The sequence below is a fragment of the Durio zibethinus genome, chromosome 12 (assembly GCF_047325235.1).
Source record: "Durio zibethinus cultivar Kanyao isolate XHJ-2024 chromosome 12, ASM4732523v1, whole genome shotgun sequence".
Taxonomy (NCBI): domain Eukaryota; kingdom Viridiplantae; phylum Streptophyta; class Magnoliopsida; order Malvales; family Malvaceae; genus Durio; species Durio zibethinus.
Genome location: NC_143173.1, coordinates 19,778,678 through 19,848,391, shown reverse-complemented (window position 1 = coordinate 19,848,391; position 69,714 = coordinate 19,778,678). Strand labels below are relative to the sequence as shown.

The window sequence follows — 69,714 nt, the reverse complement described above, 5'->3', positions numbered from 1 at the left end:
ATAAATTAATGAAGATATATTAATTTTGAGAAGTAATCAATTTATATCGATATAAAGTTCAAAAGTTTTACACTTATTTTTAACAATTAATTTTCATAAATTCAAGAGATGAAAATGATTAATTAAGAAAAAGTTTAATTTCATCATTTATTTTTATTGTAATTAATTATTAAAAAATATAAAATTTTTTCATTGTACTAAATTGATCCCTCCTAGTTAATTTTTGCTTTTCTTAAAAATATAATATAAACCTTTTCTTAAGAAACTTTTATTAAACTGATAATTGGTTTTATTTTTTCTTTATATTTTGAAATTGCATATTCAATTATCTTTAGTTATTTTTTATGTTTATATATATATATATATATATATATTGATTCGATTATTATCAAATCGAATTCAAATAATTCCACTCGTTTGATAAATCGAATATAAATATTTTAATCTTAATTCAAATAATACATCAACGCTAATTAATTTTTTATATTTTAATTTATATTTTTATTATTTTAATTAAAAATTATTATTTTATTTATATATATATATCAATTCAAATTCAAATATAAATAATCAAATTTAAAATTGAGTATGAAAAACGAGTTAATTTTTTATTATATAAATAAATTTATTCCAATAAATTTGAATAATTTAATTTTTATTTCGAATTGAACTTAAACTTAAAAATTAAAATTTGATTAAGTTTCACTTGAATTTCGAATAATAAATTTTGATTCAAATTCAAGTTTTTTAATATATTGATTCGGTTAGACTAAATTACATTAAGTGTGCCAAAGTATAAATACTAACAAAAATACCTATACACTCGACGCATTAATAACAATATTTTTCTGCCATACCACTAACTCGTCATTTCCATTACCCCTAATTGAAATTTCTCCCTAGCTCAATAATTTACGCAACCAAATCGAAAAGTCTAAACTCAAGGAAGACTCATCGCTGCAGAAATAAGTTTCTTGGGCGCTGATCCACCTCTGAAATCTCATTAGATCAAACAAAACCAATCCCTTTCTTGCCGTTGCCTCACCTTCTGCTTGCTTTTAACATGACTGGTTTGTCTTGTTCCATTGCGGCGCTGTTAGGAAAGCTTCGCTCTGTTCTAGACTCACCCAGCTTCACAAAAGAAAAGTCTGTTTCATTCTTGAAGAGGTTGGAATCAGCACTGAAGATGGTTAGCGATGTGATTATTGACGCAGAGAAGCAGCAACTTCAACTGAGGATCGTGAAGATTTGGCTTCAGGAGCTGGAAGATGCTGTTTACGATGCAGAGGATGTGGTGGATGAGATCTTATATGAAGCCACAAGACGCAACCTAGAAGCTGAATCTCAGAACTTCAAATCCTGGGCACGAGGGTCCCTCCTTACTTCTACCAAACGAAATGCGAGGCGAATGAAATCGATTAGGAAAACTGTGGAAGTTGTTTATGCCCTTGCTGTGAAAAAAATATCAATTTGGTTTCCGTCGACTAGAAACGCATAATGAAATGCGTTTGTCAGAGTTAGACAGCTTGCCTGTTAGTACATCTTTGCTAGATGAAACCGCAATCTATGGAAGAGAAGAAGACAGGAGTGACGTTGTCCGCTTGCTACTATCAGGGCATGAAAATCTTGCTGCGATTGCCTTAGTTGGCGAGGGAGGGTTGGGCAAGACCACCCTTGCGCGGCTCGTATACAACGATGAAAAAGTGCGTATGCATTTCGAACCAAAAGTATGGATAGGTGTTGGAATCGATTTTGACGTTCACATAATCACCGGGAAAATTCTTGCGGCTGTCACTTTTTGCAGTTTTAAGGGATACGGATTAGATGAGCTTCAAGAAAAATTGAGTGCTAGCTTAGCTGGGAAGAAATTTATACTTGTCTTGGATGATGTTTGGAACGAGGATTTTAGTAAATGGGACGCCCTACTAAGTTCGCTTAAATCTGGGGCAAGGGGAAGCAAGATTATTGTTACCGCACGCAGTGTTAATGTTGCATCTGTTATGGGCTGTTCCACTCCTTATTATGTACATGCATTGACAGTGGAGGATTGCTGGTCCATATTGGAAAGCTCTGCATTTGCGGGGAGGGATAGAAGTGACGTGGAAAATCTGAAGTATATTGGAAGGAATATTGTGGAGAAATGCCATGGTTTACCTTTGTCCGTGAGAGCAATTGGGGGGCTCTTGCGTTTCAAAAAGACCTCTAGAGAATGGCTCTTTGTCCTAGAGAACCTGGAAAAGCTGAAGTTCGAGTCATTTAGAACCAAAACTGGTGATTCAATTTCACCAATTCTATGGCTGAGCTATTATCACCTCCCTGCACAATTAAAGCGATGTTTTGCTTATTGCTCGTTGTTTCCCAAAGATTATGAGTTTGACATGGAAGAACTGGTTCTCTTGTGGATGGCGGAAGGCTTTCTACAACCGTCTACCGTGCAATCAGAGGAAAAGGAGGTTGGTGCTGAATGCTTTAACGGTTTACTGCAGAGGTCATTCTTTACACGGGGTGACAGCTCACGCTTTAAAATGCATGATCTGATGCATGATTTAGCTGAGTTTGTATCCGAAGGAGTCTGTTTCAGATTGGATTCCAGATTATCCAATAAAATAACAGGACCTGCAATACCTGGAAGGACTCGGCATCTATCACTGCTAACAAGCCAACATGAGAAGGATAAAAAATTATCTTTCATCCTTGAAAAGAGGTTAAGAACCATCTATCTGATTAATTGTCCTTCAGGTCATGAATCTTGTGAATTAAGTCCTGAAGCATTGCAGCTTATTTTTGCAAGAACAGTAAGATTACGAGTCCTATCAATACCTCATTTTCAATATGCTGAATTGCCAGCTTCAATAGGAAACTTGAAATGTCTACGTTACCTAGATGTCTCTGACAGTACGTTAAAAAGTTTGCCTGAATCATTATGTACTCTGTACTGTCTACAAACATTGATATTGACGAACTGCTCTTCTCTTCGTATGTTACCACAAGGCATAGTAAAGCTGGTTCACTTGCGAACGCTTCACATTAAGGGAGCTGGGTTGAAGCAGATGCCAAAAGAAATGGACAGATTAATGTACCTTAGAAGTTTGTCTAATTTTGTTGTGGGCTATGATGGGTCAAGCATTAAGGAACTGGGGGCACTTCGTTATCTTCATGGGTCTCTGTCTGTTTCAATGTTGCAAAATGTATCTTCTGCTTCCGATGCATACGCTGCCAATTTGAAAAATATGCGATATCTTGACGAACTAGAGTTGGATTGGAGCCATAAGAATGAAGTTTCAGCAACAAATCAGGAAGAAGTGCTTGAGAATCTAGAACCTTCTTTGGAGTTGAAAAAGCTTTCAATTCGATTTTATGGTGGTAGACGGTTTCCAATGTGGTTGGGGGATTCTTCAATCTTGAAGATAACTTCTTTACATCTTGGTGATTGTTATAATTGTAATTCATTGCCTCCACTTGGGCAGTTGTCGTCGCTTGAACATCTCATTATTGAAGGCTTTAGTGGAATAAGGTGTATTGGCCTTGAATTCTTTGGGGTAGATGTATCTGATTCTAAACCTTTTCAGTCTCTTAAGACTTTAAAATTCGGGGAAATGTTACAATGGCAAGAGTGGATACTACCTGAAGCGGAAGGCAAAGAATTTCCCTGCTTGGAAGAGTTTTATATTGTAAACTGTCGAATATTGAAAGGGGGTTTACCAAAGAGCCTCCCAACTTTAAGAAAACTGGCGATCGCTAATTGTGAAAATCTTGTGGCTTCACTTCCACGGAGTTCTGAACATTGTGTACTGGATTTAGACACCTGTTACAAGGAGGAAACTCAAGATAAGATACTATCAAAAAGTGACGGTGAAGTTGCATCACAGTCCTCTTCAAGTATGACTCAGATTCCAGGCAATGAAATACAGTTGGAACGGATTGGAACTATGGAAACTCCAGCAGAGGAGAAAGCAGAGCCGGAGGATCAAGAGCTGTCTGGAAAGTTTGAAAAACCACAGTCCTCTTCAAGTATGACTCAGATTTCAGGCAATGAACTACAGTTGGAACGGATTGGAACCAAGGAAAATCCAGCAGGAGAGAGAGCAGTGCAGGAGGATCTAGAGCTGTCTGGAACTTTTGAAAAACCGCAGTCCTTTTCAACTATGACTCAGATTTCAGGCAATGAACAACAGTTGGAACGGATTGGAACTAAGGAAAATTCAGCAGAGGAGAGAACAGTGCAGGAGGATCTAGAGCTGTCTGAAGAGTTGGAAAAACCTTCGATTGGATCTTATGGTGGTCAAGAGTTCCCGAAGTGGTTGGAAATTTCTTCCCTCTCCAAAATAACTTTTCTATATGTCAGTGACAACAACAATTGCTCGTCATTGCCACCACTTGGGCAGCTGCCTTTTCTTGAACATCTTACATTTCAAAGGATTAGAGGAGTAAGAAGCATTGGCCCTGAATTTTATGGGCTGGGTTTACCTTTTCGGAAACCTTTTCAATCTCTTCAGACTTTGAAATTTGAGGCTATGTCACAATGGGAACGGTGGACACCACTTGAAGTGGATGGTGAGGAATTTCCCTGTCTGCAAGTGTTTTATATAATAAACTGTCCAAAATTGGAAGGGGATTTACCAAAGGCCCTTCCCTCTTTGATACAACTGGAGATCTCTGAATGTCAACAGCTTGCAGCTTTACTTCCATGGACTCCCGAACATTGTGTATTGAAGTTAGAGAACTGCGACAAGGTGCAGAAGAGAAGTAAAGAGTTCTCTCCAAAGATAATGCAGCAAGTGCAAGATGATGATCAGACAAAACCTTCATCAAGTGAAGGAAATCAGCAGTTTTCTTCCTCCTTGAGCTTAAATGTTTCAAGCGTTGGCATGGAACAATCAATAGAACTGCCGACAGACTCGCACAGCCTCAGAATTGAGAGATATGCTTCGGATATGCTACCTAAAGAAATATTAGAGAGGTCTTCTCTTCAACATTTATATATCATTGATTGTATTCCCCTCAAGATCTTTCCTCTGTCCCCTTCATTGAAAACACTCTACATTCACAACTGCAAGAGCTTAGAATTTCCCCAGCCTAACAAAGTGATGAACCAAGATGTGCTCCTAGAAGATTTATGTTTAGGGAGTAGTTGTGATTCTCTCGAAATTTTCCCGTTAAATTACTTCCCAAAACTTAAAGCTCTTAGTCTGTGGGACTGCAGAAATCTTGAATGTCTCTCAATTAAGAAGGAATTGCAGACTGAACTTACTTCACTTGATGCCTTGGAAATCAAAGATTGTCCTAAGCTTAGGTCCTTTCTTGAAGAGGAATTTCAAGCTCCAAACCTGACATCACTGGTTTTCTTCAACTGCGGGAGTCTCAAGTCGCTGCAACGGATGCAAAGCTTCAAATCTCTTCAATCACTGTATATAAGCAAATGTCCAGCACTGGTGTCGCTTCCTGTGGAGGGCTTGCCATCCGGCCTAGTTATACTTTGCATCTCTTTTTGTGACAAAATCACTCCCCAAAATGGGTGGAAGTTAGATAAACTTCATTCTCTTAGTCATTTTGAGATTGAAGGTGGATGCCAAAGATTGGAGTCATTTCCGGAGGAGGGGTTGCTGCCGATAAATCTTAACTCTCTGCGCATCAGCAGGCTTTCGAATCTTACCTCCCTGGACAGGGAGGGACTTCATAAACTCACCTCTCTTCAAGCGCTTGAAATAAATTGCTGTAACAAGCTTGATTCATTGCCAGAACATAGGCTTCCTTCCTGCTTGTCTTCTCTAAGTATTACAGACTGTTCTCTGCTGAATCCGAAGCTTCAAAATAGGAAAGGGGAGGAGTGGTTCAAGATAGCTCATATTCCTTCCATCCACCTTGATGAGGTAAAATCTCATAAACAACTCTAGAAGCGTCTTTTAATTTGTATGTGAAATACAGTGAATGTTTTAATTAAAGACACTTTTCTTGCATTTTCAGATCAGTGATTAATACAATTGCTTGTCGATTTCAAACCAGGCACACCGCTACAGGTTTGTCGTCTTAGATTCTTACTCAGCTTAATGTCTTTCATTTTTCATTGCCAAGGTGGAGAATTTTAGATGGAGCTGGAACTCAAAAATCTTGGATCCCATAAATAATTTTTATTATAATTGGATAAATGCAGAATTATAATTTAGATGCTCCCTTCTCTCAAGTGAATCTCAAGTTTATATTCACAAGAATATAAACTAATTTCCTTTCAGGTATGCTGCGCAATGAAAAAGATGGGTTAGTACAGATCATTTAATATTAAATATTTGGTTCTGGTAAATATGTTTAGTTCCTTTAATAACATGTTCATATGTAACCACGATGACATACACAAAATATTATCATTCATTACAGGTTTTGGTGCTTTGGTTATTATTATTCTCATTTTTTGTATTTTGCAGTTGACAGAGGTTAACAACAGACTTTCTCATGTGCTGAGGGAGTGGATCACTGCTTTGCTCTCTGTCACTAGTTCCTATAAGTCATGGTGCCATGAGGCTTTTAAAGATTGTCAAAAATGTATTCAAATGTCCAGACCTTGGAGTGGAATGGAATGCAGATGTTTATGGTTTGGTGCTAGACCTGTGCTTACCATACTGTTTATGGACTTTCTATGCTGCTGTGTTAATACGAGGATGTTCTTTTGTAATATCAGTTCTGTTTTAGGGGTGTTTTTTCGATTTTACTTGTCTTTTGCAGCTGCGTTACTTTGTACTGTGAGTGTGATCACTAGCTATTGCTGGTATGATGTTTGAACTTTTGTGTCTTTTTGAGACTTCTGAATAAATTACTCTTGGCTTAGCAAAAAATCAATGCTATCTATATGTAGAACATACTTCTGATGTGTGTTTGTATCAGTTTTATATCACTTAAAATTTGTATGTTTTGAATTGTGGGGTGGCCTTTGAAAACAATCAATCAAACATATAATTGTTCTCAATATTTAGGCCTCCAAATGGGCCACTGAGCAGTTTCTTTGAGTTTGACCTGATGAGGGGTTTTTTCTCCTGACAAAACGGAACTTGAAACTTAAACCAAATGTATTCATTTAGTTGTTAATTTTCCATATGTATTTTACCTCTAAAAGCTAAAAAGAAAGTGAATTTAAATGCAAAACCAAAGGATATTTTTGGAGAATAAAAATTGAAAATGTTTGTTTAGCTCATTCATTTGGTCCTTAAGTTGCAATTTCTTTTTTTACATAAATAAGAAAATGGGTTGTTTGGAATTTGAACTCCAAACTTGTTATATGTTATTTTTTAAGGGTAAATACATAAACCAATTCGGATTCTCTGAAACAGCATGCAAGACATGAAATGGCATTGTTAATAATGACATTGGCTTCCAAGATGGGATCCATGTCACTTACAATACTATAATTAGTCAATTAAAGTAAAAAATTATGCAAGAGTCCACCACTTAAAAATGTGAGCTTTACATAATTTTTTTATGAGTCCCACATACATAATGCTGAATTCTGATTGGTTAATCCCACATAGATGATATACTCCCAAGATGGAACCAGGAGATAGAAGTGTTATATTTACAGCAGCTGGCCAGGCTGGCCTAGAATACTTATACTTTGGAAGTTCTGAATGTCAAGAAAGTGGTTAAAGGGGGAGGTGCTGCTAGCCTATCCTTGCACATCCTTGCTGTTGTGAAGTTGGAAAGTCTTTTTCTTCTTAACTTTCTGGTTTCTTTTTCTAATCAAAACCCCCCTTTGTTTAAGCCCTTTTGAAGGGCTTCTTTCAAACTCACTCAAAACACATTTCCAACCAACCTACCCATCTTTCGTTGATTGATGACAACACACTTTTACCTCCTTTTTCAATATTCATTCATTGACTCTTCTACCCCAATACCTTTAATGCTCTAATTATCCTTTTTATTCCATCAAATACTTAATTATGTTCCTCTAGACTAGTTAGGATATCTATTTAATTGATTTATTTTCATCTTATTTTTCTCGCTTTAATTTTGTTAGGTGAGACTCGAACAAAGTATAATAATTATTAAATTTAATAATTTTAAATATGATACGATAATATGATAAAAAAATAATACAAAAAAATATAAAAATAACATAGATTAAAATATTGACAAAAAGTATGAATTCAAAAAAAACTGAAAAAATATGATACGTTCGTATTTTACATGAATTATCATATAATAATTATATATTATAAATGCATCAAATATGAATTCTTACTTAATTTTAACTCATTCCACTGTTGGTTACTTGGTATGTACAAGTTCTTATGATCATGTCCAGGAAGAATTGCAAATTACCCAATATTTTTTGTCTCTTTATTATCCATTTAAATAAAACTAATATTTCAAAATGATCAATTACCTTTATAATAGTTCAAACATAAGAGATATGGGATAAATTAGATGAAGTTGTAGAGTGATAAGGGTAACAACTATGTTAATTTCAGATCAGATAGCAAAGCTGATTCAAATAAAACAAATCAATTGTTGAGCTAAAAGCCATATCCCAAACGTAGATTTCCATTTGTGAATATGATTTAATCATCCTGTTCCTGTGACCTTTGGAAGGGTGGGTTGGTCATTTGATTTGAATTAAAGCATGGAGGCCATCATTTGGTAGTTGCTTGACGAGAATGATTAACATGAATAAAATAAGGTTTAACAAACTTCCATCATTATCAGTCCAGGGAAATGAAATTTTATTTAATTTGAGTTCAAAATAAGAAATTGCTTCTCCTTCTCCCTCTTTCCTATCTGTCCCCTTCTTCTCCAACTCTTTTGCTCTGCAAAAAAATTTTGTGATAGACAGAAAGGCAAATGGATTGCTCTATCTGTAGTTCAATGCCATTTATTCTAAGGCCTCCAAGGAATACAATATGTGTAGCATGCTATGAAGGAGTGAGAAATGTAATCACATTGATGAACAAGCTTGCAAATGATCATAGTAAAGGAACTGATAAAGCCAGTAATATTCCTGTTGCATCTTCGCCAAATTCCTGTAAGGCAAGCTCTGCTTTCATGTTTTCTTGTTAATTTCTTTGGTGGCCTGGTTCATGCAGTCAATCAATTTCGAAACAGCGATCCCTACATGTTTTCTTGTTACATTTTCTGTTTGTATGAATCCATTTATGTATGTTTAGAAATTTATGATTCTGTGATTGTTGTTAGAATTCTGACATTTGAATTGTTTCATTATGGAATACGATGCCTAGCGATATATATTCCTGACTAGCATTAGAGTTTTGTTTGTCCTCTAAAAGCTAATATATGTGAACCTGGAGCTCGGTTCATGCAGCCATTCACATCTGATAGATCTGAAATTCAAATTACAGCTACCCTTTCCACTATTCCTAGGCTGTGGTTTTATTTAGAAGAAAAAAAAACGCTAATATATGCTCAATTTTGACAACCCGGAATTAATATAGTCTAAAGTATGTGTTTTTTCCTTGTGTTAGCCACAGCCACTTGCAAATCTTACCAAATGGATAACAAGCATGAAGGATATAGAAGATGACTTGAATAAGAAAATAAGCTTCTTAAGTGGACTTGTTGTGGCATTCAGAGATCAAATTCACACTGACATTCAGCTCAAGCCTGGCGACAATGGCCCTTGCATACCAGCACACAGAGCTTTACTAGTAATTCCTTCCCAGGCCTCCCTCTCTACGATCTTTATTTCCATGGTTTTTTTTTTCTGTAAATTAACTAAACAATTATATATTTACCGAATTTATAGGCAGCAAGATCAGAGATATTCAGGAACATGCTAGACTCAGATGGCTGCAAGGCTCCACCAAGTGATACTATTACACTGCCAGAGTTGAATACTGAAGAACTTGAGTCCCTCCTTGAGTTTCTTTACAGTGGAAACTTGCCCTTAGACATGTTGGGAAAAACAACAATACCCACGCGCAGCAATCACACACAAAATAACAAGCTCAAATCAATAATAAGAAAACACAAATATATTTGGTTCAGCCCAACTCAAAATGGCCTACTCCAAATCTAATCCACTATCAAATAAATCTTTACAATTGTGAGACTTTTAGAATGAGAAAAGTCTCCTAAAACTCCTTACTCAAAACTTAACCCAAAACCCAATTACACCCTTTAATAGCCTACTCACTTAGCTATTCTCTTGGTGTCTAACTCTTTGGGGTTACTAAACTAAAACCAAAACATCTTATTTATAGGGGTGAAACCCTTTATACCTTTACTAAACTCCCGATGTGGGATACAAGACAAATTCAAACTTACTTAACTTTCGATGTGGGATTCTGAGATTCAAGGCAAATCCCAACAAATCCTCCCTTGACTTGAATCTCCAAACACTTCAACAGTATCTGCAAAGCTAACATGCTTACCTTTCTTCTTTTCTTTCATCACAGGCATTCCAGCAACTGAGCCTCCATCAAACATGTACAAGTGATTGACCCTATTCCCTTGTAGAATCACACTACCATTCTTGTACACTTTCAACCAATCATTACTACCATAATATGTGTACCCTCGAGAAGCTAACTCACCCAAAGCAATCAAATTGTAGTGACAATTTGGTACATACCTTACATGATGAAGTGTCCTAATAACACCATTGTGAGATCTAAGGCGAACACTCCCAATGCCTTGAATCTGCACCTTTTCTTTGTTAGCAATCACAATATCCCCATACTTTTCATTCTCATTCAACTCCACAAAGCAGCTCCTATCATTGCAAACATGAACTGTAGCAGCTGAATCTAAAACCCAACCTTTATCACTTTTCAAAGTCTGAGTCTCATCCACACAAGTTGTCAAAACAACATCATCATCATCAGACACGACAGCAACAGTATCACTCTTTTCTTCATCTGATTTCTTCTCATCATTCGCCCTTTTAAAAGCAGCCATATCCCTTCTCAGCTTCCTACAGCGTACTTGGATATGTCCCTTCTCACCACAATAATAACATTCTACATCACTGTAATCTCTGTCTCTTGACTTAGATCTCCATCTTGATCCATCAATCCTCTTTTGAGTCCTCCCTCGATCAAAACCCTCTACAGCTAGTGTACTCCCCCCAGGTGATGAGTTCTGAGCTCCCATAAACCTTTCATTCTCACGCAACAGGGCAGTCACATCATCCAACTTCAAAGTAGACCTGCCTACCAACACAGTCTGAACTAAAGGCCTATAAGACTTGGGCAAAGATGACAGCAAAATTAAAGCCTTCTCTTCATCTTTTAACTCATCAACAGAAATCGCTAACAATTGAGAAACCAATCTATTAAACTCATTCAGGTGATTATGAAGACTCATACCTTCTTCCATCTTCAGAGAATACAGATCCATCTTTAAACATAATCTATTAGTCAATGACTTCGAAGCATAAATACCTTCAAGCTTATCCCACAAACTCTTCGGAGTACTCTCAGTCAACACACTGTATTTTACCTCTGGAGCTAGCGCCAATCTAATAGTACTAACAGCCTTCTTCTGAATCTTATTCCAATTAGCATCAGACATTCCCTCAGGCTTACTACTCTCTAATGCCTGATCCAACCCTTGTTGTACTAATAGATCTTGAATCGTACTTTGCCATAACATAAAATTACTCTTTCCATCAAATAACGGAATCTCAAACTTAGGCATAGACATACCAGACATACCTTCTTCAGACATCTTCAAACACTGCTTCACGATCTCTTGGACCCACGAACCTTAAACCTCGAACCTCGAACCTCGAACCTCGCTCTGATACCACTTGTTGGGAAAAACAACAATACCCACGCGCAGCAATCACACACAAAATAACAAGCTCAAATCAATAATAAGAAAACACAAATATATTTGGTTCAGCCCAACTCAAAATGGCCTACTCCAAATCTAATCCACTATCAAATAAATCTTTACAATTGTGAGACTTTTAGAATGAGAAAAGTCTCCTAAAACTCCTTACTCAAAACTTAACCCAAAACCCAATTACACCCTTTAATAGCCTACTCACTTAGCTATTCTCTTGGTGTCTAACTCTTTGGGGTTACTAAACTAAAACCAAAACATCTTATTTATAGGGGTGAAACCCTTTATACCTTTACTAAACTCCCGATGTGGGATACAAGACAAATTCAAACTTACTTAACTTTCGATGTGGGATTCTGAGATTCAAGGCAAATCCCAACAAGACAAGCTGGAAAATCATGTTTACTCATTGTTTGCTGCAGCTGATAAGTATGAGATTCCATACTTGCAAGATTTCTGCGAGCAATTTATGTTGAGTTCATTGAACTGCAATGTTCTTGAAATTTTAGAGATATCAGATGTTTGTTCAAACAAGACATTAAAGGAAACTGCATTGAACTTCATTGTTAGAAACATAGAGGATATAGTTTTCTCAGCTAAGTATGAAGCTTTTGCACCGAAGAACCCTCATCTTGGAATGCAGATTACAAGGGCATTTTTAACGGATGCCAAAACCAAAAGAATTAATGGATTTTGATCAGACCATGCTTATATCTGGTGAAAGTAATCACCAAGAATGTATAGACTATAGAATATATTTTACATATACAAAACTGGAAAGCAATAAAATTTTGATTTGTTACCATAAATGACAATTTCATTAAGGTGGCTTGTTTGAGCTCATTAATTAATGCAAAAGGCTGATTTTTCTCCTTCAACTTTTATTTCATATCTATTTTATCTTTAATTTTTTTAAAATTTTAATCTATTCTATCCAATGCTTTATCTGGCTGGCTGAAGATATTATGCACCTAACTTTTTTCGAACTAGATACTTCTAAGTATTAACTCCAATGCTAGTTGATCCAAAGAGTTGAGATACTCATTAATAATGTATAGTACTAATTTTTCAAGTCTTTTCCAAATGCTTTTACTAGGTGATTATATAATCCAAAAATGGTTTCATTTGTCTTATTTTTTTCGATTTCAAATATTTATTTAATTAATGTGTATTTTATATTTTTTTTATTTGAAGTTGTCCCAACGAAAACTTTTCTTCAAATATTTATTAATTGATTTGTATTTTTTTTATATTTTCTTTTTTTTATCTCTTCAAATATTTATTTAATTGATTTTTATCTCTTAATTTCAATGTGGATATTTTGAGGCTTTATCACTTAGGATAGATTTAATTTTAAGATTATATTCCATTGAGTTTATATCTTTTAGGCTTGATGATAAATAGTATTACACTAGTATTTATCTTTCTTTTTCTTGTAAGTAGAGTTCAAAAGATTCTAAGCTAATTGGAGTTGAATTTCAATAAAATTCAAAGATTGAATTTTCCTTAGAAAATTTTTTTAGAGAAAGACGAGAACAAAAATAAAACCTCCATTTAAAAACCAAATACATCATCAGCGTCATCATTTACATTACAAAAACAACAGAGTGCAGGACGATCAACCTTCCTCATAATGCCATCAAAAGAAACTTCATCGTTATCATCACTATTTAGTTCATTTACCAATGGCAGCTTCACATATTTGTATGATATATTCTCTTCTTGCTTTCCCAGAACAAGCACAAGTGTGACTGCTGCAGTGAACAAGGTAACTTCTTATTTCTTCTTTTTTTTTTTTTTCATTTTTTTGGCTTAATATCCTTCGTACATTTCTTGATCTATGAGCAATTATGCTAGTCATGTTGTACATATATATTAATTGATTGTTATTATTTCATTAAAAGATTATTATGTAACAAGTTAGATTTATTAAATGTAAAAATATCTGCTACATGCTACATTGCAAGAATCAAATGCAAGCGGTAGATCTGACAGAAGATCAATGATGGAAAAACTTTATTTTAAGGTTTTTTTTTTTTTTTTATAGCCTCAGCCACATGCAAATCAAGCGAAATGGATGGCTGATTTGAAAGATAAGAGAATAAGTTTCTTAAGTGGACTATTTGGTGCATTCAAAGAAGAAATTCATACAGATGCACAGCTCAAGCCCGGTGATAATGGCCCTTGCATACAAGCACACAGGGTCTTATTAGTAACTCCTCCCCTCCATCTCTGATTTCTTTTTCAGTTTTTATTTTGGATTATGTATTGTAAACATTAGCATACACTTTAATATTGTTTGTTGTAGGCAACAAGATCTGAGATCTTTAAGAACATGCTATACTCAGATGGCTTCAAGGTTCCACCATGCGATACCATCACTCTTCCTGAACTAAATTCTGAAGAGCTTGAATCTCTGCTGGAGTTCCTTTACAGTGGTAGCTTGCCCTTGGAAAAGTTGGAGAAGCATGTCTACCAATTGTTCATTGCTGCTGAAAAATATGAGATTCCATACTTGCAGGAGTTCTGCCAATGTTATATGCTGAATTCATTGAATGCATCAAGTGTTCTTGATGTTTTAGAGACCTCAGAAGTTTGTTCAAACAAGGGATTGAAGGAAATTGCCCTCAACTTCATCTGCAGGAACACGGAGGCTGTAGTTTTTTCAGATAAGTATGAAGCTTTGGCAGCCAAGAACCCTCAGCTTTGCATGAAGATTACAAGGGAATTCTTTATGAATGCCAGAAATGAGAAAATCAGTAGAGTTAGAATATTGGGGTTTCAGAAGAAAATAGGGCTTCAGGAGAAATCCTGCAAGGAGTTTCAGGTAAAGGCTGGTGAAGGAAAAATGGGGAATTGCCAAGAACTTGAACAATGTAAGCACTAAAAAATTTAGAGGTCCTGTTTGGTATCTTTTCTTAAAAAAGGTATTTGAATTTTAGATTTAGTAAAAAATTTGTGACAAGGTATATGTAAATATTACCTGCATGATTATTTTTGAATTCATGGTTTTGTTATGATTGTTTAGTACTGAATTTGAAATACTTAGCAATTATGACTTTGATGAAATTCATTTTTAGACATAAAATCTTAACTGATTTGTATATTTTTGGATTTTCTTTTGTTTATTTTTTCTTTATAATAACTTCAATAAAAGCTGAAAACAAATAGTAGAAACTACACAAACAGGGCAAGGATTGCTTATTGCTGTTTAGCTTGATAAGCCAGGGGCAATCAACAGAGCAGCCTATGCCTGTCAATTTCTGCAAATTTGTATGATGCTGAAAAATCATTAAAAAAAAAGTAATAATCTCCAGTGCAAATCATACTTTCCCTCACAATGTGATATCATTATCTACAAAATTTACAGAAAAATGCATGAACCTGGCAACCTTTTTTATTTTTTTAATGTATATTATTTGAGATGCAAATTTTAACCACAATATCATAGATTTCTGGACTTATCTCATTGTTCTTTCCAAATGCGGCCAGCCACTTTCAGCTTCAGCTCCTGTCTATCACCACCTGAGAAGAAGAGTGCCAGGTTTCTTTGAATGATAAGTCCATCTTGACTATCTCGAACTTTCCGATGACTATCACGAATACTTCTAGGAACTCCTTGCCAAATCAACTTTCTGCCATTGCCACCAACTTCCAGACTATAACTAAATTGTCTTGCCTCATCTTCATCACCCATGAACCGCAGGAAGGCCATATAAACTGGTGCCATTCCTATGTGAAAAGCCTCAAAGTGCAAGCAAAATTGTCGACCAAAGCAGTTGAAAACCTGCAGCAGATATAGGACTATCATCAATTAGTTTAGCATTTTAAGCATTTTCAGTTTGGTTAGTATTTAAGTAACATTTCTGACGTCCGTATGACATTGAAGAATTAATTCAGTTACCATGCAGAAAGTACAAAATGATTAACCAGAGGAACATCTGTTACTATTTAATCATTTTAGTATAGAATTCGGATCAGACAAAGATCTGTTTGAGATGATGTATGAAAGTTTGTGAACTTGTCGCAAGTATGTGTAAGTCACAGAGAGGAGAGCGGATGTGAAGGAGGGAGCGAGAGGGGTGAGAGATCTCACAGTTAGCATCCACGTGGCATTTTCTACTTCATGGGGATTGGATTTGACATATCTGTGGTTGAAAATACAACCATCATGCATGTCAACCTTGTGATCATTCTTGAGATGCATGACAAGAAATGGAATATCACCAGTGACAGAGCATTCAGCTCCAGCATATGGGCAATTATATGGGCGATATCTACACTTTTTTTCATGCTTGAGCTTGCTGTAGTATGGGAAAATATCATGACAACCCAGAATCTGATATCTGCAAGGAAGTTCTAGTGACTCCGCTACTTTCTCCAAAGCCAAACACCTTATATTTCCAAGCTCATTGCGGCATGTTGGGCAAGAGTTGCGAACTCTAGCCTTGCAAATTGAACATACAGTGTGGCCATTGGGACACTAACATAGAATATATGAAAAACTGTCACTAGAATATTGTTGAAATAAAAAGTTTATATTATGATTGTGATGCATTAGTGCAATCGAGAAGATGCAAATGTAAAACTTCTAAACACACTTTTACTCATGCATGCTAAGTATAATGGCACTATCCATATACCTCTATCGGCTGCCAGGCATCCAAAATTAATTTAAGAGTAGCATAATCACAATATGCACACCCAAATTCAGTTTAAAATATTGGCATCTTTTCAGTTAATTCCAGAATGTGAGATGATAATCCCAATTTCTTCTGCTTAAAAGCTTTGGGAAAAGTGTCCAGCTTTGTGGTTTATAAATTATACATGATGTCAATTTCTTCAATCATGATTGATTTACAAAAATATATGTTGTTTCACTTTGAATGACATACAATGTCAAATCCCAATGCCTACCTGGTAAAACAAGTATAAAACAAGTATGAAACAAGTATAAAATATCAAGGAGAATGCATTTCCATGTACTTTCGGAATTTTTATTTTTGGCATGTAATGTGAAACTACCTGGTAAATTGGAGGATACATCAAATTTATGCAAACAGGACACTCAAGTAGTTCTTGCACATCATTTGTTGATGTTGCTCCCATATTTCCACCTAAACCAGTTGCAGCTTTTCTTAAAGGGGAACCTCTTAAGTCCAGACTTGAAGTAGCCATATCATAATCCGCAAATGCAATGTGAGACTCTATCACATCTTTACAGATACCACTGCCAGGTGCCATAATTCTAGCTTTGAATGTTAATGCCAGAACACAGTATTTGTTAGATATACTATAGTGGCAACCATGCAGCGGAAGATGGGGGATGCATTGGACCTTCTCTCTTAACTCCTCATCCGCAGAAGTTTCATAACCTCTTCTGCAATTCCCTCACTTTCTAATATTATAAAATTCATTTCCCTGCCGATAAGCAATAGTAGTATTAGAAATTAGAAGTACAATCTATCTGAATCAAGGATAACCACGAGCTTCTCCAGCAGAAAAGTTAAAAGGCAGCCATGTACTTCAGAATTCATCCTGATGGAGTCACAAGCTAATTCAAGAAGTTCAAGATAGAGAGAGGTGAAGAGCGATGAACCAATAAACAATACCAAGAAGATGCACTAAACACTGTTCTAAATACATAATAGATCATGCACTTATCAAACACGTCGAAGATTACAATCTACAGTGGTTAGAAATGAAGCATCATCAACATGATCGCTTTGTCATTGTAGTACGTGCTACCAAATTTCTAGTGCTAGAATTAAGTATTTTGTTATAAATGCACCTAAAATTTCTGTATGCTTCTGATCAAAACAGAAGTTTCTGTATGCTTAACATATGATGAAGAAGGGAATTAGTATACCGTATTTTTTGAAACCTGTGGACAATTTGACCCATCAGCCAATCTTCAAGAGAACAAATTGCAAACCAATGATTGAAATTCATCTCATTTATACAAAACATGACACGAGAGAGACTGAAAAATTTTTATTCCTTCTTTCGGTTTTCTTTATACCAAAACAAACATTATCACCTCTGACACTGCTAGATTTGAACCAAAATCTCAAAAGAAACATTGGCCTATAACTACTATTTTACTTGAATCCTATGCTTGCTAAATATGTGCTATGCAACCACCATTGGAAGGCCAACAAGATGCATTGTAAAAGATAGGTTTTTTAACAAACAAACTAAAGATCTCCACTTCCAACTAATCATGGCAACATATTGGTTTAGCATCAGAATAAAATTACACTGGATGCATACTTTCATAAATCAAGAAAAGCATAAACCATTGACGGATCCTAGTACTTGTCAAAGATCATATTTTTAAAAGATAACTCACAGCTAGCAACCAATAAAGGAAAGAAAAGGAAAACAAAATAAAACAGAATTATTTTATATATAAGAAAACAATAAATGGTGCTTAGTGGATACTCATGAGGCTTAACTGAAAGAGCCCAAAAATGGTAAATTTACCAGCAAATCAAACATTTAAATATATATTGAAGGATTCCCCCCATTGTTACCCACTTTGTTTCCGGTCCATTTCCTATTCATAAGTTACCCACAAAAAAAAAAAAAAAAAAAACTTGAATTAAAAACCAAAAAAACAGCCAAATGAACCAAAACCCAGTTCAAATATGCAACCAAAAATCAAAGTCATAAAATAAAAAACTGACAAATAATTCATAGATGGAAAAAAAAAATCAAGAAGAGCAATACCCAGATGAAAATCCAAGCTCAACGGCTCAAATCAATCAACAAAACTTACCAAGATGGAAAATTTTATCAGGCCATCCAGAAGTCTTAGCTGACGAAATAACGGTAACAACCAGACCAAACCCAAGTTGCAATTGCATTGGAAGATTCAATTCAATCACACTTTTTAAGCCCCACTATAATAATTGAATCATTTCAGACAAGAAAGAAAGAAAGGGGTAATCCTGGAGGAAAGGCCGCTAAAGTTGGCCCCGCAAATTACGTGTCCTAAAAACCTGAACAAGCGCCAAAGATTGGAGATTTGGATCTCTTCTCTACTCACATGCTGACATCAAAGCATACACCTTGCACTTAGACCAATCATACTAAGTTGTCTCAATGCTGAGTTGGATTATGAAATGACCATTTTTAAAAATTAAAAAAAACAAGAAAAATAATTTTTTCTAATAAAATATTGTATCAGATAAATAGATTGTCCGTTTACTTAAAACAAAACAAGCTATACGTTGAATTTGATTTGATTTTTTTAAATAAAATATAAAATTAGGAATTTTTAAAGTTTAATTTAAATTTAAATCTAATTTTTAGATAATTTGATAAAATTAAATTTTATCAATTTGATTAAATTAATCGATTTTTAAAATTTATCATTTATATATTATTTAAATATAATTTTTAATATATTTAAATAGATTTAGATATAAAATAATTAATTTTATTTTATAAAAATTTAAAATATATATAAAAGTTAATAAAAATATATAATTTGATTCAATTCAATTCAATTCATTTTTTTATTTTTAATTTTTTAATCTAAAATCTGATTTAAATCTAATATATACATTTAATATTTAAATTTAATTTGATTCAAATAAAAATATATTACAAAATAAACCAAAAACTATAATTTCAAATTATATTTTTATTTTTTTATTTTTTTTCTCACCTCTATACTATAGTAATGCAATCAAGATGGTCGGGTACCATTGTTCACAATTTGATGTTAACAAATTGTTTGATTTAGCTAACCTTGGAGATTTTCTATTTGAAAGTGACATATGCTAGCACTTCAACCAATTTGATTTTATATAAATCATATTTTAAAAATAAAAAATAAAGATATGGAGGCTTTAGAGTAACACGATGAAATACAAAGTCAAATACAAGATTTTGATTGTTGTATTGCTTGACGTTAATGTCATATTTGATACTGTAATGTGATGTTAATATTAAAGTTTATTAATATTGTAATTTAATTTTATTATTATTTTTAAAAATTGAAATTAAAAATATAATAACAAAGCTTGACATTTGCATTAACTGAATATTTAATGAAATATTCAAATTTTGTTATTTTTGTTCAAAAATTAACAAAAATAAAATTTAAGAATTAGTCTTCTCACTCTTAGTTAAAGTATATTATAATTTGCTAACAACTTTTGTAGATTTTCCTTTCATAAAAGAATTTTAAAATAGACAATGTATATAATTAAATGGAAGAATTCTGCATATAAAATTTTGTTATTGAACTAGTTCTGTCAATGAGCCTTTAAAATAAGATTTTTCAAACTCAAATCTAGTTCACCCATCCAAAAAATTATTTTTTATCAATTTTTTGTTTAATTTGAATTTAAAATAATATTTAAAATTTTTAAATTTTTAATATCAAAATATTTTTTAATAATCATAAATTAAATGTGTTTTAATAAATAGGTCCGACCAAATCTTAATAAAACTTTAAAAATATCATCTAAATATAATCTGATTTAATTTTTTAGTTAAACGATGAAAAATTCTAAACTTCGTTTAATATAATATATATATATATATATATATTAAAATCGATCCAAACAAATTTATTTATGTCAGTCTAATGAATTTATCTACTCATAATTTCTCAACAAATTTAAACTCAAGATAACCAAGAAAAAATAAATTCTCTTAGGGCTTGAACCAAAGAAAGAATACCTCCATATTAAACCAGCGAATGTATGAATGAATGAACGTATCAAAGTGTATTGGGATTTGACCGTCTTGGATTTATAATAGGTAACTAGCAATATATATTAGTTCTATTTAGGCTTGTTTCTCAATCAATTATGGTAACCATTGTTTCTTCATATTTTCCTGAAATTCCATCTTCCAACTCTACAAAATCTTGTTATCTTCTTTAATTGTTGAAGGAATAGAGATGTCCCCGGCAGATTCTTTGTTGAAGATGCTCATTTTCTTGATTCTTCAAGCACTGGTTTATTTCATCCTTTCTAAGTCATCTCATATTTTCTCCAACAACAACATGAGATCCTTCAGCTTCAAACCTGATTGTTCTTTAAACATTCGTCGAATCCTGGCTTCCATCTTTGATTCACCACAAGGTGTTGAGCCATCAACATCATCAAGGATACCCTAAGAATACTGATTCTCATGTTATAGATAGTACTTGGAATTTGTTAGCCATTTGTAGTTTATGTAAAACGAATTTTTTTGATTCGTTGGATGTTGTAGACTTGTAGTATGAAAGAAATCTGTAATTTATTGTTTTGAATTATTTTTTGGTTCCACTGCAAATGATTTCTGCAATCAAACACATTAAATACCATTTCCATGTAATTGGCTAATAACATGTAACTATCTATAAGAAGTATCAAATCATTTTTCTTGGGGCCTTTAGGGTGCAAGATCTCCGATACCAAGCTTGCAGCTGCAGGAGCACTTTGGAAGGGCTATGGCACCCTCTTTGACCACCCACGGATGCTCGGCAACAATGTCCAAGCTTATTCGTAGAGTAGGGTCTGCGGATCAGAAACAAAGGGAGAAGCTTTTCAAGTCAAAAAATTCGATCAGTGAAATTTTAAATTGTCCTATTTTTGGGACATTTCAAAGAAGAACATATAGAAATAAAGATGACCTTTGCATAGAAGGCCTTGGAGCAAATCCTTGAGCCCGGTATCTAGTTCCTCTGGGAGCAATAAAGTACAGTTTACAATCTGCAGCAATGGCCAAAAGGAAGGAATTACTGCAAGATAAATTTGCAGGAACATAGTGGAGAAAGATATTTACCTTGTTATAAGTCTCAGGTAGGCAATCAGCAAGAAAAGGATAGCAGCCTACCACCATGTAATAGAGGGTGACACCTATAGCCCATACATCTGCTGCTTTTCCATGATAAACTGTATCTGTCATCCATTGCCAGGTATGGTTTTTATACTAAAGATAGCAACAATGTCATAAAAATGATGCTTTTGAGTTTTTTGCCAGGCACACGTCTTTCACTAAAATGTATATTGATAACAACATGAACTGAATGAATGTACGTACTCGAGCAACACTCGGGTGGAGTAAAAGCAGGAGTTCCAGGGCATCTCCAGAGCTCATCATTGTCATCCTACAAAAATGATAGCTTGTTTAGATGAATAAATCTCTTTGTAGATACAAACAAAATCATTTCACAGTGTATGCTGATTGAACAATGTTCTTGGTGTGTAAAAATGGCTTTTCTGTTCATAATATGAACTTATAAGATTATCTGAGGATTATATTATAGCTTTCAATTCTGAATTAATCACTTTCAGTCGTGAAGGGCTGTATTAGTTGTACTTTAAGGGGGTGTGATCAATATCTTCCAATCTCAAAATGAGCATCTAACTTACCTCAAAAGCCTGGCTCACACTAAAATCACCAATTTTCACCCTTCCACTTTTTGTGAGCAAAAGATTTTCAGGCTTTATATCACCATGGACAATATTCTGTCACGAGCAATGAAAGTAGATTTTAGTTGAAGACAGCTGAAGTCATATAGTTGTAATAGAAGACATTTAAAGTTAAATATTATATAATCAATATATAATCAATACATTGGCATTGTTTATAACTTACCTTTTGACAGAACTTGAACATATAAAAGTACCTGAAAGTTCTAATGACAAGAACCTAAGACAGATAACCAGGTTGTCATATATGGTGAGAGTGCATCTCTGAGACCATGTTTTTAAAAATATAAGTCACCACTGGCATTAAATTTTAGTACTTTTTTCCTTTTTCATTTATGGAAATGTTTTAAAATTATATTGCCTGGTTGATCAAGAAAAAAGATTAAAAAAAAAAAAAAAAACTTACATGACTATGCAAGAACGTGAGACCAGCAATTATATCTTTGAAGTATCTCCTTGCAGTTGTCTCATCAATGTGTCCTTGTATTTCAGAAAGGTTTCTTATACCATTGCCTTCCACATACTCAAGAACTGCAAATTTACAAATGTGCATTTATATATATATATATATATATATATATATATATATATATATATATCAAGAATGAAAAACATCCAACTAAGAATCCCAACTATGCTGCACTATGCACTTTTTTTCAGTTCTTTTCAGTAAAATCTGGAATGAAACCGATGTCGATACCCATATAGAGATAATCACAACTTTGGTCATCTATTACTTCAACAAGGTTGACTATATTTGGATGATCCAACATCTTCATTATTGAAACCTGTAAAAGGATTACTTCCATAAGGAGCAAGTTCAAAATGAAGCCACCAATGAATATTGCAGAAGAAAACAGTTCATTCCAGAACAGCTTGACAGATTCAGGAGGTTAGTTATATCATGATTCAAATTCAGAAGGGTTCAGTTAGCCAATATTTACTTCAATGGGATACAGAATCTTCAACTTAACCAATATCGAATCATATCAGTAGTAAATTGCACTTTGCTGAGCAGGTAATTGTGTTCCTACCTTGTTTTTGCATGTAAAAAGGCATCTTACCTCTCTGAGAACATTGGTCATTGCTGTTTCTGACTGTGTCATGCGCACCTTGCGCAATCTAGACTTGCATGTTTTCTGCAATAACAATTAACAATAAATTACTGATATCAACATTTTATGGAACTAATTATAAGAGAATTACCTAACAAAAGGCAATCTATTTTTGACATCAGCATGTTCAAGTTATCGAAAACGAAATTCAATTTACCACATCAAGCCTTGAAAGGCTGGCAAATAAAACACAAACTCTTTTGTGTCACCTAAAGCAACTGATCCCCACACCATATTGCAAAGCCATGGTGCTGGAACCTGGCCACATCAGATCAATATCTTATGAGTAGATTGAAGAAAGAAAAAGCCAGCTACCTTGATAGCATATGGGGTTCCATCATTTTTGTTTCGATACAATACCTGCATGTACCGAGTTGGCAAAGTGATTATCACTGCTGATTCAAAAAGCGTCAAAACCCATGTCAAAAACCATTAATGCATACCACTTTTCCATAACTTCCCTGACTAATCTTTTGCTCTTTTACAAAGTCATTGATCATCTTCTGCCCATTCGCATGCTACATTTCAAAACATAGAATATGAGAATCCAAACCTAACTTTGCTACAATTGGCTAAAATACAAAGACCTTAAAGAAAAGGAATGTCCAAAAATGAACCAACCAAAAAGTTATGCATAAGTACCAAAAATGTTGCTGTTATCTACGGATGTCCTTTTAAGCATCTCTAAAATAGTGAACCTAGAGCTTGAATCAATCGATTCATAAAATCACTTTTAAGAGGAAGTATCCAACATATCAAAGTTTCGAATCCTAATACTTGCAATCTTTTCCTCATCCCTAGAGTACGGCACCATTTGTACCAAAAGAAATAATAGTATGACAACGCTAAATACCATGGTGTTGTAGGCAAATTTGAAGATTTCTATATAACTATGAATAAAAGAAAATTAATCTTACATCCACAGCTAAATTATCAGAACTATTGACAGGGAAAAATAAAAGAGGGAAGATCTTCCAAATAATTACCTTGGAAATTTTGATGCAAGTAGTTTCTTTTACTGGAATCATCTTACAAGTTTGATTCTTCCCTGGCATGTATGGAATTGGATCCTTTTTGTCTGCACCAGCAAATAAACTTCTAGACCATACATGTTCATTGGAAATATCATCTGCTGCATTGCGTTGAACACCATTGTCCAACGGTTCTAGAAAGATGCAATTGGATGTGGGAGTGATCTGTAACATAGGCTTCTCCGGATTCCGGCAGACCGTATCGATGTTCATATTAATCATTATACTTGACAGAATAACCAGTTAGATACAGGTTAGCAGAAAACTCGTCTATTAAGCTTAAAAAATGGTCACTTTCAAACTTTTGTATCAGAGTCCAGAGAAACAATGATGTTAGATGAACCAACTCTTTAATGAGATTGGCATCAGCAACCTAAAAAAAATGACAGAAACCAACCACAGGTTTACAAGAAAAAAAAAATGGAGGGATGGGGGAAAGTGAGGACCTTACAATCTAACTATGAAGATAATTTTTATATACTCCTTTTCATTTTTTTTTTTCTGAGAAAACAAAGTTGAGACTAATCAGAAGTTGGTAGCAATATATACTAATAAAACCAGATATATATTGTCAGGATCCCCTTACGAGGAACCATATAAAAAGCTCATAAATCAAAGCTCAAGTTTACAAACAGTCAAAGGCTTTAGAAACCATACATTCAACCTTGTTAATCGAGTGTTGACTGGTAGCTCAACAGCTTATAAACTTATTTTCAGTCTTGACTTTAACAGTTTCTTGGGAGAAAAGATATTGGGACCATACTTAAAAATTAGATATAATAATTTCTGTATTCATGCCCTGTCTATTTATATTAAATATGTATAAAATATAAAAAATTATTATAATATAATTTATATTAAATATGTTAAATATGAAATATATTTTTTATTTTTATCAAAATAATTTTTATTAATTTTAAACCATATCTTTTTTGTTTTTATTTTTTTTTATAACAAGTCGTACCATGTATAAAATTAGTAGGTCTAAACTTCCCCAGCAAATTAATTAGTTTACTTTTTGTAGAGCCGTTTCTTTCAAGAAATAATTTTCGTGCTTCTCTCTTAATAATTATCAGAATCTATCTTCATAAGGAAGCAAAAGTCTACGGCCCATTAAAAAAAAAAAACCGAATTTAGAAGCAATTAATGTATGTGGACGAGAAGATTTTATAGAAAAAGAAAATATCCATCTATCTGTTTCTTCTACCTACATTAAAGCAGATTTTTCTAGTAACTCGAAAAAGAAAGAAGAAAATCTCAGAATCATAGATAAGTTGCAAGGGTCCAAATTTTCTTTTTTCTTTTTTTTTTTTCATATAGGAATAAAATAATTAAACCTAAACAAATATTTTTTCATACAATACATTTAGGTGATATTTGAAACATAAGATGATAGATAAGATAAGATCATAATTATTTTATATTAATTTAGTTTGTATCTAAAAAAAATATTAGATTACAAGAAAAATTAATCATCTTTTTAGTATAAAATGATTCAATTCTTTTAAAATAAAGAGGATTATTTTTAATCTATTAGATTGAATTTATATGTCTTATTATACCATTAAAAATTACATTAATAATTGAAATTATATAAATTTTGAAGAAAAATAATTTTGACCAACAAATAAATTCTCATATTCTAATACTTGTACACATCAAACATAAGATATGATGATATTATTTAATCGATCATATTCATAATATCATCTTATTTTATCCTATCATAATTTTATTTACAAAATATATCATAATTATCTTATATTATATTATGTTTGTATCTAAATAAAATAGCAAAATTACAAAAAAAATTAATTATCCTCTTTCTATAGGATGATTAATTTAATCCTCTTAAAGTAAAGAGAATTATTTTTAATTCATAGAATTAAACTTACATATCTTATTATACTCTTAAAAATTACATTAATAATTTAAATTATATAAATTTTGAAAAAAAATAATTTTGATTAATAAATAAATTATCTTATTCTAATTATTGCACACATGAAATACAAGATATAATGATATTACTTAATCTAATTTTATTTATAATATTATTTTATCATATCCTATCATAATTTTATACACGAAACACCTCTTTTAAAATTTTATTAGTAAATTTTAAATTTGATTAGATTTAGCAATATGAAATGTGGATTTCATTTTAATTTGATTTAAGATTGTATAATATTTTTCTTGTAGAAATTAACTTAAAAAAGTTAACGATAGCAGTTAGTGCATGATTTGGATCAAGTCGTACTTGATTAACATTATTTTTTATTACGGTAGAGAAAAAAAAAAAAAGAGAGAGTAAAGAAGTAAATAAAAATGAGTAAAAAATTTAAGATAAGACACATGTGTCTTAATCTTATTTTTTATAATTAATTCGTGATCTTTGTGATACACAGATTTTTTTATGTATATAATTATACATATAAATATATAGTATTTTTAATAAAAAATATAAATTTTATATTTATGCTAATTTATTACTCATACGAAGCATTATATATATAATTATATACACAAATGATATTCTTAATAAAATACAAATTTTGCATATACATACATCCAAGTAATATCTAATAAAATAAAATACAAATTTTGAATATACAATCTAATAAAATAAATTTGTTGGACAAGTTCATAGCAAATATCTAGCATAATTAAATGGAAAAAAGGATAAATTGAATCTAAATATAAAACTGAACGAAAGCTTACTAAACAAATAAAAGGAGTAATTAAAAAAAAAAAAAAAGGAAAGATGAAATCAGGAAGAAATAGTGAAGTGTATATCTTCAAACCCACATTCTAATTTTTACATCATTTAGTAGATTTTTATTTATGGTGGTCAAAATAAAAGCAAAAGGTAAGAATATTGAATTTATAAAAGGGAATAAATATAATTAATTTAAGCTAAATAATTTTTTAAATATAAAATTATATAAAATCATATTAAAAAGTGAAACTCTTTCAAAAAATAGATTTCTTAAAAAGAATAATTGTTCCACCAATAAAAAACTTTATATCCAAAAAGATTACAAAAATACAAAACCTAAAAGCAGTTAAGTCACTTTGCAAATTTTTTACAACTAGACAAAATAATAAATCTGTATATATCAAACACAAAAGAAAATAAAAAACTTTCTAAGTAGACACACTCCTAAGAAAAAATTATGGAGAGTATACAAAAATAAAACTTTGCCCTAATTGTCCTCAAGTCTTTAGCCTAATTGTTAAAGGCGCTTAAGAGGATATCAAGAGCCTGATTATGAACTCAGTCTCTCCCTTTTCCGTTTACTAGGGTTTTGCTTTTCTAATGTAACAGAAAAAAAAAAAAAAAGCTTTGCTCTAATGCATTATATAATTCCAAAATACCATGCTTATATATATAAGAGGTTGAAAATAATTACGGATAATAATTTAAAATTTTTTAATGGTTAATTGACTAAAGATTATATATGTCATTAATAAGAATCAAATTAAGGTAATAACAATATCAAATTTAGAGTAATTTATGCTTAGAAATGATCAATTGAGTGACAGTAAAACTTTTTCCTAATATTATTTTTTAAATAAATGAGAGTTACTCACATTTGTATTGTTCCTTTTTTCAAATATATTACTAATAAGATTTGAGCATGATTTTATGGTAGAGAATTAATAATAAAATACATTTTGATTTGAAATTAAATTAAATGGAATTGAAATTTTAATTGAAACCAAATCAAATCAAATTTATTAATTAGAGAATACGTGACACTTGTCCAAAACATTTCACATATCAAAAAAATTAGATTGCCTACATAGGACAATTACCTTTTTTTAAAAATAAGTTTTGATTTTTATATATTTATGTAAGATAAGATTTATGCTTAACAATTAGAATAATCAAGTATAATGTGTATTCAATGTGCTTGTTAGAAATAAAAAGATAGATTTTAAAATTAGTTTAATAATGATAATAAAATTAATTTGATTTGATATACAAAAATTAATTTTAACTGATTTTATCATCTCTTAATCATTTTAAAATCAATATATTAAACATATATACATATATAGCTTAAAAGGTGGAGCCAATAGGTTATATTTTAAAATTTTGGAAAATGTATAATTTTTAATAAATATAATTGAAGAGTTGAATATTTATAAGAAAGAAAGAAATAAAATTATTTATTTATTAATAATGGCAATCAAAATTTTAATACTTTTCATATAAATTTATGAGACTGATTTAAGGTAAATAATAAAAAATAAATATAGTTAATTTAATTTTTTAAATTATTTTTTAAAATTAAAAATGTATCAAATAATACAAAATATATTTATTAGAGGACACATAACATTTTTTAAGACCTTTCACTTGTCAATAATATAAACCATTCATATTGGACATTTACCTTTTTAGCCAAAGGCTTTGGCTTTTATACATTTATATAAAAAAGATATATAGAAGCCAAAGTTTACAAATATAAAAATATCTTAAATAAATATTTTTACTAAATTAATTACAATTATTTACTTCTAAATAACCAATTAACATATCAAATTACCTTTAATAAGTTACTATTAAGATTTCCTTAAATCACTCTTAATTAAATTTAATTTTTAATTAGATTAATTAGACAATTCATTCTCTTTTCTTTAATTTTTTTCTACAAAGAAAGAGTTTTTTTTTTTTTTCCAATTTCAATTATAAATAAAGGCATTTTCTAATTTACACCACTATTTTTAGCACCTAAACATTATATATATCTAGCCATTACATCATAGATGTTAGCATTTTATTTAGTTGAAAAGTTAGAAAAAATTGTAAGGTCGAATATCTTTCTTTAAAATCCAATATAATTATAATTAAAATAATGAAAATTTGAAATTTAAAAATTCAATTTTCACCTAAAATCATTGACATATGTCGGCCATTTACATAAATAGGTTTTTTTAAGGATTTAACTTAAATAGCTTACACTGCATATTAATACCATTATACGAAGGTGATAACCATGACTTTTAACCTTGCGGCTTCCCCTTTATTTTCTATTTTGTTTGCACCTTTTTTTTTAAACATGATTCAAAATTTTGTTTCCTTAATATGTATAAAATAATTGAATTTTATTTGATGTTGGAATAATTAAAATTTAAAAATTGTTAATCACATGCAAGCTAATTAGTAGAAGCCATTCATATTTGTTTGGACATTCCTTGTGTACCATATCTTACTTTCTTCATAGCAATGATCCTTCGTCATGGAATTTGAGACCGGATATATTTTTAGCAACAATTTGTTACTAATATTAGAAAAGTTAGTAAAACTTTGTGTTCAATATTAATCACATATCATATACACAGATATACATTTGCACGTAAAATTTATAAATTACTTCATTAAAATGTAAACCTCATAGTATTTGAGACCGATATATTTTTAGCAACAATTTGTTCTAATATTAGAAAAGTTAGTAAAACTTTGTATTCAATATTAATCACATATCATATATACACATATATACATTTGCGCGTAAAAATTATAAATTACTTCATTAAAATGTAAACTAAAAATTAAATATAAAGATAAAATAAAGCAAGTCATTTTATATTGTGTATGAAATAAAAATTAAATATAAAAATAAAATAAAGCAAGTCATTCTATATTATGTATGAAATGTTTAAATTAAATTTTAAGGCATATCAACATATTTGTATATTATACTAATATTGTTTCAAAAACTAAAAGCGAATTAGGTTTTTTTTTTTGTGCTAAAAATTGAATTTTAATATTGAAAAATAACAAAAGAAATCACACTTTGAAACAAAGAAATAAAACAAAAAGAAACAAATCAATGGAACAAATAAAAAAAAAAAAAAAGAGAAAATGAACATAACATAATTATAAAACAAACATACAATATTATTATCTCCTATAGACAAAAACGTATTCTTATTTATTTATAATGTTAAAGTTGGTATGAAAAATTAAAAATAAAAATTAATTGAAAGTGATTTAAGATAAATAACAATTAACTTTGATTACAAATTGAATTAAATTTATTTATATAAGGTAAAAGTAATAAATATTTAAAAATGAATAAATGCAATAATTTAAATGAAATAAATTTATTTTTTTTACATTAAAAATGAATCAAATCAAATTAAGTATATTGATTTCTTAAAATTAAAAACGTATCCAATTAAATACAATAAAATATATTTATTAGATGATATATGACGTTTATTTATAATTATACACGTATCAAGAAATAAAACAGGAGTTTTTCTTTTTTTAACAAAAGCTTTGACTTTCATGTATATTTATATTTATATAAGATGAATTAGTACTGATGTGATCAATTAATAATTAATTTATATATTATCATGATCAATTAACTTACCTAATAATAATTAAGTGTTGGACTAATTAAATTGATCATCAACTTGATAATCAGTGAGCACTAACAAACGATAAACAAATTGACTAAGCGATCAGAATATAACATCAAAAGAGGTTCTGACAAGTAGGATTTTTTAGCCTCGGCCTGTAAGACTATATAAATGTAACATACATCCAAACGAGGCCTTAGTATGTCAATTTTTAGAGTCTATGTATATTTATGCAATTCCAACATAGGATTTAGTTCTGGAATTTGTATCATTTACTTTACTATATTTTTTTTTTAGATAAAAATTATTAGGATTGAAACCCTATTTTTAGAAAGCCATAATAAAACAAATGTAAAAAAAAAAAAAATTTTTTTTGAACAAAACACAAGATATATAATGATTCATGTCTTTACTTTTTTAGTAAAAATAATCAAAATCAAAGTAGTAATTAGATTAAACACAACTTAACGAAAATTCCATTTACAAATAGAGATTAATATAAATATATGCATTTCTTTCTTTTTCTTTTTTTTTTTTATTTTTTAAAATTATATATTTTTTAATATTTAAAGTTTTTAACTTTTATATTTTAAAATTATTTTTCATATTTTTTAATTTTTGATATTGTAAAACTAAAATCAAACTCAAACTAATAATTTGGACGAAGAGAGTATATAATTACACTTACATGACACAAATTACATAATTTATAAAAAAATATTTTAATATATTTATTTTTTAATTTTGGTTTTATTTTGTGAAAATTTATTAAATTTATCATTATTCTACAAAATGTGAATATATTTTTATTTAAAATTAAGATATGAAAAAAGTGGATATGTTAAAATATAAAATTCATTTAAATAAAAAATTGAACTCCAAGATAACAAAAAGGTGAGGAGTAACATGGAAAAATTGATTTAAAGATCGAACTATCCGTTTAAATTTAAAAATTTGATTAAGTTTTAAAAAAATTTGATCAAAAAATTAAAATCTATTAATGAGTTTAAATATAATTTTTAGGTTTATTTAAATTTTAGATCAAATTTGAATAAAAAAAATTAAAATCCAAATCTAATCTGATATGGTCTCAATAAATTTTAGATAATTAAAATATTATAATTATATAAGTATATATCTATATATATGAATTTTTTATATTTTATTTTATTTAAAATTTTTTTTTAATTTTTTATTATATAAATTAAATTTAATGAGTGAATTTAAAATTTATTTTTTAATTTAAATCAATTTAAAAATAATTTTGAAATCCGCAATATATCAAATAAACATTTAAATTATTCATATCAACTATAAATTCGGCCGCCCGATCAGACCCGACCCTTCAACACTGGAGACGAGTCTAGTGACAAAGTCGCATAACCCATTTTGTCTGTCCTTTTAGTTTGCTCCGTAGGTTTTGGCTGCGACCTTTTTTTTTTTCGCCGCCAACTCTTTCGCCGGCGGTGAGCAGGTGGCTGCTTCTCTTCCGCCGGTTAGGTTGATAAATTATTGTTTTTTTCACTTGCGTTTTTGGTCCAAGGTTTATTTGAAGTTTATTGAGTAATAATGAAGAAAATAAAATTACATGAAAACAAATAAAAAAGTAAAAAAAATTTCAATTTAAGGCATCCAAGTTTACTTTTTTCTTTTGTTTTGCAGGTGAATTTAGCACAGCTGATATTACCCGTTTCCACAATGAAGTTTGTAAGTCTCTCGCTTTCCTTCTCTGTTGCTTAGTAGAATCATTCATTTTGTTCTCAAACAATTTTTTTTTTTTTAATTCTTCAACATTATTATTTGGTGTTGTATTCAAAGGCATTTTTTATTTGTTTAGAGTAACAAGGAAATGGTGCTTAAAGTTCAGCATTTTTAGTTAAATGAATGTGTTTAAACTTCATTATTGGTGTGTTTGTGTTTGTTGAATTCTGGTTTAGGGGAATTCATTGAGTTTTTGCTTTTGCAGACATGCCTTAGTAAAGGTGGTGGTTTCCATTTCTCACCATGTCATATGCTCAATGTATCTGGGTTTAGGATCTTACTTGATTGCCCCTTGGACCTTTCATCTCTTGCTATTTTCTCTCCTGTTCCAGTTGCTCATCAGGCCCATGAATCTTTGGATACAGACTCAGTTATTAGGAAAAAGCAGAAGATTGAAAAAACTCTTGATGCAAATGATTTAGTGCATGCAGAACCTTGGTATAAAACTGTAAAAAATTTGCACCTATGGGATGCTTCCTTTATAGATGTTGTTTTGATCTCAAGTCCTATGGGCATGCTTGGCTTGCCATTTCTTACTCGAACCAGGGACTTTTCTGCAAAGGTAACTACAGTTTGGGAATTGTTTCATTTTAAAAAACAAGACTATTAAGTGTTGGTGTTTGTTAGCCTTAGCTGAAATTTGTTTCTGTGGTCTTCCTTTTAACCTTGTTAGATATACGTGACTGAAGCATCAGCGAGAATAGGACAGCTTTTAATGGAGGATCTTGTTTCAATGCATATGGAATTAAGGCAATTTTATGGACCTGAAGATTCATGTTTCCCTCAATGGATGAGGTGGGAAGAGCTTGAAGTTCTTCCATCCGAATTGAGGAAAATAGCATTAGGCAAAGATTGTGAGGAGTTAGGAGCTTGGATGCCTTTGTACAGGTAATTATCATTCCTTAGGTCATATGTTTGTGTTTATCTCTAGATTAATTTGGCACACCTTTTGATTGCCAGGCTTGTACAAGTATTATGTTAGTCTTCAGCCATCAATTCTGATTGGTCATGGTAGAATTGAGATCCTTTTCATAACAAATACGGTTGGTGAATTTGTAACTAAAACTGCTTTTAGAATGCTAACTAAGCCTTTAATTTTTTGTGACAACCAACTGATATTGCATCTATTAAACGTGTTTCTTTCCAGATTTTCCCCTTTATAGCTTATTGAATGTAGAAGTCGATAAATAAGAAATTAATGGAGGGTGCTTTTCAGTGCAGTTGATGTTAAGGATTGCATGAGGAAGGTACAGACACTAAAATATGCAGAAGAAGCTTGCTACAATGGAACTTTGATCGTAAAAGCTTTCAGCTCTGGCTTGGAAATAGGGACCTGTAATTGGACAATAAATGGTCCGAAAAAAAATATAGCTTATATTTCAAGCTCTATCTTTGTTTCTATGCATGCAATGGATTTTGAGTTTCTCGGTCTTCGCGGGAATGATTTGATAATATATTCAGATTTCTCATCCCTAGATAAAAATATGGAGAATGATGATACTTACTTTGATCCTGTTACTTCATCAAATGGGAGGTAATTCTGCTTCTAGTTAATGATAAATTAAGTTAACCTTTGCTGGGATGCCTTTTTCTTTTAGCAAATACTATATATGTTTTTTAGATTGCCAGTATGGTAGAGAACTGAAATTCTATGCATCGTTGTAGGGATGATGTCAGCAATTTGGAAGAGATGGCTGCATCCTTGCTTAAGGATGATGAAAGCGCGGAGGAAATAGAGAAGCTAGCTTTTATATGTGCCTGTGCCCTTGATTCTGTTAGAGTAGGTGGATCTGTTCTTGTTCCGATTGATCGACTTGGAATTGTTCTGTGCCTTTTGGAGCAAATGTCACTTTTGTTGGAGTCTTCATCTCTAAAGGTATTGCATTTCTTTTTCTTTCTTTTGGGTTCGTGAGTGTAGCTACTGATTTCCACACAGGCATCAGAAGACATATAAATGCAGAGACTTAAGTAGAAAGGCATTTTAGAGACTAAATCTATTGTAAGGCCACAACCTTATTGCTTAAGTTTTCTGGTTGAGCAGTTCTCTAATTGGAGAAAAATTTAAAGATTTTTTTAACTTGTATACTTGCATCAAGTCATACGTCTTTGCTAACAGTCATATGCTATATACCTGTGGTGCAGGTTCCCATATACATTATATCTTCTGTAGCAGAAGAATTATTGGCATTTACCAACATAATACCAGAGTGGGTTTGCAAGCAGCGGCAAGAGAAGGTACATCTTCATTGGCTTATTGTCTCAATATAAATATAAGACCTTTTTGATTTCTGTTTTTGTTGGTTTGACAGCTTTTTTCTGGTGAGCCATTATTTGCACATGTCAAGCTCATAAAAGAGAGGAAAATTCATGTTTTTCCTGCAGTTCATTCACCAGAATTATTGTAAGATATGCCCTTTTGTTTCTTTTGCTCCTTTGCTCTTTCCTTTACCCCTATAAATGGAGAATGTTAACTGTGGCAAGCTCTTTTCTGTTCATTTTTCATGTGTCTTTGAAAAAAAAATTTTAGTTGGTGTAATATGTATTTCTACCTTCTGCTCCCTTATTTTTGATTGAGCACTTTCCTCTTTGTTCTATTAACCTATTTTAATTTTTCCTGTTACAACTCCTTAAGTAATGATTTAAACAGAATTCAAACTTTTTGTGAGAGAAAGAAAGGAATCAAAATTTGGAAGCAGATAAATATTAATTTGTTAAATTATTTAAAATTTACTGACTTTAAGTAGAGAAATCTAGGCTGTGGTGGATGGTAACTCAGTGCTTTGCCTATTTAGCATTCTAAAATGCTTTCTAAAATGCTTTTGAAGTTCATATAGTAGAAGAAAATTTGCAAATTGCTCCATGTTTTAACTCAACACTGGTGTAGTATATTACTTAGCTTATTATAATGTTTCATAATTGATATGGTGAACAATTTTGCCCAAAGTGCTACAACACTGGCTTAAATATCACGTTTCTTGTCATTCATCAAAAAGTTAAAATAAACGGTTCATGTTTATTTGTCTTTACATTCATGAGTTGTGAGACAATATTGTTGTCATATCTTTTACCAAAAGGCAATGCATCTTTTGTTGCCCACTCCAGATTCTAGTAGTATCAATTAGATACCATTCTGAAGGAAAGGTTTATGAGGGAAGAAAAATGAAACTTATTGATAAAGCATTAAAATGGCTTTAGAACTTAGAAATCAGTTTGGTATGGTTGAGGACTTCTACGGTGATCATGTATCATATATTTACTATGAAATGCTAACAATATGTACATAGAACCAATTGGCAGGAACCTTGTGTTGTATTCTGTCCTAACTGGAGTTTGCGGCTCGGTCCAGTTGTTCATTTGCTTCGGCATTGGTGCTCAGATCCGAACTCTTTACTTGTCCTTGAGGTGCTTCTTTGCATCTATGCTTTATCCAAGCATCTTATTATTGGTTTATGGCCATATACTAAACTGAATATGATCTAATTATGAATGCTTTTTAACAATGGAATAACTTTATGTGAATTTTACAGAGTGGTGTGGATGCTGACATAGCTCTCTTGCCTTTCAAGCCAATGGCAATGAAGGTTCTTCAATGCTCCTTTCTGTCTGGATTAAGGTATGTTTTGAGACTCTCTCTCACCCTCTCAAAAAGACACCCACGTGCAAATAGATTGCATGAAGAACTTTAGAGGAAAGCAGTTTAAAGCATCTGTATTGCATACTGCTTTTGGGTAGAGAAGTCAAATTTTATGTTCAATTGCGGGTTTGACTTGGCAAAAAGGCATTGTAGTGGGCACTATTCTCTTATTTTAGGTGAATTAAAATTCTTTGAATCTATGCAATATTGTCTAAAACTATCTTGGAGTTTACAATATTTCGAGTTGTAAATGACCGAAGTATGAAGCTTGCCCTGATGTCTGATGACATGGATTTTGTCTTATTTTACTGCTACTTCAAATTGTTTATCTACTGTTGCATTTATGTTTCTCTCTTTTTCCTGCAGTTTGCAGAAAGTTCAACCGTTGCTAAAGACATTGCAGCCAAAATTAGTTCTGGTGATCTATTCTACTTCTGCTGATGTTTGTTTTCCTCTGGATGTATAAGATTTTATTTGTTTAATATCACTTTGTGCTCCTGCTTAAGACAGTTTCCCAAGGATTTGAGTTGCAAGATCCAAATTTCTGAAGCAAACATGATCTTTCTCTTCTCTGAAAATGAAACATTACGTATTCCAAGCTCAAAGGAGAGCACAGATATAGATATTGCAACAGATTTGGCTTCCAAGTTCCGCTGGAAAACATTCAAACAGGAAACAATCACAAGGCTGGAGGGAGAGCTTTTCATGGATCATGGCAAACATCGGTTACTTTCTGGGTTCCAGCCAGCCAACTCCAAGCAACAAAGACCATTAGTGCACTGGGGTTCACCAGATGTAAAAGTGCTTCTGACTGAGTTGTCCAAGATGGGCATTAGTGGAACCATAAAACAAGTCACAGATGATGCTAAATCTGAAAATGCTGCCGCCATTATAGACATCCATGATCCCGAGAAAGCATTGATTGATGTTCGAGAAACTGGTACTGTTATAATTGCTGCTAATGAGAATTTAGCATCCCATATTGTCAAAGCTGTAGATATTGTTTTGGATGGAATTTAAATGAAATACAAAGTTTTTCTTTTTTTTCTGAAAAATTCCCATTACAGATCACATCAAAATATCAATACAAATAATCCATGGTCGCGAATTCATCCTGTATACATGACAGAATGAATCAGAAGTAGGGTCACCGAGAAGTTTCTGTAATCTCCAGATGTATCACCTGTAATTGCGTCATCAAGGTTGGACTTGTTAATTTTGCCACCCCCTAAACTTTTATTGCTGAATAACCAAGAAAATTCTTTTATTGCAGTCATTTTCTTTCCTTGATGAATCAGAAAACAAGGAGAGCCTTAATGTGAAACATACTCTAAGACAGGACTTGTCCTGTATTCAAGTCCGATATGCATACATTTGCTTTAAGGAAATACAAGCTAGAAGAAAAACATAAACTTTAATCATATGAATATAATTTAGGGGAATTCATTCCTTCTGATGTGCATACATTTGCTTTAAGGGTTTGTTGCAAAAATTTCAATAGACAATCATTGAAACTTGATGGGAATTTCACATTGATCTTAATTCAATCAACTAAACAACTATGATGGAAAGCACAGTAAGGGACTTGTCAAGAAAATAAAAATAGGAAAAGAGAAGAGAAAATACTTTGAAATCACCAGAAAGTTCAGAATTTGGAGCATCAATGAGACTTTCATTATAAAGCTGCTAATAAGTTTCTCTGATTTTCTTTCTTTGACTTGCATCTCTGTGTCCTAATATCTCAAGTATCCCCTCCCCATCTGTTCCCAATCCTATAAACAATTTCCCAGTAACATTAAAAACAACAATTTAAGTTATAACAAGACCATAAAATCATCTCAGATTCTCAATGGACAAAAGGAAAATAAAATGAAAAGAATGGAGATATAGATGAAACCTTGAAAAGCTTTCTTGATTTTCTTACGAGTCTTCTTCAGGGGAAGGAATGACATCTAGTACTTTAAGTGAACCCATTCCTCCAATCCTAAAACTGGATTCAGTGCTATGTGTTTTTTATTTACTTGCAAAAAGTTTCTTAAAACTCTTCATCTTGTTCACTGCGCTCATAGGATTATTAATAAGATAGGATAATAATTATTTAATATTATATTTGATTTATATACAAAGAAAAGGATAAAATTACATAGAGGATTATCATTTTCTTGATATAAGATGATTCAATCCTTTCAAAGTAAAAAATATTTTTGTGAACTTGCATAAAGTTTTGCAATTTATGTTTAGTACCATGGAGTATTGATATTTGCTTCAATCGATAACAACTTTTGTTTTTTTTTTTTTTTCTTTTGAAAGGCAACAACTTTTGTTAGTTGTAACTCATAGTTGAATGGAACATTTAATAGTTCTGGAACAATCAGTTTTTTTTTTTTTTTTTAATTTGAGATTAGTAGGATTTAAATCATAATAATTAAAATTAAGAGCCTAAAACTCTACAAACAAACGACACAATTGTTAACATCCATGAGTTAATTATCATAGAAAGTTTACTATCGATCGAATTTAATTTTGATTATCTATATTTTTTTCTTTTAGGAATTTACTGTTGCAAATTGAACTTAGTTCCCCATATATCTCATAAAAAAATAATATTTTTTTAAACTATGCTTAATAAATCTGAACATATGACTCAATGATTAGTGGTTCAAATTTCTCTTTCGTCGAATTAAACAAAGAAAGAAACAAACAAAACCATGCTTAACAACCAAAAATTTTGCATGCTTTGTTTTCTTCGCAATTTTTATTGCTTTAATTTGGGTTGTGATTATCAAATGAAGCTAATAATTCTGGAAAAAATGATCAAAATGTTCAATTTCTGGTGTTACTGTCCAAAACTCCTTTTGTCTTATAATTTACTGAACATCTTTCTCTGGTGTTGGTATGTCGATGTCTCTCTCTAATTTTATATTTTTTAAGATAATTTACGTAAATATGATAATTTAAAATATAATATAAAAATTATATAAAAAAACACAAATCGACACGGTTTTGGGTTGTTGTATTGTAGTAGATTTTTGTTAGCTTTGGATAAATAAAATTATATATAAATTTAATAAAATAAAAAAAATACCTTTTATGTTTTTGTGTTTACGTAATTTTTATATAAAATATGATTAAAATATATTAATTTTAAATATTTTATATAATATAAATATATAAATTATCAAATCAAGATATATGATATGTATGAAACGCTTGATAATGTCCACATTGTTGAATTAAACAAGATAAGATTTATTTTTAGCAAAGGAAAGACAAAGATGGATAAGATATCATTTTCATGATGCAAATTTAAATTTGTCGTGATATTTCTTTTTGACAGATAGACATTGGTTGAATCAAACTGGATAAACTTTCATTTTTCATATGTATGAAAGCAAATTTGTTCTGGCATGCAACAGAACAGTCCTTGGGGACCCCAAGCCAAAATGAATTAACCAATGTGATATATCAGAAAAATAAGTGAAATTTTGTTAAAAAAATTATATGCCCACACACAAACATATATATTTGTGACGAAATTTAAACAATATTTTACATGCCTTATGAATGAAATTAATTAAATTAATCCACATTCCTCCCCACCTTCTTCCATGATTACAAAAGAAATTAGTTTGATAGCAGAAAGAGACTTGGAAAAATATATATATAAAGAAGATCTTCAAAGCTGTTCTAACAAGAGAAGGACAGACAACTAAGGGCCAAGCCAGCGTTGTAGATAAAATATGTTCCTCTCTTCTTTATTGTTGCTAAGTTGCTATCACATTATGAAGGTCCACTCCACCTAAGTTTTGATAAATAATTAATAATTTATTCTATGAATAGAGTTGCATGTTTCATGTGACTAAATCATAAGGTTTCTTCGAGTATCAATGAAAATTATCTAAAAGCATGAAAAAAATTTTATAGAATAAAAGACCTTTTAAATATAACATGCAAATATACTTTTCTTCTCAGTCTTATCAATAACTTTATTGTGGTGAAGTGACTCAAGCAGCTACAAACCACAACATGCCAGGGATGCTCTGACTCGTTCCTTTTGTAATAATGTGCAAAGCACCATGATAATAAACGAGGCAGCTGATTTCCACCAATCATTCTTTTTCATATTAAATTCATAATTAATGGTTAATCCAACTGCTTTTTCCAGAATGGATAAGACTTTCCCTGTTTCTACCAGGTATGCCATACAAGTGGTATGGTATGATCCAAGTCTAGAAATTGTTTGGTATATCCTTTCTACAGTACCTCAGTTGTGTAGCATATATAAATATATATATTATAGAATAATTTATTTCCTGTCTGAAATACACAAATCTTTTTACATATAAATATAGAAAATATGCAATTTTTCCTTTAAAAAAAAAAAAAAAAACTTAGTATTTGAGAGGACAATACGTGAAAGTCTTAGCTGTCAATGCTTCTTCCTGGGACCTAGCTAGCTGGACTGTGATTAAACAGGGCTCCATTCTCAACCAGTAAAGGAGAAGCAAAAATGGACCCACTCTCATCATTGAGAATGACTCAAGAAAAAAAGAGAGATTAATTGAGTGCTGGTTTCACAACACGCTTATTCTACAAGCTCGGGGAAGTTGATGCTCAAATTTGTTTTATTTCTTAGTATCATATTTGTAAGAATATTAATAAAATAAAATGATAATTATCACATATTAAATTTAATTTATATTTAAAAAGAGAAATAAAAATTATAAAAAAAATAATATTTTTTTACATAAAATTATATAATTTTCTCTAGATAAATAAGATTATTTTTAATGTAATAATTAAATTTACATGTTTAATTATATTTTTTAAAATTATATTAATAATTTAAATTTAAAAAAATTTTAATAAATAAATAAATTATCTCATTTTAATTATTATATGTATCAAATATAAAATAAAATAATATTATTTAATTTAATCATATTTATAATATTATTTTATCATAATTTAATATATCAAACATGATCTAAATTTATTAATTAAACATATGCATTAATGCCACAATATATGATACTTGATAGATCACTTACTCAAAAAATTAAGCTCAAATTCCTTCTTTTCCGAACTAAAGAAAGAAAAAAACCATTTATCATAGATGATAGATCTCAACTTGGTAACCTTTTAACTAGCACTTATAAAATAATAGTTATATAAATTCAAATTTTAATTTAATTAATTTATGTAATTATTTTTATGATATTTAATAAATTTAAAATTCAAATCATGATATATACAAAATAAACAAAGAAGATCTTTTAATGATCTAAAGTAGTAAAACAATTTATTTTTGTTAGATAAATGGGGACAAACCCTCAATTGGCATGATATGAGGGTTGGACCCTCAATTTTGTTTAATTCATAAGCTCCCTATAATTTCCAAAATCAGATATTAAGTGTTTAAAAAAATAAAATTGAAATGAAAAGTGGGGTCAAATGGTATATGCCAAGAATGTATGGACTATATCACAAAAAATTTCTCATTAATTATTGAAGCGTTACTTAAAACCATAATTTTGTTTCCTAATTTCATCATTAATTAAATTGTTCATTATGGTCATTATTATTGCAGTTTTTTACTTTTCTCTTTTTTTTTTTCCAAAATAACCTTAATATATATCAGAATGACAAAAAAAAAAACCCTCCAAGTTGATATAAATATATTTCTCCTTCGTTGCAATATTAGTCGTAACACTAATATTTGCCAGATTGCAAAACTTCCAGGGCCCAAACAATGGCTTATCCAGATCATCTTGAAGCTCTTAATAAAGCCTTCTCAGGTTCCTCCATTTTCTTTTCTTAAGTTTCTTCAATTTATCTAACTTCAAATTAAAAACTTTTTTGAAAAGAGCAAGAACCATGGTTAAATCTGTGTTTAGAAAATTTGTAAATGATCAATATTTATTATTTTATGATCCTTTTCAGGGATTGGAGTGGATGAGAATTCATTAATCTCTATAGTGGCAAATTCAAACCATGAACACAAGAAATCCTTCAGGAAAGGATGTTCCAAGTTGTTCATTGAGGATCAAAACGGATTCGAGCGAATGGATCAATCTATCATAAAAAATCTCAAACTCGAATTCAAGCGATTTCGGGTGTGTTACTTTATACCTATATTATATGCATAGGTACATCAACATTTTTAGTATTATATTTAGCTTAAAAAAGAATCAAATCAGTTCATTATTAGTAATTAAATCCTCTTGTTTTCTCTTCTTTCTTCTTCAAATAAGATGTAAAAAAGAAATAAATAAAAAAGTTATAGCTTTTTAGACAGTAAAATCTACCTGAATGACCTAGTAATAGGGAAAAGAGAGATTTATGGGATTGAAATGTAAAAGCAATTTTATTGATATAACAAAGAGTAAAGAACTAAAAAAAAAGTTTTATACTTGGGATTGAAGTATAAAAAGCAGATTTTTCTGGTTTTTTTTTTTTTATATATATATTTTATGGTTGTTATTAGGATGCTGTGGTGCTTTCACTCTTGCATCCTTGGGAAAGAGATGCTCGTTTGATTGAAAAGGCAATGAAAAAGGGCCAAAAACACTATGATGTTATTGTAGAGATAGCATGTACAAGATCATCAAATGAATTATTGGGTGCAAGAAAGGCTTATCATTCCCTGTTTCATCACTCCGTCGAGGAACATCTTGCTACCCATGTTAAGGGTTGTGAGCGTAAGGTGAATCCCTTGATCTTTAGGCTCCTATGACAAATTTTATGGGCCATCCAACCCCATAATAAAGTCTAACTTTGGACCTCACTAATGAAAATCCATTTTTTTTTCCTTGAGCAGCTCTTGGTGGCACTTGTAAGTGCTTACAGGTATGAAGGGCCGAAGGTAAATGAAGATGTTGTAAAATCTGAAGCTGAAATCCTTTCCAATGCAATCAAGAATGCTGATAAAAGGAAACCTATTGAGGACGAAGACACAATCATGATCCTTGCTACAAGGAGCAAACCACATCTTAAGGCAGTCTATGAACACTACAACAAAATCTGTGACAAGAGCCTCACTGAGGTACAGCCAACATGCAAGAAAGTAGTTAATTCCACTTGTTTATATCGCATAATATATAGATGTTGCAATGGAAACAAAATGAAAAATTAATTAATACTAGTTCTGATTATACTATATTATATGTTGCTAGTCTTCATTTTTCATTAAACAACAGTATCCAATACTTATCCCGAGTTTGATTAAAGTATTGCCAGAATATTTCATTGTCGACGGAAGATTATTAACGATGGAAATTTTGTTGGTAATCAAGATTTCTGACGGAATAAAGGGTATTACCGACGGAAAATATGTGCATATATATGACTCTTTCATGCTTAAATATTTTTTTTGTTTAGGATCTTGAAGCTGAGGGAATTTTAAAAGACACTGTAGAATGCCTGTGTACCCCTGAAACATATTTCACAAGAGTAAGATTATTGTGGGATTTTTTTTTTTAATTTCCTTGTTAGTTTTCCAATTAGCTTTTGTTCTACTCTTCCAATTTTCAGATTTTGGATGCCGGTCTCAGTGTTGATGGGGATGAGGAATCCAAAAGAGCAGTGACTCGAGTGATTGTAACCCAAAGGGAGGCATTGGTGAAAGAGGGTTACGCTCCTAACAAAATTCAAGGGATTCTTACAGGGCATTACAAGGATTTCATACTTGGCTCCCTAGCAAGAGAAGAAATGAATAAGCCACTCTAGCTATACATGCCATTAAATGACTATTTTTATTCATATTTAATGAATGATATTATCTTCTTATGATTTTTTGTTTCATTGCTTGTGTAAGAGTTGAATTTATAAGTAGTGTTCATCTCATTTCCTTCATTCACAAGAAAATTTAAGTGGATTGCAATCCAAGAGAACTTTTTTTCTCTGTTTTGCTGAGACAAATTTCATTGATAATAGTAGTTTTTAAATTTTGTTATTTTTGTATTTTTCATATCGATTTCGTAGCATTTATCGAGCTTGCTTTTCTGTTTTAACGTTTATAAAAAGACTTGCTAAGAGTAGATGATTTTCAACTCTTGTAAGTTCTTAATCAAACTCATTCCTATTGATGTCGAATGAAGTGAGAAAAGGAATATGCCATCAGACAACTGCTTAGGATAACAACCTCCCCATTAAAACCAGACAAAATGAACATAAACAATTATTGTTACGCCATAGAAACTTAAGCCTGGATCAAGACAATAGTGACTCAAATCAACAACACTTGTTAGAAGTCTGGAAATGGCCAAATAAAGATTTCAATCTTCCTTTCCCAACAGAGTAAGAAGTAAGGCCTTGTAAGCCCCTGAGGTTTCCTTAGCAACAGCTTGATCAAGAGGCACACTGTTTCTTTTGTGATAAAGGTCTTTGATCTCTTTCAGGTCCTTTTCAGCCCTTGTAACAATCACCCTGGTAAGAGCATCCTCATCAGCTCCGATCCTTTTGATCGAATTGCGCAAAACCTATAGCAGACAATGCCAAATATAAGTCCATATATGTACCAATTCTGTTGATGAAGAAAGCTTATCAAATTGGTATTAGGATCATTAGACTTAACCTTTTCAAAGTACTTTTTCGGGTCATTAAGGCATCGAACTGCGGTTCGCAGTGCTACCAGGAATGCAGCATCTGAATCACCTAGCAAATTCTGGAGATACAGGAAAGAAAAAGGTTAATTGAGAATATATTTGACTTGAACGTAGCTTGTTTTACTATACCTTAGTGATAGAAGTGCCTTGATCATCTCTGTAGCGATTGAAAGTTGCCAGAAGTTGCATCTTGCTCCTCGTACTCAGGATCCTGATAACTTCTTCATGGTTGAATGTCCTGTCTTTGATAGCATCATGAAGAATGTTGGCCTCAGAATTTGCTACTCTGGCATTTATCTCCTCTCCATCATATCTGAATGCACACACCAAGGCAACTAAGAGCTGTAACAGCAACAAAAACCTTCATCAATTACTTGTTCCCCAAGTTTTCATGAACCATAAAATGAAGAAAAAAGGAAAAATAATATAGATCAGGATATGCCTTTCGGATGTCTCCCTTTGTATGAGCAGCAACATCTTCCTCCAGGGAATGCTTGTAGCGAGCCTGATAGGCTCTCCTTACAGCCAAGAGCTCTTCAGGGGATCTGGTGCATGAAATTTCAATGATCACATGGTGATCAAGGCTAGTTTTCCGTATGGCCACATTAGCTAAGACAGCATCTCGATCTGCTGGATCCAATATCCAACGATACACAGCTCTCTATAATATTCACAATAATCAGTCTTATTTATTCTCAAAAAACTGATGACATAACATTTAAGGATGAAACTGAAATGCTAATGATGCTTTCATTAACCTCAAAGTCACCAGAAAGCTCTGATTCCAGACGCTTGATGAGATCCTCCTGGTAGAGCTTTTCATAAGCTAGCCTGATTTGCTTAATTTGAGCTGCATTTCTATGACCCAGAACTGAAATTATTGTCTTCTCATCTGTCCCCCATCCTAGAAAAGTTACAAGGAGAAAAACTTATTTAATTTATTTTTTAAATCTAAGGATGGATTATAAGAACAAAAAATGATCAGTACATAACAATTAAAAGACTAAGATTATTTGAAATTTTTCATTGTAATAAACCTTGACAAGCCTTTCGGAGAGCTTCTGCATCTTCAACAAAAGAAACCTGGTTAGGAACATCAATGGTGGCCATTTTTTTTTGAACCAGTTACCTCTAATCTGGAGATTGTCAAAGAATTTTTTGAAGGAAACTTACCTGAGTTGAGACTCTTATTGGTAGGGCTACGTTCTTCACAGTACCCTTGAAATTAACGCCTAGAAAAAATAACTGTTTCGGCCTTTTTGATATCTTGATAAGTGGTCCAAATAAATATAATTTAAAGATTTAAATATACGTTGTGATTTGGTTTAAAAAATATATATGTTGTGATTTATAAAAAAATATATATTAAGGAATTTTAGTGAATATTTTTAGTATTTTAAAATTAAAATTTTATTAAAAATATTTTAATCAGTTACTCTTAACTTTTGAAATTAACACTTTTATACATATAAAATATAGATAATAAATGATATAATATAATATTTTTTGAATTAAATCAAACAAATGTTTGCATATATATATATATATATATATATATTGCTATCTTTTGATCTTTCATTAATTTAAAAGTGTTAAGTGAACTAAATCTTTATCAGATTCCCCTTTTTCAGCAAAATTAAATAATATTGTTAATCACAGTGAGTTTGGTACATATGCATGTGAGCAAGAAGATATGAAATTAGCTTTACAAGGCTTCTGAAGGGCTAGATCATCTTCAACGGCGGAAGGGTGGTGAGGAGCAAACAAGGTTGCCATTATCCATCACCGTTATTAAAAAAAAAAAAAAAAAAATTGAATATAATTTATAACGGATAAATCGCGGTCGTGAATTATCATGTAACAGTGAATAACAATAATAATGATATGTTATTATCGTTATTGCTGCTATTCCTATTTTCATTCAAAAATTTTTAAAAAAATTCATTTGATTCTGTTTAAAAACTTAAAATAAAAACAAAAAAAAATAAACATCAATTTATAAATAAAAAAAAAACTCACGAAACTTCAACTTTCAAAAATATTAATTCTCTCAAATTTAACTTCAATCAAAATCAAGTAATTGGACTATAATACATTGGTAGAATGAGGTAAAAGTTATTGAGACTTAAAATGAGAAACAAGAAATGAAAGTGAGACTTGAGGTTGACGGATGCAAGTAGATAGCACACACAAAATAAAAAGAGAATTGAGAGATGAGGATGAGAATGAGAATGAAAGTTTAGAGAAAAAAATTATTGAATGTAAGGTGAAGGGATGAAAAATCATGTAGGTCTATGCAATTTAATCAAGAGAAATGAAGTAAACTTTAGGTTATTATTATTGAAAATTACCCACAACATGGAGGCTGTCAAGTTTGACTTACTGTAAGTTCATAAAAAATAATTCTCTTGACTCATAAATAATAATGCTCTTATTTAATTTATGGATGTCTAATCACTTATTATTTAATTTATACATAATATAATTCAATAATAATTTGATGAGTACGGTAATTAAATAATTAAATATATTATTCGTTATGATTATTTATTTTTTATATATTTATTTATCTCTTGTTAATTTTTTAATTATCATATAAATAATTTTTTAAATATAAATATTTTACTATAAATATTTTTTAAAATAAATAAAACGCATGATATAATATAAATTATATTAAAAATCATAAAATAAAAAATTTTATAATTAATAATTAAAATTATTATATTTTATAATAAATTAAATAAAATTTTAAAAAATTTATAATCATCATAATTATAATAATTACGAAAATTTTTATTATATCCATAATTATAACAAACACAAGATGATAAAAAATATAATCGTTATTGTAATTTAAATCTATGATATCTATAGCAACCAAAATGGGTATGATACCCAATGTTGAAATTAACGCCAAGTCGGTCATGTCTATCATGCTTTTCAAGCTACGTTAGAAAAACTGAAAGGACAGAAAAGCAAAAGCAAAATCTCATTTCCTTTGTTTCTTCATTCAATTTCAGGAGTATACGGCGTGTCTTGGAAATTGGAATGATTTTGGGAAGGTCGATGCCATGGAAGGATGCAAAGTGTGAACAAATAAAATAATAAATATAGGATTCCCCCAGGTAATGCTTCAGCTTTTTCATCAGTTTTCAAGACTTTACACTTCTTTCTTCGTTACTTGTACCCATCATCCCTTTGTTTCCCATCACGAAATGTTAAAATACATGAGACACAAAATGACCTACCGTGCTTGAATGAAAATTTTTTTTTTTATCTCTTTTCTTTGTTTATTTTATATTGTATAAGATAATGTATTTTAGATTTACTAATTCCTATATTTATGTTATATAAAATATTTATATTTATATATTTATGAAATATTTTTTATATTTAGATTTACGTGACGATTTATAATTTTATTTTTTTGTCATTCAAGGACAAAATCTTACTTTAAGAGAGAGACGAGAAAATTAGGATTCTAACCCTAATTTTGATATTTTTTTTAATGTTGTTTTAATTACTAAATCAAATAGTTGAAGATACTTATAATTTAATCATTCATTCAACACACACAAAAATGTTAAAATAAAATAATAACATAGTAATTAGATCCTTTCTTAGGAGGTCAAGCTTTGAGATAATCAGTCATTCAATTTTACACAAACATATTTTTTACAAAATATATTATCAAAATTTTTAATATTTTAGTTATTAAAATAGAAAAAGATACAATTTATGAGTTATTAACTCTTGCTTATTGTTTCAATTTATAACCCTTATCTTGTTAATTAGCAGCTACATACTAACGAAGTTTTGGATATTTCAACCTTAATTAAGTTGAATCGGTCAAAGTTAATTGGTCTTTGAATCAGATATTTTGATTAAAAATTGTTATCAATTCTATTGAGATTTGATTGATTGTTATATCATGATTTTGTAGTTGGTATAACCAAAATTTATAGCCCTCAATTATCTGATTTTATGATTATTAAAAAATATTTTTTTATTTTCAAAGATTTTTCTCTCAATTATCTCTTACGATCCATCCATCGTTAGCCTGTAAATATATAGAGGCACCTAAGTATTAAAATTCAAATTTTAAATTTATTAAATTTTACATTTTAAGAATTATTTTATAAACTAATTAAGTTAAGTTCTAAGTTTTATTTTTATATCTTTAATAGTTAGTGCAAGTTATTAAAAAAAGTCTAATGTATATTAAAGGGTAATCATTTAATCTGACTTTATTCTTAAGGCTTTGCTTGATAGGGTGGAAAAAAAATAGAAGATGGAAAATTAAAAGATAAAAAAAAGGTAGCAAGATGGAAATCTTTTTTTTTTTTTAACTATGTGTTTGGTTGGAAAGATAGAAAAGTTGGGAAAAAATAAAATTTTATTTTCATCCATTGTTTGGTAGAATTAAAAAATGAAAGAAAAAAGTAAAAGTTATATGATTTTATCATTATAACCATTTATAAATTAAGATGAAAAAAAAATCTAAATTTGATAAACAATTATATAAATATGTAATACATACTCACACTTCTCTCATTTTCTCTCCTTTTTTTTTTATAAGAAAAATTTGGAGTGATTTGTTTTTGTTAATAAGTGTGAAAAATAATAATCTTTCATATTTTCTTTCCTTTGATTTTTTTTCTTACCAAGCACAAGTAAACTCCATTTTCCTTTTACTTTTCCACTCACCTCTTTCCATCCTTCCACTTTTCAATTGTACTAAGCTTGTTCTAATGGCAATGTTACACATATAAATATTCTTGAATCTAACTTTCAATTCCAATTATTTTCCCAACATGAAGCGGCTAACATGTCAGCCAATTCTTAGGTAGAAATTTAATTAGCTGATGGTGACTTGGATAAAATGTCAAAAAGAAAAAGAAAAAGGAAAGCAATTTAATTATGCAAATCCTAACATTTCCTTCTTCCATATCTAATGCTTCTAAACCCTTTTAATATATTCTTTTGAATCATGCAAACTACAAAATTTTCAAACCTAGAGCTATATTAACTTCAACATGAATGCTACTTAATTAAACCACACTATTAAAACTAGGATATTGACATTTCGTTATGAATGTGTTATGAAGGATGTTTGAAAATTGTTCAAAATTTTAGATGATAACCTATGAAATTATTTGATGAATTAAAAAAAAAATTAAAGAAAGAGATTTGCAACATGACAGATGTAGAGACTCACATTCAATCTGTAAGATATAATTTGTTTTAATATGAAATCTCATTGTTTTGTTTCACAAAATGTATCTTATATGTTTGGATTTAAACTTTTACACATGTATTTTAAAAGAATTTCATATTATCCTGATATGTAATTGGGATGTTACAATAAATTTATTGACATTTTATTTCATGAGATTGACGGATATAAAAAAGTTGGTATATATATATATATAGCTATAATATTTAAATTCAATCAATTTTCACCACAAATATATATTTATACTTCTCAATTCTCACCTTTCTTATCTAATTTTCAAAAGATATATCTCTACATGGTTATAAACAATTAATTAATTATATATATATGATGATAAAATTGTCCAGAATTGAACAAGATTTATATAAAATTTAATAACGTGTGAAAAGCAAGAAAAATAATATTTTTATTACTTTGTAATTGTAAAAAAATTATATATAAATAGTGAATTATTTAGGGCAATGATGATTATTATATTATAAAATAATAGGGATTTAATTTCTACCATTCCACATAAATAGATTTATATAAATTGAGTCTCTTGTTCGGCAGCAAGGACTCCATGGCCCAATGGATAAGGCGCTGGTCTACGGAACCAGAGATTCTGGGTTCGATCCCCAGTGGAGTCGAGTGGGTTTTTATATTTTAGGCTTTTTTCACTTTCAGGACAATCGCAATTTTCCAGTGGGCCCTTCTTTTTGCTAATTTCTAAGAAAAGAAATCAAAGCAAGTTTTTACATTTTTTTTATGAATTAATAATATTGGAACATAAGATGTAATAATTTTAATAATTCTATATGTTTCTTTTTGAAGTGATATATAAACTAATTTCATTTGACAAAATTATAATTTTCATTTCATATAAATGCAATAACTTTTTCTAATTTACTTTTAAATTAATCAATTATTTTTTTTATAATTGATTTAGTACTATGTTTAAATTAATCCACATGTGTTATTGCAATCTAAATAAGAAAAAAAAATCCAAATCACTAAAAGTAATATATTTTTTTGGTATAATTAAATAATTAAATAATACTATAAGCTATTTATTTATGGTATATAAAGAAAGGGAGTATTCTAAATTTTCTATATAATTTTTACAACATGGATGATAGGATATGGGTGACATAAAAAAATCAACACAGAGAAAATATCCATATAGTTATAAAACCCTATACCAATAATAAAATTCTTGAGTTTGATGTTGAGTTAAATGATATTAAATCAATAAAAAATATTTATAAAAAATAAAATTATCATAAATATATAATTAAATATGCATGCCTTTTCACTTAAAAATCAACTTTTTATGTATTATTTTCTTCAAAAAGTAAATTTTTGTTTTCAAAATATTTTTTGTTTCACTTTAATTGTGGGTATGCTTAATTTTAGGTTTAATATAATATAACGAAAATTCAATGTCTCATTAGACAACGATATAACTTATATAAAATTAAATTATATGCTTATGTTTTTTTAACATTAAGAAATTATAATTATCCATTAAAAAACTATTCACGTATTATTTTGTCAAAATGAAACTTTTAGATTTACAATAATTAAAAAAAAATCTTATATATCACTATAATTATAACGAAAATTTAGCTATATTTAAATATTTAGATTATTGAGGTGGTTCATGAGAATCTCGTATCATTAAAAAATAAAACAAAAATGTGGAATATATAAAAAGTACTCAAGAACTTAATAATTTAAAATTTTAAACTTAAGTGATGTGGAATATATATGTATAAACTCCTTTTAGTATGTTTCCATGAGTTTCAAAGTGTAACTTATTTTTTTTCAATTGATATTAGAGCTAAAGGTTGGGTTTGAAAGATAGTACGGTGATATGTATAGAGACAATCTGTGATTGTCTACAACCTTAGAGAGCAGTAAGATAATATGAATATGTGATTGTGTTCAAGGTTAAAAGATATTGAGACAATTTGGACACATGAGTTACATAGATTGCTTGACTTGATAAGATGCATTGATGAGATTTATTTGCATAAGAGGTTGATTAGAAATCACAAGCAAATTTAAAAAGGTATTGAGACAATTCGAATGCACAAAAAATGAGAGGTTACTTGACCTAATAAGGGGCGTTGATGAAATTTATTCATACAAAAAGTTAATTAGAAATCATAAATGAATAGAAAAAATTATTAAAATAATTCATGTGTGAAAAAAAAAACTCTTATCACTGAAAAATAAGATAAAAATTTGACATATATATATATATATATATATGTAAAACACCTAAAAAATTTGATAATTTAAACTTTTTAAACTTAAATGATATCTAAATATTTGTATAAACTTTTTTTAATATGCTCTATAATCTTCAAACGTGGCTTATCTCCTCTCAAACGTAGATGATATAAGACTTTGAATTCAAGCTTTAGTCCTTATCCAACCGATCATGAAAAGCACCATACAAATTGCCCATTACCACAAACCACAAACCTATACTTTTCTTTTTTGTCTTTTATGAACCGTACACCTTTCTAGTAAGGTAAAAGTTCAAACAAAAATATAAAGTATGAAAAAGCAACAGACAAGAAAAAAAAAGGAATAATTTTGCTTATACCCCTGTTACTTTTACTGTTATTATAAAAACTTAAAAACATCCTATGATTTATTTGCATTCACCATCTTATTTCAATAAGTGAGCTGCTGGTTCAGGTTTCTTTCACTTTAAAGATTCGAGTTCCAGTTTCCTTCCTCTTAAATTCTTTTAAAATTTTATTTGGTTTCAATATTGTTTAAGATTTCGATGTTAATAATTATTAAAAGCGTTTTTAAATAAATTTAAATAGTTATATGATATTAAACTATATAATAAAATATCATTCTACCATTTAATAAATCTCATCCGTTTATTTTAAGATTCAAACTTAAAATCTCTAACATAAGATGTTGCATTCACTGTTAAGGTATCTCTTTTGAAAACATTAGTTGAAGTTAGCAAAAATATAATTTTATTTTTTTTATAAAAATGGATACTCTCACCAAATTAATTCAAAATAGTAAGTTATTTATAATTTTTCATAAATATAATTTTATCTATTGTTAAGTGAAATACCTTATTAGAATATGACACACCCTGAATATATATTTTTTCTTTTTCAAAATAGAAGTTTTGAAAAAAAGTTAAGTAGGCTTTCCATATAAAAGTAGATAGTTTTGTAATTTTTAAAATAGAAAATAAGTTCATTAAAAACTTTAAAAAGATAGAAATATTCTTAGTTTTATTATAATAATTGTTACCATTTTTATAAATTTTTAAATAAATTAATAAAGCTTTAATAATATAGTATAGATGCTAATAAATTAAAACCACAAATAATTATAGGGTGTTATATGATAATTTTTTAAAGATTAAAGGGTCTTAATGCAATTTGACCCAAAAAGATGAAACTGAAATGCAGGTGAAATAGTAACGTAATCAACGCCGCCCAATCACGACTCAGCAAAAGATCGGCTCATTCCTAACCACAGCTTTAGATAGGCGTGTTCACACGTGTCATCTTTCCGTCCAACCATCTCCCACCTGACATCATGTCATGCCGTCAACTGGGTCTCCTCCCCATTTTTTTCTCTTTCCATTTTCTGTTTTCTTTTCTCTCTCTTTTTCTCTGTCTACTGTAACTCTCTTCTTCGTCTCTCATTGCTTTATTTTCTCACTCCTCTGTTAATAAAATATATATATATAAGAAATTAATTTTAATTTCAATTTTATTTTTTGGGTATGTTTTATTTAGTCCTGTTGTAGTTTTTTTTTTGTATTTTTTAAAATTTTTTTGGCTGAATTGGCGATGTGTGGAGTAATTTTATCACGTTCTTTTGAATTGGGATTCGCAATTGTATTCGTGATTAGCTGCAGTTTCTTTAGAGATGTTTGATTGGAACGACGAAGAGGTAAATTAGTTCTAATTTTTTCTTAAAAAGAAAAATTTTTTTCTTTGCTCTGTAAATGACTTTTTATTTTTTTTTGGAATGTTGTTACATCAAATATGAACTCAATTACATTTTTTAATTTGCTATTAAATTTATTTTACTTGGCATAAATTTACTAAAAAATTGTGTTTGGCTTTTTTTTTTTTTTTTTTTTTAGGGAATTGCTTAGATTGCTCTGTTTTTATGTTCTGTCTCTGTTTTCTCATGGATGTTTTTGTTTACCATGAAAATTAAAGTGCACTTGTTAAGGTTTCTATTTAAGGAAATATCATTGATTAGGATCGTGTCGGAATAGTCAATTATAGTAACTGTAGTGAATTTTCTTAACAATTGCACTTAGGGTACTTGTCAGCATTTTCCATATTGAATTAGCAATAATATTATGCAAAAATATTGGTCTTGGGAATTTCTTCCTTCAAAATGCAATCTTTTTTCTTGCTTGTGTTGGAAGCAAAACAGCAGTGTGGCGTTTAGCTGAAAGAAGAGTTTCAATACTTAAACATTGGAATGAAATTCATGTTAGAGATTTAGGAAAGAAGTAGACCGCCAATTTAAATCACGATATGGTGATATGATATGAACACAAAATGAAAATAGAACGTGAAAGTGACATAATTTAAAATTTTAACAATAATTATATATAGATTTAACAAAATCAAAAAATGTATTTCATATTTTTGTGTTGAAAAAAAATGTGAGTAGCAATCTTTGTGCAAAACACGGTACAAATACACAAAATTTAGTATTTTACACAACACGAATATATGAATCACCATGTCTAGAAAGAAGTGTCCTAGGATAGAATAAATGTGATAAGCCGTAATGGAGTTGAGGAATTCTGAGAACAATTTTAGTCTAGAAATTTCTTGAAGGATGTTTTGTGGGGTGAACATGGAGGATTGGTCTTTATGCAGTATTAAAATGGCTCATTATAAAGAATTTATCTTGTTTAGGAACTAGAAAAAGCGAAAGATGAGAATCAGTGAGGCTTGAACTACTTTGCTAGGAAGTAAATGGTTTATGTTTATGGCGAGTATTATTCTCTGTTCTGTACCTCTTATTAAGTTAGGTTGGAAACAGAAAACTAGATGAAGTAAAAGAACGGCTTGAATAAACACATTCTCATCAGTATTTGGAAGGAATCTAGACGCCATTGGGGACAGGATATGTTGTTGAATGGACGGAGTTTCACTGTAAAGTTCAGGAACCAAACTAATTCATAAAGATCGAATATTGAAATAGAGATTGGGAGAAAACTTGAGGTTGCTATAACGTTGTAGAGAAATAAACTTATGGTTTTTGTGTTAGATGGCATTTAAGTAGGATTTGGAATTGGTAGAATTGGAAACTTTATCTTGAAATAATTCAAATTGTGAATTAGTCACTGGATACAAGAGAAACTGTGCTTAATCAGGGACTGAAACCTACTTAAAATCACTTACCGAGCTAGAGCTGGAAAAAATGATTTTTTAGGTCTGGATTTTAGAGCAGAAGAGCTAGGGCTTATAGTTCATTTCCTTTCCATTTGCACATTGGTTTAGCTTCTGTGACCTTGTCTGCAGTTGCATGGATAGTAACATTATAAGCTTGACAACAATGGTTGGTAAACATATGACACAGCTCTTGATCAAATACTTTGAACTAAAATAAAGAAAATGTTTTGAATTTAGGATGGGTTAGTTCACGTGCCCTTCAAGAAGCCCTGAAATCTCATCAGCAAAAGAGAGCATATTTACTCTACTATATATTTCACTATTGCCAGGCTACCTCTCGTTGTCAATGGAATATTTAAGTACCCTGCGGATCAGTTATTTCCAGCCTATATGTCTAACCTTTATATCTGGTGTGTTAATATTTGGAGTTCATGAAAGATATAATTAGGGCATCTTATGCCTTCTCAATCAGCTAGTTAAATGCCTTTTTGTTTTGTGCATCAGATGTCTTTTTCTTTTCCTGGTTGAAGGTTTAACAAATCTCGACCATGACTTTTATTTGCTCGATGAATAACCAGTTGATTTAAGGTTGAATCTTCTAGCTTGACATCCAAGTAAGATAACAGTAGGGTATTATTTTGTTTTGTTTTTGCAATTTTTTGTTCTGTATGTTTATGGAGAGTAGTGTACTAGTGTTATCTAAGTTTAAATTTGTGGGAAGGATGCTTTGAATTGTGATTCAAAATAAATATTAAACAATATTAGGTCCAATCAGCATAGAAACAACAAAAAAATTGTTGAGATCAAATTCATTTTTGGAACCAAATAATGTGAAGGAAGATTTAATGGATTCCGAGTGAATTCAAGACACTTGAGCAAAAGGAGAGAACATTAATGAATGAGGCTGTGACACAAGTTAACAAAGTAATGATCTGGGTTGTGGAGAGAGTGTTTGATGATTTTTGTTCATAGTTTACATTTGACAAACTTGTAACCTATCCTTCTGGTATCTTACGAGTTCTAAATAATTTCTATCTTTTTACTGTGTTGAAATTATCCTTATCGGCTGTGATTGATTTTAGAGAGCACCAAACTGCAAAACAATTAATTTAATCAGGCACACCTATGAACCCATACATCTGACAACTGAGCTGCAGCTTTGCTCTAGCTTTTCAATTGTTTTATATTTTTTTTAACTTAAATACCTTTAGTTCGATTGCTTAAAGATATAATGATACCTTTTTGGATGCTGATATGGTTGGTTATATATTTTCAGTTAACAAATATAATATGGGATGAGGCTGGTGAGACCGATGACCATATAGTACCATATCAAGAGGGAAGTGAAAACTGTCATAGTAAGAAGGAATGGAGTCAAGTAACTGCAACCATAAAGTCTACTGAGCAAAAGACACCTGGGGATAAATTTGATCTTCATGGAAGAAAGTTGGAGGGCAGTTCCAAGTTCAATACAAATGGAGGGATTGCCACCTCAGGATTTGGCATGGGCTCGTGGCCAGAGTTATCTTTATCTAATGCAGCAAAAACTGCTCAGGATTTGATGGGTAGCGAAGTCTCTAACAATTTGGTTGAAGTAACTAAATGTAGCTCAAAAAATGGTGAGAATATTAGTTATTCAGACTAAAGCCAATAGCATTTTTTTTTTCTTTATCGTTTTATAACCATAATTATCCACCTTCTCTTAACAGCAGAGACAACTGAACTTAGTAAAGATCCTGAATTTTTTCAAAATCCCAATGATGATAAAGAACAAGGTGATTTTGTTGACTACAGCTGGGCTAACATTGGAAGCTTTGATGATCTTGATCGAATTTTTAGGTAAAGCACAATTCTTACCTTAATTGTAGCTTATGAAAGCATTGTTTTGATAATCTAGTCTGAAGATTGGTCTTTGTGTAGTCATGCAAGCCATATTTGCTTCAACTTAGTAAGTACCCACAAGTTGTTAACTTTTGTCACCATGGAACGACCTTCAGTGTCTTCACATAAACGACCATTTATTTTCGTGGATATTTGACTTTGAAAATTTTATACTTTCATTTGCTCTAAGTTATAACTATTCTTTGTACCCTCAGGAACTAAAGAACCTGAAACTCCTGCACCGGTTTGATCACTTCGGTTATCCAAATTTAGTATACACTTCTTATGTGTGTCCCTTGATTTTGTAGCAGTGTTCCAAACTAGTATAAGAAAAATCTGGGTGGAGTCCTATACCACTGAGGAAAAAAAGAGAACTCCAATCATAATGTTCTTTTCCTTGTTTCTCCTTTTTATCATATACTATGGCATCCATCTGACTCAATATTCTCACAAGTGATGATTTTGCAGCAATGATGACCCAATATTTGCCAATATAAGTCTTGGTAGTGCTGATGAGTTATGGTCCTCATCTAAAGAGGTAACAAACGGCCCAGGAAAGTCCGTTCCTACAACTGTGGACTCTCCTAGCCTAGTGATAGGAGCATTAACGAGCATATCTGAGCATTTGCAAATCATAGGAGAACATGAGCAACAAGATAACCAGTCATTTACCCTTAGCTATGGAAAACTGCATGGTTCCACATCTCATGGTCTGCATAACATGGAATTTCCCGGAGATAAAAGTAAATCCATAATTCAGGAGCAGGTGTGAAATATCAACATGCAGTATGATCAATTCTTTGTTACTTATTCTTGCAACATAGTCAATCAAACCGAAGTAATAATATAATTTATCTTTCCTCTGTCACAGACAATTGTGGAAACTGCAGGAAAAACCGGTGTGTCAAAGTCTCACCTGGTTACTGAAAAAGTTATGAACCCTAATGGATTGGATAATAAGGTTTTCCTATCATACTCTTTATGCTTAACTATTCAAATTATCTTTGGTTTGTGGTATTTCTCTTCAAGATTTGGAATAAAATACTATTTTCCATGGTCCTGGAATGGCAAGTTCTACCGTGTCTCATTCATTGTGCATTTACAGAATAGCTAATAAATGCTGAGAATGTACTATTATATAGATTTTCTAATGTCTGATATATAATTTATTGAGCTTAAAAAGCCCATCTATTTGGTATTTTATGGATTTGACAAATAACCATCAGGGAATAGCTTAGTTTGGAATGATAGAGATTGCTTGAACTATAAGAGAGCTTCTACTTATTCATCTATAAAAGGGTTATAGCACATTTCACCTTAAAATGTCATCCTCAGAGGACTATTATGTCTTCCACATATATTCATTTTTCCTTCAAGCTCGAGTAATTGCTTTCTCCTAAATGATAACTTCTTTCTTTAGCCAAAGGAAAAAAAAAAAGAGAAAACTTCGTTCTTCTTTTCTCTCCTTTCCTCCTTTTTTTCCAGGGAATGGGCAGGGGTGTTGGAGGATGCTATGAAGAGGCAATATAACTTATTGCATTAATTTACTGGCAGTATAAATTTAGGTATTTCCTTCAAGATGTCAATGTGTTATTTTTAGTTTAATACTTCCCTGTGCAGGCATATGGGCGGAAAAAGCGGCTGAAATTTAGGAAAAAACCTGAAGAAATAGGTGAGGCGAAACTAGTACAAGATTTATATGGTACCTGGATTTCATCTGGTAAACCATTGGCTCAATATGAGAATAATTTGGCAACCTCCATGGTAAAATCTTTTCCATCTTCAGTTGTGACTCAGCAGAGGCAGCTTCAAGTAACTGACTCATTGCAGTACCAGCATATCTCCAATACATTTGTAGCCCCTTCCACGTATGGGAATCTCACAAACCAATATCCTGCAATACCTGTTTTGTCCAATGTCCAGTCTGGCGAATTTAATCAGCAGCCCTTGCTTTCTTGTTATGGTGTTTCACCTGGGAAGGCAAATCACGTAAACAGATCAGTTGAGGCTGCTGCAAAACCCCTGAGCACGATGACACCTCAGGAAAAAATAGAAAAATTGAGACGACGCCAACAAATGCAAGCACTGCTTGCTATTCAGATACAACAACAGCAGTTTGCCCATCAAGTTCCTTGTACTGATCACTCTGTCATTCAAAAATCTACACAAGAAAATCAATTTCAGTATGTTGAGGGAGCTGATGTAGAAGACCTTAGCACTCTTGCCTCTTTTGACCCAAACTCACCTCTAGAGCAAGATGATTCTAATACAGTCTCAATAGCAATTAATGACTATGCAGCGAAGGACACAGTACTTTATCAGCTACAAGATGTAATTGCAAAGGTATGCTTGACTTACTGGTGAAGTTCTTTCCTTGCTGGCTAATAAGGAATTAGTGACAACAAATCAATTTTTGCAGTTGGATGTGAGAATTAGACTTTGCATAAGAGATAGCTTGTTCCGGTTGGCTCAAAATGTGATGCAGAGACATTATGCTAGTGACACAAGCAGCACTAATAAAAGTAGCAGGGATGAAAGTAAAGTTGCAAAAGAAGAAAATAAGAACTATAACAGGTTAGTAAACTCTATGCTGTTGCATTTGTATTTATGTCAAAAGTAAACTGATTTTTTATTATCCTTGGAAAGGTTAATTTATGTCATGACAACTCTCCCAAGGTTTTACTAAAATTAAATAGCACTTGATTACCTAAGGTTTGCACTATTAATGGCTGAATGCTGACTTACTAAGGCATCAATGTATTTTGAGCCAAGATGAAAAATATAGATAAAAGGGAAGGGTGTTCAATTAAAGATTCCATTTTCCTTTTTGTTTTTCTAGGTTGATGAATTGAAGATCTTGCTCTTCTCTTGCTTTATAACAATTTGCTGATACTTTAACACTTTAAATAGCAAGGGGTTAACTGTGATTTGTAATATTAAAAAGGATAATTCTTACTTACTAAGGCTTAAATCAGTACATGTATTTTTAGCCAAGACAGAAAATATAGAAAAAGGAGTGCATTCAACTTTTTTTTTCTTTTTTGCATAACTTGCTTTTCTTGGTTGATGAATTTCTGATCTGCTGCTTTCTATCCTTTTGAGAATTCGTTGATCCTTTTCACTTTAAATTTCTTATCCTCTCTTGGCCTGTTCCTGTTCCTAGTGTCTGCTAAAATGACAAGCTATAAAGAGGTGCTTTCTGCTGCTTCAATTTTATTTTATTTTTCATGTTATTAACATCTGGGTGTCTATTTCGTGTGCAAGTTAAAGAAGTACATGCTTACTCAGTTGTGTTTAGGGATTATCTGCTTCTCTGCTGAAATTTCATAAGTTTCCATGATTGAATCATCTCAAACAAACTCAAAACTCAAAAGCATTAATGTGGTTTCTTTTGGTTTTCATTTCTTGCTTAATATTTATATAATATCATTTTAAAGTCTTTCTTCTAAACTTTTCAGGTTCTTTCCCTGAATCAACAGTTTTTTTTTTTTTTTTAAAAAAACTTAAAATATCCGCCTTTAACCCTTATTGCAGCATTTTATGCCTGTTGGAAATATATTTCATTGGAAGCTTAAGTCTCAGCTTATTCTCCTTGAATGTAATGGTACAGGATGTCTGACGCAGAAACAGAGACCAATCCGATAGACCGTACTGTTGCTCATTTACTCTTCCATCGGCCTCCGGAGTTGTCGGGAAAACATACTGAGACACCTGAATCACCTGCTTCCACAAAGTTCTCATGTGAACGCAAATCTGCGGGTTTAATGAGTTTGCCAATGGGTTGCATATCAGACAATTCACAAGTTAAACAAAACCCTACTCACCAGGCATCAAAAGTTCCTTCTCCATTGGTGGACCCTCAACATATGGAGCAATTTAAGAACAGCCCTTGCATAGATACTTCTGAGAATGCATCTGACTACGGGCCGGTGGATGTGGAGTAGCTCAGGTTGAAGCCTCAAAATGAAACTCGCAAAATGCGAGCTTTGAATTATTATACGGATTTACTGGTAATTCCTAGGTATTTCTTTTCTTGTCAGCTGACTTGATTCTTTCAAGCTTATCATGGTGCCATGAAAATCATCGTAGCCTAACTGGATCTTTGTCAAATGGTGGACCTGGAGCCTTAAAACATTGTCATTGCAAGAATCTGCGGACATCTTTCATCAGCATCCATACACAAAAGCTGAATAGTTGCTTGCATTTGAAGTCAATGGTAGTTATATGTATCTACCGTCTAAATATTTCTGTCTATCCTCTGATGTACTTCCCGGAGACAACTTGTTTATGTCTGTCATATCTAATCTACTCTTAGCTTTATATTCGACATACCATGTCAAACCAAATAAGCTCCAATAGCTGAAACTCTTATGGTATTGATGCATCATGTTTCTTTTATCACTTTAATATCCCCTGTTTTAAGCTACAACTTTTCTCATATTTTTGTTCCTGCCTGATCTAAATTAAATTTTAACTGTTAAATATTCAAAAATTAAAAAATATATGTTAAATGAAATTTGACTTAGTAATTCATATATTCGTATATTCATTTCATGTTTTACATAAAAATTATGTTACAATTCTTTTTTTTTTTTACGAATTTTAAAAATCATATTAAGCATAGATTTTTCAGTGCTTTAAGTCTACCTGAGATTAAACCCTCCAAAACTTAGTCTCCAAATCAAGGAAGAATAACCCAATTTCTAACCAAAAAATCATTTGTAGTAGCTAACCTACCAAATAAAATTCAAAACCCAATTTCTTACATTTAAAAAAAAGAAAATATTTTCCTTCTAGGGATCTTATTGCACTTCTTTTAGACAGAAGTGTTTGAATTACTTTTGGTAAAAGTTAGTTGACTATTACATGAACGTGGAATTGTCTTGGTCAGAAAACATAACTGCAATACCATCCATTTCTTGTGAAAATTTTGGACTTTATGAGAAATTTTAATCATTTCATGTGATTGTTGACAAACATATAGTATTACAAACAATTATGATTTTCTTCATTGTAAAGCAACACCTCCTACTTCTCTAGAAGATGTAAAATAATAATTGTTTTATTTCTTAAATTCCACGAGATTAGAAAGTTTGTGTTTCACTAAAACATATTTATGAAAATTAATAAATTAATTAATTATTAAATGAACATATGACATATAATTTTTTTTATACATGTTATATTGACTTGTAAATTGTAGACAGTACTCTCCTATCATATAAGTTACATATTCAAAATATTCTTACATAAAATTATTATTTATTATCAAAAATATAAAAGTTAATTCATATATTTACTTTACGTAAAAATAATCAACGTTAGAATAGTAATTAAATTCTACATAATTTAACACTAAGCCCAGACAAGTACAAAAATTGATTTATCTCCTTTTTTCTACTTATATTAATCTCGAAGTGGAGCAATTGAGGAAAATAAAAATACAATAGCATCCATTTTCGCCATTGAAAGAGATGTGGGAGATTTCCATAACTACTTCAGTTGACAAATTAAAAAGATATATAGGCAAAAAGTAAAAAGTGATATGAAAACTTGGAGAAGAATTAGTACTGCAAGTCTCCAAATCTAAACTAGTCAGAGAAATTTTTTATTTAAGTGAGAAGATCAATGTAAAAGGAATCAATGTTGTTTTGATTTAACAAGATGGCGTGGAACATTAGTTGCATTATCTTAATCTCTGTCAACTTTATTTTAAACTAGTTTCATGCATGCTTTGCTTTAACATTTTAAAGTCTATCTTCAAATTGTTTTGGTTTGAACTCAAGTTTCAAAACTTAACCTCTTTTTTACCAGCTTTTTTGTTAGAAAAATCAAACTATTTCCACCATGTGTATCAAGACATTTCATGGTTATGTTTGGATTAATGGGAAATCAAATCAGATTTTAATAAGGGGCAAAGCTAGAGGGTAGGTAAGGGTTTTGGTCGCCTCAAATTTTTTTATCTTTTTTATTATACAATGATCTGTTTCATCTAATTATTACTTTAATTCCTTCCTTTTTTTTTAATTATTGTTTGACCTCTCTTTTATTAACTTTGCCTCTGATTATAATGTAATATTAATAATAGTTTTAGGAAAGCTATTCAACCTAATTTTACGTTAAGTTTAGATATATATAAATAAAAAAAATGAAATTTTTTTTTAAAAAATTGATATATGTGTCCCTTATTTAGATAATTAAAATTAATAAAAAAAAATTTACCAACTATTGTTTGAATAAATAATGAAAAGAAAAAGAAATAATTCATTATAATATTTTTTTATTATAACAATCTTTTTGTAAAATAATATATAATATATAAATATAGCTTTATACTACATAATTTGTATAAACAAATCTTTTTAAACAAAATTAAGCATATTTAATACGTTAATATATATTAGTTAGTTATTGATTTACTCTTAATTTTGTGTTTAATTCAATATTTTAATTTATTCTGATAATAATTTGACTTGTTTTGTTATTAAGACGTAAAAAATTATAAAATATTTATAAACTATGATATAATATAAAATACTCAAAAAATTATTTTTATAAAAAATGTCAGTTATATAATCAAATTTAATGTCATAATAAAGCTATTGATATAATAATCTTTTCATAAAAATAAAATTTTTTCAATTTTTCTTTCCTTAACTTTTTTCTCAAATTGAAGTATTAAAAAAGTGAGGATTACAAGAGAAACAAAAAGTATTGAGTTTTCACCTCTTTTCATTTTCTTTAAATTAAAAGTTTATCCAAATAAAATAATGATTTTTCTATTTTTATTACTTTCCTTTATTTTCCTTTCCTTTTCTTTCTCTTTCTTTAATCCAAATATAGCCTTTGGTTCTATCTTCCATTTCTCATATTTTCAATTAGTTCATATTATCATTTTTAAAAAATGATATCTAATAATTTTGAATTTCACATCATAATATTTACAACCCATTTTCTTATCAATTAATTGCAACTTCTTTTATTAAAAAAATCTGTCACATTTAATTATCATGAGTACTATTAATTATTAGCACTATTTGGGGTAAAAAATCTAAGAAACTCCAACCCATTATTGCTCTCGAGTTTAACTAATCTCTAATGTATAATTCTATATTAAAATCTAATCTTTAATTACATTTCAAATTTAAGTTCTACCGTGTAAGATTAATTCATTTCTTATTGGATTTTGTTCAGTATGTATTGAAAATTTGTTTATTTATTTATTTTATTATAATTTTTTTATATACATAAACATAACAATTGGTTAAGATTGTATTTTTTATTTGTAATTGTAATTTCATAAAAAAATTATGTATTAAAGAGTTTGGTCTATTGTATCCAATGTCATTTTTATTCAAGATTTACAAACGGATATTATATGAAAAAAAAAAAAAAAAAACATTTACTATAATAGACTTTTCAATGGAAGGAAAAAAAAATAATCTAGACAAAATTCCTAATAATTAATTCAAGTTTTACACAATTCATTGAACAATGATCTTATCATGTCTAATTTCGTTATTGACTAAAAAGATTCTCGTCATGTTAAATTGATATGTGTCCCCTTGATTACATGTAAGGCTAGCTCTATCCATTGGTTATGATAAAGAATTTAAGACCCATGGCCATGCAAAATGCAATTTTTTCAACGGATCATAATGACGATGTTTTGAATCTGTCATCGGTTGGAAAAATTAAAAGATTAAATGCCACGTTACCCATCAATTGGCAGACATTCTGGTAAATAAGCCTGTCTTTTTGACAAAAACAAAGCAAATTACGCGACATGTTTGACATAGACATATATAAAAGCAAAAAAAAACCGACCGGCTTTAGCTTATCGAGGCTCTTTAGTCTTGGCTATTAAAAGCAGAACAAGTGAAATCCGTGTCGTGTTTTTTTTTTCTTAAATTACACTCAAAATTCAGTCAAAGTTAACAGTTTATAGAATACGGACAAAATTTAGATAAAATTTAATAAATGAAAATTGTGAAAATTTTTATTAAAAATAAATAAATAAAAATTTTAATAAAAAAATAAATTAATAAATTGATAAAATTTAATATAAATATTAATAACATGTAAAAAATTATTAAATATATTATTTATAATTTAAATTTGATTTATACTTATTTAACGAAAAAAATTTTATCAATATTTTTATCAAAAATAATATTTAATAAATATATCAAAATTTTAATAAATTTGTACGATTAATTTTTTTTAATTTATTAATTTTAATTTTTTTACAAAATATTGAATTTTTAATTTTAAAAATTAAAATTAAAACAATACTATTCTTACATTCAATACAAACAAATCAATTAATTAACTAAATAAATTAACAATTCAGCATAATTTTGAACCAAACTAGTAAAATGGTAAGACACCGACACGAACTTGAGATTTAATGATTCCAAAATCTTTTCATTGTCATTCAACCAGACTTTATTAGCCAATTTGTGTTATTATATACACTAAATTAGTAGTAGAATTCATCCAAGTGAATTAAGAAGTTGAAAGAATATGCTTTAATTTGTCGTCTTTTTAAAGAGTAGCATTCAACTTTTGCTGCGTTTTCGTTATCATAAACCAGAAGTCTTCACCAAATCATAGAGATATAATTAAGCTGTTTACATTGGGGACCATTGATTCGATGCCCTTCTTGACAAATCGATGTTAAACACATCACCCATGTCGTTGGAAGAGATGCTTTCAAACAAAAACAAGTTTGAAATAAGTCCTGGTCTACAATTTTTCTTAATTAAATAATATATGTTAATTAAAAAAAATCTAATTTGCATGTAAAATTATAATAAATATGAGATAATACTATTTTAATAAATTTTTATAATACGCGTGATAAACTTAAAAATGGTATAAGACAAAAATCACATAATAGAGGTGGATTTTGATTCCGACCGTCCAACCTTACATAAATATTTTGGGGCAAAAATCTTTGAGTTATTTGGAATATCTTGAGAGTTTAAAGGTATTTTGGTCTTTTGAATGATTTAAGCATTTTCTTTTTTTGATCGACCTGATGTGACAAAATCGTTTTAGAGAAGATACGCGACTGAAATTTCTAAATTCGCACATCTCATAACTATCGATGTGGATAACCTTTTCATCCCACATACACTTCATTTTGATCATGCTGACATGTCATTTGTTCATTGAAGACTGTAAAGCCACATCAGGTCAAGCTCTACCATGTCAGCTTATGTATAAATATCTTACTTTCTTAGTAAATAACCCTATGTCACTCATTCCTTCAATCTCGGCTTTCTTTTTCACCCTTCATTCCATTCATTTGAGCATTGGAGTAAAGATTTCGAAACACTTTTCAATTTTTGCTTTTGATTTTGTTCTTGCTTTCAATTTATATATAAAATCACATAAAAACTAATATTTAACAAATACGAGATAGCATCCCTTTAACAAATAAAAAATAATGTTTAATTTAATTTAAATTTGTTTCTGATTATTGTTTTTTAAAACGTAAAATTGCCATGCACATTTAAAGAAACTACGTGTTAGGTAACCTACCGAGACTGTTAGTTCCCTTGACAAAATCTCTATATAAAGCCATGGTTTGCCACAGTTTATTTCCAAGCCATAACACATTTCAATTCTGTAGTACTGTTCCATTCTATTACTGCCTACCATGGCTTCTGCTTTTTCTTTTTCAAAGTTTTCTCTGACTTTGCTTCTCCTAGTGCTTTTCTTGGGGAGCACCAATGCTCAACTTTCAACAAATTTTTACTCAAAATCATGTCCAAACTTGTTTTCGACTGTGAAATCCACTGTTCAATCTGCTATAAAAAAAGAGGCCCGGATGGGAGCCTCCCTGCTTCGATTGTTCTTCCATGACTGTTTTGTTAACGTAATTCTTCTTCTCCCCCCACCCAAACTGAAATTTTCTTTGAAAATAATGCATATTTCATTGATGACACGTCTTATATCTGAAGCTTTTTAGGAACATGGCCTCCTCTTTGTTCGACTAATGTCAAAAAGGACATAAAAAACAGTTGGTTTGGGACTTAAGAAACCGACCCAGTTGACCTCTATATCTTATATGTCCAATGGCTTTGAGTTTGTAATCTTTTATTTCATATAAAACTAACAACTATGTACCTTGATTTCATGGTGGTATTTGGTTTTGATGATAGGGATGTGATGGATCATTGCTACTCGACGACACATCTTCCTTCACCGGAGAGAAAAATGCTGTCCCAAATCGTAACTCTGCTCGTGGATTCGATGTGGTTGACAACATCAAATCTGCTGTTGAGAATGCATGCCCTGGCGTGGTTTCATGTGCTGATGTCTTGGCTATTGCTGCTAGAGACTCTGTCACCATTGTAAGTACTAACTTTTGACTTATAAGCCCCTTAGTAAAAGTTCCAATCAAGAAAGTAATTGAGAGAATGCCCCTTTTTTGGTATGTAGCTGGGAGGCCCCACCTGGGATGTGAAGCTTGGAAGAAGAGATGCTAGGACCGCAAGCCAGTCTGCAGCTAATAACGGCATTCCTCCTCCAACTTCTAACTTGAACCAACTCATTTCCAGATTCAATGCTCTTGGACTTTCCACCAGGGACTTGGTTGCTTTATCTGGTTTGTCCTTAATTTCCCCTCAAAGAAATCAATTTTGATTAGAGTTTATATTTAATATACTATCAGTGACTCGACTGTCGTGTTGAAAATCAGGGTCACACACAATTGGACAAGCAAGGTGCACATCATTCAGGGCTCGCATATACAATGAGACCAACATTGACAGCTCCTTTGCTCAAACAAGGCAAAGAAACTGCCCAAGAGCAACTGGCTCAGGGGACAACAATTTGGCACCCCTTGATATTCAGACTCCAACATCTTTTGACAACAACTACTTCAAGAACCTCATCAACAGGAGAGGACTCCTCCACTCTGATCAACAGTTGTTCAACGGCGGCTCCACGGATTCCGTTGTTCGGGGTTACAGCAACAATCCAAGCTCTTTCAGTTCTGATTTTGTTACTGCCATGATCAAAATGGGAGACATTAGTCCCCTCACTGGATCAAGCGGAGAGATCAGGAAGAACTGCAGAAGGGTGAATTAATAAAATTAATGAAGAGTGATGCTTTGTCTTTGGAATAAAACATATAAAGTGGTGGAAATTTTAGGATTGTGTCTCCGTGTGTGTGTTTTTTTAATATTTTCCAAATTATTCAATGGCTTAGACCCAGTTGCTCAGACTTCGTGATCAAATAGTGACCTTGGTTAGAGTGAGAATTATTTCAGTATTAATAAAAACAAAATTTCTATTAATGTATTAGGCCTAATATTCTTTTGAATAAAATATACCATTGGTCACTTATTTATGATTGCATTTTTAAAATAGTAATTTAATTATTAAAATTTTTAATTTAATTTCTAAAATTAAAAAAAAAAATTTAAGTTCTTGATCTACATTTAAATCATCTTACCCAACTACTAACCTGACTGAAGAGAACATAACTCGTCTAAACTCTCTCAAATTCGTAACTTTTAAATGATAACTCTAACGATATACTAACTAATTTAAGATATAATTGACATTTAAACAAAAAAATTTATGATTTAAAAGTTAGTTTTTAATAACATAGTAATGTGGTAATATCACATCAATTATCAAGTATCTATTATCACATCATTTAATATATGATACGATATTATTGATGTGACATTATAAATTTAAAAAAATTGATATGATAAATGTGTTATTGCCAATAATTGAATAATTAAAAAAATATTTATTTAAATATTAATAACTAAATGAAAATTTTAATAATTTAGTAATTATTTTATAAACATAATCATTACCGAGCAACCAGTGGAAAAATTTACCCTATTCTTTTCCCCCTTTTTCAAGTTTTTTATAGTGTTGAGAATTGAGATCATTTAATCCTACCCAGTTCAAAAGCCCGATCCCATCTCAATGACAAACCTTAATAAAAAAAATGTTACCCAGTCGAATAGGCTTAAGCCAGCATGGGCGAAGCCCAGCTGCTAAATTCTTAAGTCATTTGTATTGGGCGAATATTAGCAAGGGCTTGACCATTAACCCTTTGGGGAAGGCTTTTTGGAGAAGAAGGACAACAGCCTTGGCACAAGCTCTTAGCCCATGAGTGTTTGCCTTTTTTTCTTTAATTTGTTGTTTTGTTCATGCCATATTTTTGTATAGGCTTTCACCCCACCTTAAATTTCGAGATGACATTCTCCAAAAAAAAAAAAAAAAAAAAAAAAAAAACCTTTTGAGGTGAGATGTTTTTTTGCACTTAACCTTTTGAGGTAGTCGATGGGTCTAAGATGTAGCCCATTAAAGAAAACCTAGTTTTAAGATACGAGGCCTTTTATATTTCATTGGAACTCAACTTAATTAGATTATATAATTATTTTAAAAAAATAATATTTA

The 69,714-nt window shown here is 30.5% G+C and overlaps 9 protein-coding genes, 1 long non-coding RNA gene and 1 other non-coding gene across 16 annotated transcripts; 7 read left to right on the top strand and 4 right to left on the bottom strand.

Moving 5' to 3' along the window:
* Positions 1-874: 874 nt before the first annotated feature.
* On the top strand, positions 875-6,831 carry LOC111297263 (putative disease resistance RPP13-like protein 1). Its single transcript, XM_022891925.2, is given in 4 exon segments — positions 875-1,497; positions 1,499-5,870; positions 5,965-6,017; positions 6,420-6,831. Coding segments are annotated over 3 exon segments (4,818 nt in total). The 5' UTR covers positions 875-1,063; the 3' UTR covers positions 5,977-6,017; positions 6,420-6,831.
* Positions 6,832-8,736: 1,905 nt separating this feature from the next.
* LOC111297730 (uncharacterized) lies at positions 8,737-14,677 on the top strand. Its single transcript, XM_089741804.1, has 8 exons — positions 8,737-9,012; positions 9,465-9,647; positions 9,746-10,015; positions 12,152-12,442; positions 12,492-12,513; positions 13,368-13,558; positions 13,838-14,002; positions 14,099-14,677. The coding sequence occupies exons 1-8, from the start codon at positions 8,827-8,829 to the stop codon at positions 14,675-14,677; spliced, it is 1,887 nt and encodes a 628-aa protein (XP_089597930.1). The 5' UTR covers positions 8,737-8,826.
* Positions 14,678-14,961: 284 nt separating this feature from the next.
* On the bottom strand, positions 14,962-18,789 carry LOC111297135 (E3 ubiquitin-protein ligase SINAT2-like). The gene is made up of 4 exons (XM_022891759.2): positions 18,572-18,789; positions 16,816-17,211; positions 15,887-16,273; positions 14,962-15,577 (listed from the first exon to the last, which is right to left on the bottom strand). Exons 2-4 carry the CDS (start codon positions 17,032-17,034, stop codon positions 15,257-15,259), a joined length of 927 nt encoding a protein of 308 aa, XP_022747494.1. The 5' UTR covers positions 17,035-17,211; positions 18,572-18,789; the 3' UTR covers positions 14,962-15,256.
* A 2,245-nt stretch (positions 18,790-21,034) lies between these two features.
* LOC111296710 (serine/threonine-protein kinase GRIK1-like) lies at positions 21,035-24,950 on the bottom strand. 3 transcript variants are annotated; one of them, XM_089740998.1, is made up of 12 exons: positions 24,331-24,950; positions 23,788-23,862; positions 23,660-23,704; positions 23,294-23,368; positions 22,930-23,017; positions 22,636-22,760; positions 22,396-22,449; positions 22,170-22,265; positions 21,838-21,904; positions 21,580-21,695; positions 21,428-21,506; positions 21,035-21,311 (listed from the first exon to the last, which is right to left on the bottom strand). In XM_089740998.1, exons 1-12 carry the CDS (start codon positions 24,595-24,597, stop codon positions 21,187-21,189), a joined length of 1,212 nt encoding a protein of 403 aa, XP_089597124.1. In that variant the 5' UTR covers positions 24,598-24,950; the 3' UTR covers positions 21,035-21,186. The 3 variants fall into 3 exon arrangements, with proteins under 3 accessions (XP_089597124.1, XP_022746880.2, XP_089597125.1); XM_022891145.2 differs by lacking the exon at positions 22,396-22,449 and having other exon boundaries at positions 24,331-24,946; XM_089740999.1 differs by lacking the exons at positions 22,170-22,265; positions 22,396-22,449 and having other exon boundaries at positions 24,331-24,949.
* Positions 24,951-32,086: 7,136 nt separating this feature from the next.
* LOC111297071 (integrator complex subunit) lies at positions 32,087-37,206 on the top strand. 2 transcript variants are annotated; one of them, XM_022891664.2, is made up of 12 exons: positions 32,087-32,256; positions 32,419-32,463; positions 32,723-33,079; positions 33,191-33,405; positions 33,734-34,051; positions 34,183-34,393; positions 34,660-34,752; positions 34,827-34,918; positions 35,802-35,919; positions 36,045-36,130; positions 36,518-36,569; positions 36,662-37,206. In XM_022891664.2, exons 2-12 carry the CDS (start codon positions 32,455-32,457, stop codon positions 37,169-37,171), a joined length of 2,061 nt encoding a protein of 686 aa, XP_022747399.2. In that variant the 5' UTR covers positions 32,087-32,256; positions 32,419-32,454; the 3' UTR covers positions 37,172-37,206. The 2 variants fall into 2 exon arrangements, with proteins under 2 accessions (XP_022747399.2, XP_089597123.1); XM_089740997.1 differs by having other exon boundaries at positions 32,099-32,230.
* LOC111297072 (uncharacterized) lies at positions 37,173-38,548 on the bottom strand. Of its 2 annotated transcripts, XR_002691052.2 has the most exons (3): positions 38,049-38,266; positions 37,778-37,923; positions 37,173-37,334 (listed from the first exon to the last, which is right to left on the bottom strand). It is a non-coding gene; the product is annotated as an uncharacterized LOC111297072 (long non-coding RNA). The 2 variants fall into 2 exon arrangements; XR_016326073.1 differs by lacking the exon at positions 37,173-37,334 and having other exon boundaries at positions 37,562-37,923; positions 38,049-38,548.
* Positions 38,549-41,797: 3,249 nt separating this feature from the next.
* LOC111297239 (annexin D4-like) lies at positions 41,798-44,105 on the top strand. 2 transcript variants are annotated; one of them, XM_022891892.2, is made up of 6 exons: positions 41,799-41,949; positions 42,095-42,267; positions 42,639-42,857; positions 42,972-43,196; positions 43,532-43,603; positions 43,685-44,105. In XM_022891892.2, the coding sequence occupies exons 1-6, from the start codon at positions 41,904-41,906 to the stop codon at positions 43,877-43,879; spliced, it is 930 nt and encodes a 309-aa protein (XP_022747627.1). In that variant the 5' UTR covers positions 41,799-41,903; the 3' UTR covers positions 43,880-44,105. The 2 variants fall into 2 exon arrangements, with proteins under 2 accessions (XP_022747628.1, XP_022747627.1); XM_022891893.2 differs by lacking the exon at positions 43,532-43,603 and having other exon boundaries at positions 41,798-41,949.
* A 176-nt stretch (positions 44,106-44,281) lies between these two features.
* Positions 44,282-46,033, bottom strand: LOC111297238 (annexin-like protein RJ4). Its single transcript, XM_022891890.2, has 6 exons — positions 45,795-46,033; positions 45,516-45,661; positions 45,200-45,418; positions 44,887-45,099; positions 44,727-44,816; positions 44,282-44,631 (listed from the first exon to the last, which is right to left on the bottom strand). The coding sequence occupies exons 1-6, from the start codon at positions 45,865-45,867 to the stop codon at positions 44,428-44,430; spliced, it is 945 nt and encodes a 314-aa protein (XP_022747625.1). The 5' UTR covers positions 45,868-46,033; the 3' UTR covers positions 44,282-44,427.
* A 4,519-nt stretch (positions 46,034-50,552) lies between these two features.
* Positions 50,553-50,625, top strand: TRNAR-ACG (transfer RNA arginine (anticodon ACG)). Its single transcript has one exon. It is a non-coding gene; the product is annotated as a tRNA-Arg (tRNA).
* Positions 50,626-53,647: 3,022 nt separating this feature from the next.
* LOC111296228 (protein LNK2-like) lies at positions 53,648-61,677 on the top strand. The gene is given in 9 exon segments (XM_022890408.2): positions 53,648-53,923; positions 56,672-57,014; positions 57,105-57,234; positions 57,745-58,042; positions 58,148-58,237; positions 58,897-59,619; positions 59,696-59,850; positions 60,887-61,209; positions 61,212-61,677. Coding segments are annotated over 9 exon segments (2,118 nt in total). The 5' UTR covers positions 53,648-53,899; the 3' UTR covers positions 61,244-61,677.
* A 5,207-nt stretch (positions 61,678-66,884) lies between these two features.
* On the top strand, positions 66,885-68,637 carry LOC111296160 (peroxidase P7-like). The gene is made up of 4 exons (XM_022890270.2): positions 66,885-67,162; positions 67,449-67,640; positions 67,729-67,894; positions 67,988-68,637. Exons 1-4 carry the CDS (start codon positions 66,944-66,946, stop codon positions 68,377-68,379), a joined length of 969 nt encoding a protein of 322 aa, XP_022746005.1. The 5' UTR covers positions 66,885-66,943; the 3' UTR covers positions 68,380-68,637.
* The last annotated feature ends 1,077 nt before the right edge of the window (positions 68,638-69,714 follow it).

Coding starts and splice junctions, on each gene's coding strand:
- LOC111297239 (XM_022891892.2), top strand. CDS start 41,904: ATGGCTTATCCAGATCATCTTGAAGCTCTTAATAAAGCCTTCTCAG. Junction 42,268..42,638: donor TCGAATTCAAGCGATTTCGG/GTGTGTTACTTT, acceptor GGTTGTTATTAG/GATGCTGTGGTGCTTTCACT. Junction 43,604..43,684: donor CTGAAACATATTTCACAAGA/GTAAGATTATTG, acceptor TCCAATTTTCAG/ATTTTGGATGCCGGTCTCAG.
- LOC111296160 (XM_022890270.2), top strand. CDS start 66,944: ATGGCTTCTGCTTTTTCTTTTTCAAAGTTTTCTCTGACTTTGCTTCTC. Junction 67,163..67,448: donor TCCATGACTGTTTTGTTAAC/GTAATTCTTCTT, acceptor TTTTGATGATAG/GGATGTGATGGATCATTGCT. Junction 67,895..67,987: donor GGACTTGGTTGCTTTATCTG/GTTTGTCCTTAA, acceptor GTTGAAAATCAG/GGTCACACACAATTGGACAA.
- LOC111297135 (XM_022891759.2), bottom strand. CDS start 17,034: ATGGCACCTGGCAGTGGTATCTGTAAAGATGTGATAGAGTCTCACATT. Junction 16,274..16,815: donor TGTATCCTCCAATTTACCAG/GTAGTTTCACAT, acceptor ATTCTATGTTAG/TGTCCCAATGGCCACACTGT. Junction 15,578..15,886: donor ATGCCACGTGGATGCTAACT/GTGAGATCTCTC, acceptor TATCTGCTGCAG/GTTTTCAACTGCTTTGGTCG.
- LOC111297071 (XM_022891664.2), top strand. Junction 33,080..33,190: donor CCAGGGACTTTTCTGCAAAG/GTAACTACAGTT, acceptor TAACCTTGTTAG/ATATACGTGACTGAAGCATC. Junction 33,406..33,733: donor GCTTGGATGCCTTTGTACAG/GTAATTATCATT, acceptor GGTGCTTTTCAG/TGCAGTTGATGTTAAGGATT.
- LOC111297730 (XM_089741804.1), top strand. CDS start 8,827: ATGGATTGCTCTATCTGTAGTTCAATGCCATTTATTCTAAGGCCTCCA. Junction 10,016..12,151: donor AAAATGGCCTACTCCAAATC/TAATCCACTATC, acceptor TGGGATTCTGAG/ATTCAAGGCAAATCCCAACA. Junction 14,003..14,098: donor AAGCACACAGGGTCTTATTA/GTAACTCCTCCC, acceptor TGTTTGTTGTAG/GCAACAAGATCTGAGATCTT.
- LOC111296710 (XM_089740998.1), bottom strand. CDS start 24,597: ATGATTAATATGAACATCGATACGGTCTGCCGGAATCCGGAGAAGCCT. Junction 23,705..23,787: donor AGGGAAGTTATGGAAAAGTG/GTATGCATTAAT, acceptor CGGTACATGCAG/GTATTGTATCGAAACAAAAA. Junction 21,312..21,427: donor CCAAGGCCTTCTATGCAAAG/GTCATCTTTATT, acceptor TCTGATCCGCAG/ACCCTACTCTACGAATAAGC.
- LOC111297238 (XM_022891890.2), bottom strand. CDS start 45,867: ATGGCCACCATTGATGTTCCTAACCAGGTTTCTTTTGTTGAAGATGCA. Junction 45,419..45,515: donor AGCTTTCTGGTGACTTTGAG/GTTAATGAAAGC, acceptor TGAATATTATAG/AGAGCTGTGTATCGTTGGAT. Junction 44,817..44,886: donor AAGGCACTTCTATCACTAAG/GTATAGTAAAAC, acceptor CTGTATCTCCAG/AATTTGCTAGGTGATTCAGA.